Consider the following 70,676-nt stretch of genomic DNA (forward strand, 5'->3'; position numbering starts at 1 on the left):
GATAAGGGGCAAAGGATGAGAGGCGTTTGGAGAGTCTGGAAATGGATGTCAGAGAGGCAGTGAGTTAAATAAAATAGCTTCAGGAGTGAGAACGCTACAAGCAAGGTCAGAGGAAATTAAAAATAGGACAGGCGTACAGGCAAAGAACAGCCATATAAAGCTTTTCTGTTAGTCAGCCGCCCTAGAGATGAGATGAGACAGAGCTAAGAGTAAAAAAATGTCTTTGCATAACTCAATACGTCAAATGATTACGTCTCGGTCTAAAAAACATTCACCCTTGAAGCGCTCGGATTTCCAAACAGATAGAGATGCTTGTCACTGCTATTGGATACTGGTGTCATAACCTGAGATTACCTTGACAGTCTAAAAGGGTTTTCTCAACCGATGCTGCACCACACAGCCTCTGTTTCCATGGTTACAGCCCCAGAAAAAGTTTATAGATTATGACGGATGCTGTTGTCGGGTGTGTTATGAGTGTGCATCCATGTCGTGTGCGCGTATAGATACTAGTTACCAGACGTCCGTTGGTTATGTAACACAACACTGCGCCATGCATACAAAGGTTTTTCTCAATGACACAGCTTAAATATGGCAAAGATTTGAACTGGAATAACCCTGGCAAACGTCTGCACAATATGTTGAGATTTCTAATGTTGAGGATTTGGGCGGCCCAGAGGAGGAAAAAAAACTTGAAAAGCCAACGAAAAGAAATGCAATACGGTGCAACACCCTTCTCATACAGATATAATGTGAGTTTTTTCTGAAAAAAAAAGAAAAGGCTTAATACTCAGGGCAAATCAGCCAGACAGTATCTCATTTGTGGTGTTATAGTGTGTTTATATGTGTGTGGTTGCTGCCTGGCCTAAGATAATGCAGGAAAAAAACATAAGTAAGACATTGAATATCAAATAATTAGATTTTGAATGTGGAAGACTGTCATTCATCACTTCCTGTGTTCATTCACATTGAGCCAGTGCTGAGAAAAATAAGCAGGTCAAAAGGCAATGATGGTCCTGAAACCTCCTAAAATTAAACACACATCAGTTGAAACAATTGTACTGATCATATGTAGATTATATGCAAACTCAAAATAAACAACACAGTGAGAACATAAATTTGTTTTCTTTGTGGGCATCCACTGAAAATCTGAAGTTAGCAAAAATATGACATAGTATGCTGCTTCGCATCTCAGAAGCAACTGAAGGAAATCTGGATAATGACTGCCCCTGATCTGAGAGTCTGAGCCTTTGTAAGCAAAGAGTCATACACAGCAATAGTGAATATTGTACTTGTGACCTTTGATTGGTGTTTAATGCATGCTTGGGGTTATTAGATATACTTTCTTGCATTTTTTTCTCAAAATATGTGCACATATTTCAACATCTACACATTTATGAGCTTTATTTTGAAAAATCTGAAAAGCAATAGTTTGATTATTTGCATTGGCCTTTATCTTTGTACTCATTGTACCCCAGAGCAGCTTTATGATTGCATTGGCCTTTATCGTTGTACACACTGCACCCATGAAATTCCTCAAATTAAGAATAATAACAATAACTATGATGGGATGTTTGTGTGGGTGTACTTGTGTTCTTTATCTGTCTTTAGGAGCAAAGTTTTGGAGTGGAGAGTTTTTGGAAAAATAAACATCTTTTAGCTTCTTCCTTAGTTTTCACACTCCTTCAGTTGTTAGAATTAGCTTCTATCCATCCATGGATTGCACAAAAGATGGCATATACCCTGGAGAGGTTGCCAGTCTATCATAAGGCTAACAATAGCTTTATAAAGGCTGGTGTTTGTTTATCCTGATGCACACGAGTGTTCAAAGGTATTCTGTCTCATCTTTCCCAACCATACCTAATTTGTGTATTCATTCCTATCATAAAAAGTAATGTAAAAACAATCAGTGACAGGTCTATCAAAAACCATAAAGCCTGTGATGAAAACAGACATAATTCATTAAAAAAACAAATACGTGAATAAGCAAGACTGAAAAAACAGTGAGCTTGATTTAGAGAGAACAAGGTAGATGCAGTTATTTTGCCTGAAAGCAGTTAAGTGAAAGATTAAAGTCATGCGCCTTACCATCACCATTTTCATTTGGGTCAGCCTATAACTGATTTAGGTTATTTTTTAAATAAATACACAAAAGAAAAATGGTATTAAATTTATGTGTGGTTACATGAAAATGGAACTGATTTAAATTTGGAAGCCTAGAATGAAAAAATATATAAATGCATTAAAACATAGAGCGAATACGAGATATAAATGTAGCATGCTGTTGCACAGAATCTACAGAACGCTCTTTTTTTAGTCTGTTTGTTGAGTTTGGTGAGCCACATATGCAGAGCTTTCTTGCATTACCTGCTGGCCAGGGTTAGATTGTAGGCCTCTGATGATAAGAAGCTCCATAAAGTGCTGCAGTAATTCTGAAACAAAAGACACCCTTCCCAATGCATCCCAAGTGTTGTTAAGGTCTGAAAGAAAAACTGAGGCCTTTTGGGTTGGTTAAGGTTAGGGAATGTATTATGTCAGTGAATGAGCCACACAATCATGAGTGTGTGTATGTGTTTGTATGTGTGTGTCAAATAGCCCTGAGGGGAGGATCTTGCTACAGCTTTTATGGGCAAGATGTGGCGTTGCTATGGCAAACAGTGCATCCGTCAAATGAATAACCAGTTGGTCTGTTTGTGCGTGTGCTCTTGCGTCTATCTGTGCATTTGCAGACGCATCACTGCCCTATCTTAAAAGATGTAATAAAGGTTAAGCAGCCTTTCTTTTTGATTTATGCACTCACTCTCTAACTCTCACACACATGCAGTATGCACTGCTGGTGTTTGATATCCACTTAAAGACACTGATGTGGGAATAATATAATTAACTGAAGTAATTTCTTTTTCTGTCTGTGTGTCTCTATCACCCTCCCTTTCTGGCAATATCACGCCATGTTGAGCTGGAGTGAGTAATGTGAGTACATCCAGACTGTAATTGGGTTTATGCACATCCAATTTCAGCCCAAGGACCTGCTGTAGGAGTTCGGCCATGTGCACATGCACACTCTTATTTTTGTCACTCTCCATCTAGGATGTGAGTCTGAAAAGCATAAAAAAAATCTACAAGCCAAAGGTCATTAATGTAGAAGATTTATGCATGTGTGGCCTTGTCACACTTTGTCAACTTTAGAAACTAAGAAGTATCGTAGTCCCTTATCTATAGAGAATACACCCTAGAGTTTATCAGACTGCTTGTCAGCCACAAAAAAGGATATAAAAAAGGCTACTCTGGGCTCTGAAGAAAAAATGCCTGTCACTCACTTTTACTTAGGTGTACTGAATAACTCATATTTATTAAAAATAATTATAAGGAAGAAAGGAACTACATAAGGGTTTTGTGATGTAGCCTATTTGAACACAGAAAGGTGTAATGTATAGCTGTAATATTCCAGATGACAACCAGTAAGTGCTTGTAGTTTGTAGAATTTTAAATGGCTTCTTATATGCAATTCTCGCCAGACAAGCCCTTCAAAGTAGTAACTCAACTGGGAAAGAAGCGGGGAGTCTCGCTGCTCCTGTGCGCGTCCCCGTCAGCGATGTGTTGGCGGGGTCCCTCCCTTCTCCCCGCTCGCCCCCGGAGGCTCGTGTCCGCCGCAGCTCGGTGTGTCCGCCAGGGGGCAGCTGTGTCTCGGTCTGAGGCTGCGCCGCTCCCGCTGCATCACAGAGAGGAAAATACCACCAGATGGCGGTTTAGGATTGCTGCTCTTCTCTCAAGGCGCGGTTCCGCTCGCTCGGCCAACTTTCAATATTAAAATACGCACGATATTAAAACGAAAATCGATTTTTTAGTTCGGAAGGTGATAATCGATTTGGCGATGGTCGTTAAAGGTGAGTGTCTTGTGTTTTTGTCGTGTTTTGTGCGGTGGGAAGTGAGACGGAACACAGATTAAAGATGGTGGACACAGACAGGGAACACTGGTTGGTTGGGGGATGGGCGCTAGCGGCTAACGGAGGTGAATGTGCTTTCTCTCTCTTCCTCACTTACATTGTAGCCTAGCGGAGCCGTTAGCTTGCGAGCTAGCCCCAAAAATTTTCGGCAAGACAACTTGATGGAAGGGCAAGTGTGTGCCGCAGCACCGGCCTGTTTTGCCACCGATTTCCACCCGGCGGAGGAGTTTGGCTTGTCAACAAATAAAGAGCCATGCGGTGTGACGTGTTTTCATGGTCTTTGCAAGGCAGGATTCAGAGCATCACCTTCTCTCATTTGCAGAGCCGTATTATGATTGTACAGTATTGCCCTCCTGCCGTGCGCTGCTTTCTTTGCTTTGGTTTGTCACCAGCTCAAACGCTACTTGCCACGTTGTTGTTGACATTGTTGTTATCAACCAATTGGCAGTTTTTCCTTTTGCATACGCACAAGATACACAACGTGAGATATCCCAGTTTCTACTTTTTTCTTTTTCTTTCCCACCCCCTTGTGTCAACATCAGCATGCCTTCAAGTTCCTGGGAGTCGTGGTGACTTTCCAAGCAGCAAAATAAACATGTTGCTTTATTAGTCAGTGACAGCACATGCATGCTTTTCAGTGCAAACATGCAGGACGGACTCCTGCATGTTTTACATAATTATTATGGCGCTTCTTCCCCCCTTTCCTGCCCCCTTCTGTGCGGGAAGCAGGCAACATTGAGCGGGGAAACATGAGTCACATAAGGGGGGGGGGGATGGGCTCCACCAGCTACCCCTACAGGTTTAAACAGGCTTCGGTCCTAGCTTCCCTCCAACACTGACCCCTGTGCAGCTCACCCAGTGCAGTCTAGTTAGGCGATCGGTTATAGTGGGTCAGAGTGCCTGCTGGCAGTTTGCATGAATCTCAGATTGTTGCATAACTGTTTTGTTTACAGTCAACCATGTGATTTCTCATGCAGGCTGTGTTGGTTTGCTATCTGCAGCCTGCTTGCCTTCCATTATCACACTGCAGAAATATACACTACGAACAAATAAAACATGATGGGACCTGGAAAGGGTTTTAGCTGTTAGGCTCTTGACTCATTTTTCACAATAAACCAGTGTAACAAGTATATCATGGTCTGTTGTCATCTGCAGATGTTAGGCTAGTTTTATTTATTTGTCTAAAATCCAAGCACATTCTGGGTAGACATTTTAATAGCAAAACTCCATAATATTGTCTATATATGTGTATTTCATAAAATTGTCATGCATATCGTGCTGTATAGTTATAATAATCAGTCGCTAAAATATCTTATAAATCTTTTTTTTAGGACTAACCAACAAGTGAGTACCTGGGAGATTGTGTATATCATAGCATTAATGCAAAAATATTTCTGTAAGTGCTTCTTCCATTGATTTGAATCATTGTTAATCTACTATGTTTGGAGAGTTAGCCTTCAAGCAGTCTTACAAATATTATTAGATTGATATTAAACTAGATTTTTATTTGTGGCGGTGGGTGTTCTTTATCATTTTCATGCTGCCACCAGACAAGTGGAATAGGGAAACTACCACTTCTGTAAAAATGTATTTAGGCAATTTATACAAATGTACTACTTGAAATTTTGTGGGGAAATACAGCTGACGGCTGCATTTATTTGACTCTGTGCTATGACTATATCTGCCTGACTGAAAATCTGTCCCAGCTCTGTTTGTGAAATCCTGAGTACATTCCCAATGAATGTCCTCACAAATTACCTCTTGATTACATTATTAGGTTGCAGTTTTGTGGTAATGTACATTGGGAGCAATTTTCTTTTAGTGAAATGCACATACCAGGGTTTTTCCTGTTTAAGAAAGGTCCATTGGGGTGTGATTTTGTGTGTAAGGTGAATTGGTCAGGACAGTTTTGGGTTTCTTGTTGTTGTTTTTAATGAATGTGCGATACCTTACCTAACATAAGTTGAAGGATTTTCCTGTGATTTATGGCTATTTAATAAACAAAAATGTCTTTTATCATTAAAAAAATGAACTTAAAAATGGTTACACATATTTCTATTACAATCCTAGAGATTTTCCTTCAGAGTGAGGCCCAAACCTGTTTGCCAAAATTAAACACACATGCACATGCATAACCACACACAATCACACTTCCCTGTAAGGCCTCACAGACAAAACATGTTTCAGTGGTATTTGCACTACAGAGTTTGTTTACTTTTCCAGCAGAAGAACCCATATAGGCTGTTGCCTGTTCCTGTACTATCCTAACACACTAAAACACATTGTAGCTGTAGTAGTAGTACAAGAGTGTTCCTAGAACGTAAATAGGAAAAACTGTTCTTATTTGATCCCAAATTACTGGTTAACTTGTATCCACCTTAATGGAATGTGTTTAAATGGTGTAATACTAGACACAGAGGTGCTCTGTTTAATAAAAAGTAAAATTTTAATGTCCATAAAATTGTCATTTCTATTTGCGGAATTCAGTGAGTGCTAAAATATATATCCTTCCCTTTGGCTTCAGAATACAGCAATTCAAAGCTGACACTGGGTGACATTTCTTGAGCATGTCATTGTTTAAACCTTTAAATAACAGAAGATTAAGGGAAATGGTGAATAATCCTTCCTCTGTTCCTCGAAATCGCTTGGCTCTTTGCCCTAGCTAGAAAGCCAAAATAAAAAGGACTTGGATATTAGTTGTAATTAGTATTATGAACACATAATGCTGCTTGTTGTAATTTTTAAATTATGGCAAATGTGTTGCAGAACGATTTTACGTCTACACTGATCTTGACGATAAGATACTGTAATAATTCAAGCATATCAGAGTTTTGTTTTAGACCTTGAATCAAATTGTAAAGAGCAGACCTTGATTTATGTTATGAGCGCTTGATCATTTCTTAGCCAGAGGCTTTCACCACTCAAGTGCAGCGTGCTTTTTGTTAGAGCCATATTCCTATAATGTTACAGCTCAGGGGATTATTTAATGGCTTTGACATTTGTCAGAGCTTATTAAATGGTGACCTTGATTTAAGATGCTGGAAAAAAATGGCACTATCATTGAAAACCAGCTTTCAGTGGTTTGCAAGAGTCAAAAAAAAGAAGAAGAAAAACAAGTAGTATTGTCATATGTGCAAACTCTCAGCGATTAGCCATGTAACACCTGAGAAGTGAGAACAGCACTGATTTATCGTTTCACATTCACAACGATGTTTTACTGAAGATAATGGAAGATCTTTTATAGGTGTATTTGGTTCAAAGTTCTGAATGAATTCATCCTATCAGCAATCGCAGAAGTCTTTGTTTTATTACTTTTATTGCTATGGTGATAGTTGACATATTTACTGTAGTAGAATTCCACTGTGCACACGTTACACCTTATTTTTTGAAGCGTAAGTTGTGTCACTGTGGTTGTGCACTATAAGCCCTGCAGCTTGCTCCTGTCAATATGGAATAAACCTTTGGAAAGCTTTTGAAATAGTTTTGTCACTGCTGGTTCGTTGCAGGCGTTCCTTTTGCGGTTTGCTGGATTGTAATTAGCCTCATTGCTGTTGTCAGACCTGTTGACTGTCAAGTAGAATGATGTTCTTTCAAAGCCAAGCTGAATTTATAGCGTTATGGCACAAGGGTGCAGGCAATGTGGGCCTTTTGACTGGTTGGCAATAGACAATGCATATCTGTATTTTCTAAAAAGTAAGTAAGTAAAAAGATGATAAATGTTCAATTTCTAAGTAAAAGTAACAAAATGAGATGCAGACAGAGCAGAGTACACACATAGGATTACCTGTATTAAAAACACTTAGGCTTGCAGAGCAGCACAGGTGACTCCCTTTTAGCTTAGCATGCACCTAACAGTATACACTAGATATATTAGTTGGCCCTTTTTAACTCTATGACTAACTCTAAAAAATTGCAAAATTAACTAAAGTTAGTAAGTTAAAGGGTGGGGTCCATTTGGTTGGAAAAATGCATGCCTGTCAGTTTTCTGTCATGCCACATGGACTTGTCCATACAGACTTCAGTGCACCAACTCTGCTTGCACCCATCAGCCAGACTTTAAATGAGTATAACAGGAATGACTAGTTGGCTCTGAAGTTTCCAGCTGTTCATATCCACAACAGAATATAATTGCCACTGTCACAGGCGGCGAGAGTAGGCGGGGTCATGCAGAGTGCGAAAGGGGAGAAATTTAAAAACTGGCATGGCTTTATAGAGGAACTGCTGTGTGTTTGTGGACATTTGTAGAGGTGGGGGGTATATGCATTTATTCACAAACTTTGACACATCAATTTTCCTTCAAAGATTTATTATGTAATATAGTTTATAAAGTGCTCGTCTGGAAATACTTAACAACCAAGGTCTCTTAGGGAAGTTTCTAGTTTAACCTGATCCAACCCTACACTAGTGTCTTGGCTTAGCATCACTGAGTTCATGGTGGCAACACATGAACTGGCTCTCTGCCTGCTGAGCCCTTAACATTGAGAACAGGAAAAGGAGTGATGTCACGAGTTGCAGTTCAAGACTGTGGCAATTGAATCTGTCCAACCAAGGGATGAAAGAGTTTTCGGTAAGGCAGCGGAATGACCCTCAATGACGGCCACAACGCGACCTGCACACCCAGCCAGTGGGGAAGTTCAAGACTGCAACGACCGGGTTGGCTGGTTAGCAGCAACTGAACTTTGAGGGAAGAGATTATGATTAGAAAACAATCCAGAGGGGAATAAAATAATTGTATTTGATTGTCTGTTAATATACAAAGTCTCCCACCCTAGTAAAGTTTATGTGAGCAATAAAATGTCTGTAATGTCCAAGTCTAATTTCAGCGTGGCTCTGGACATAAGATAGATAAGTAAACAAAGTGAAATCATGTTAATATTTGAATATACCAACTGGACTTAATATGTCAAATGGCACAGTGGGTTTTGTTTTTTGTTATAAAATTACTTACTGGAGTCTGGAAGTAACAGTGAGGAGTCTAAATAGGCTAGAGCATGATCATAAAGAACAACTGTACATCTTTTGTTATGGGTTATGTAATGCAATATACATGGACATGGAATGGCACTGCATCGATTGCCGGTTTGATTACCCATTACACATGCACAAGGAAAAATGTTTTGAAAGGGTCTTGCATTGCATAGTGTTTTCTTCTTGAATGAAATAACAAAGAATTGAGCTGCTGGCTAGGAGTAAGCTTTATTAACATAGAAGTGTGTGCTTGGGCATGCTGATGGCATTTTAAATAAAGATATAGAAGGCCATTAGTCGTTTCAATATTCAGGGAGCTGTAGAGATATCAAAGCCCACACTACAAGTGAGGAAATCTGGAAAAAAAAATTACAAGTCAAAGCACAGAAATATGTAAAGTATGTGTTTGCACTATCAACAAGAAACAAGAGATTTTTTTTGAAGAACTGTTGCTTTTGTTTGTTTGATTTTTAACTATCCTAGCTCACATTAAACCAAGATGTTACAATACCAGTCGATGTATATGTATATTAACCCAGTATTTTTCAGTATTATCTATTCCCTGATATAGTGCGTACAAAGGAATACTAGGCTGAGTATCATTGCTAGACTGTTTGAAAAGGAAAATGGCATGTTTTATAAATAATATAGTAATGCAATCTTGACATAATGATGGGTTTAATGAGATGATGTCAACTCATGAGGTCTTTACCATAAGGCAGCAAAATCTGTATTCAGAATCTATCTGTTAAAAGCTCCTCAGTTGTCAGGGTGAGCACTAATGAGAGGAGATGTGCTTTGCTCTGTGTATGCGTGAGAGAGAGTGTTTGTGTGTGTTTTTGGAGGGTTGTGATCTCTCACTGGTATTACTATATAGTGGCTCAGTGCTTGCTAGCCCGAACAAGCTGATTTTACCTCCTGACATGCAAGCGTGTTTGCTGACACAGCTCAGCTGTTTGGCTGGCACTGGCTGTCAAGAGTCAAGAGCACAGAAAATAGTATAAACCATTTATTTCCAAGAGTCAAGATCTTAATTTTTCTTTTCAGGAAGAAAAATTGTATTCCATCCTGGATCTGAAAGGTTTTCTTTGCAGTGTTTCAACATATATAACATATATTTAGGCTATTTTGACTCCCTGATATGGGACTATTATAGTTACCCTGACAGTGTTTCTACATCAAAGGTTTTTCAGCTGTGTTTTACCGTCATCGATGTCACAGCTTAAGTGATGGAACGACAGGCTGAGTAATAGTTTCCATTTTACTGGCACTACCTGCCTGCGACTTGACGGCTGTTTTTTGAGCTTCAAGTCAGTTTTTCTGATTTTTTATTTTTTTAATTTTTTTATGTATAAGCTATTCAGCTGTTAGCAGCTGTGACTCTGCTAATGTTCTAACAGGGCTAAGGCTTCTGATAGACTCAATTTTCCACTCTTAGTGAATAGTGGAATGTATTATTTTCTCAAATAGGTCACATTTTAATACTCATCTGTATCTTTTGCAGGTGACTCAAATATATTTGTATTCTATGACACTTGGTCTATTGTCGATAAAGGTTTTACAGTGCCGGACGTTGGTTGTTCTTTGTATTTCCTGTTTTAATTTGACATTTTAAATCACCTCAGATTTTCCATTCTGTTTCCTTCCAGACTTTTGTGCTTGGTCTCCCCAACCTTATTCATTTAACCTGTGTTCACATAGCTTGTTACAGTTGTAGCCTTTTTGTTTTTCAGTTTCTGCCCTTCACTCTTAAGTGTATTTTTGCATTAAAGTGTAATTATGCTTGCTACTTCTACTTACCTAATGGATTTAATAAAATTTAAATTGGTAAATAAACTGTAAAATATGAATAACCTTTTACTTTTGATACATAGAAGATTGTAGTAGATCACAAATATCAACTGCATGATTGCTTGCTTCCTTATTTTTCAGTCAAGCTCTATCAGTGATGTGAAAATCCATAGAAACATGAGACAACAACAGCATAACAATGTGCCCCCGAAGTTTCCTCTTGCTGGAGGCATAACAGGTGAAACATTGTTTTATTTCCATCATTTAAAAAAAATATCCAGCAACAAAGTGGGGGTGTTTTTGTCACCTTTTGCACATCTGCAGTAATAGTTTGAGATTATTTCTGTGGGGGCTGTTAAATATTAAAAGTTCATAAACATTAAACAGCTAGATGACATTTTCAATACGGGCCATATTTTGCAGGAGGAGTAAAGAGGAAATCAGTTTAAAACATCATCTAATTTCCCACTCTATCACCTAGAATTACACATTGTTTAAGTAGATGTTTTGGCGTGCGTCATCTGTCTTCTGCTGTTAGGGCAGACGATTTTGTTCCTGTCTGATTGGATTTCTTGCTCTGCTGAAACTGACAGCAGTTCATTTTACATCAGCAATGTAAAGTCGAGCTTTGTGGACTGGAACACCTTATTAAAAACCAAGCCTCTGACAGCCAGCTTGAAGAAATGCCTGCCCACAGCACTTCTTCTCTCTCTGAATGCAGCAGAGAGTTCAAGGTGGCATTAAAAAGTAGTGCAAGCAGTGAATACTATATGGTGGCTATCTTATGAGTAAATTCCCCAAAATTATAATAAATAACTAATAATATGTAATAAAGAAAAGTTGTAAACATTTGCGTGACCTACCGATGCACAAACAAGCGTATGTTTGCTGGTCTACTAAAAAAGTAGGGCAACACTGTTATGTAATGGAGAAAAACGATATAGAAAACATCACAGTTCATAGTAAATTCTAGGTTAATATATTTGTAACAAGCTGCATATAATTGGAATATATTTTTTAAGAACATTTATTTTGTGCTTCTTTTTCTTCAAAAGAGGCATAGATTATTTTCACACAAGTTGCTGGTAATCAAATTGCTTTATAAGTGACTGGCTAGTGATAATTAGGCTGTAAAAATAAATGATGCATGTATGAATAATAAATAAATCAACTTTTTAAAAATTAGCTTCCAATTTTATCTTAAAAAACATCACCAGGTTAAGCTATGTTCGTATCCCCCAGGCAGCTGTTTCCACAGCTCAGGGCATAAAAAACAAAAATAAAAAAGAAGAAAAGCTTGCTGCACCGAATAGTCTGCGTTTCTCAGTTCCCTAATCCCTGTGTGAAAAATTTCTTTTAAAGCAATAGCCAGCAGTATAATAAAGAGAAAGTCCTGGATGTGCATAAACATTGATTGAGAGGTGTGAAATGTATCTGCGGCTCCTCCAGGACTGTAGTCCATAAAATGAAAAGAGAGATTATGATGCATTATTGACTCGTTTTGAGGCATTTAGTCTAACCTCTGTTTTGCTTCCTTGCTGTCCGGGACATGAGTAAATTCCCGCCTCGGCCCGGGGGGGGGTATTTGATTTGTTATTTACATTCAGAGCAGTCCGATCTAAATTTGACACCAGACCAGACCTGCAAATCCTTAAGGTGTCATTTATACGACCGAGGTTAACAACCAGCTTCAAGCGAGAGCAAACACCACCTCCTCAGTATCAGCTGCGGAAGTGTTTGTCTCAGCGGTCAGTGCTATTTGTACACAGTCTTACTTAATATTGATTCCCTGGCTTGTGCCAAGTCAATTCTCTGACTGTAGAGGGGGAAATTAAATGGTCACTACAATACAAGAATTGCAGCAACGTGAACTAATAGAGGGAGCTTTCCTGCAGGGTTGGAAGCTAAAACTAGTTTTAAAACCATGAAAAGTATTTTAGAACTTAAAAGTAAAAAAGTTATGGATTCATCCCTGCTTTAAACTCAACTGAGGCCTATAAAGAATCGAGATGTGACAGAAGATCTACTAATAGACGTTTGTTTGGTTTTGTTCTTAACTCTGCACTCATAATATTGGATTCCCATCTGCTCTGTGTGCTCTGGATTAGGAGCTGCCCTGCCCAATCTAGCTGATTATTTACAGATTATTTACCTGTAAACCTCTTTTTTTTTTTTTTTTTTTTTTTTTTTTTTTTTTTATAAATTTCCCTGCACATTGTCTTCCCAGTGCTGTCCACATACAAACCAAACCATCCAGTTCAGGCTCAGACAAACATTTCATGAACTGTTTCCTTAAACTTTTCAAATTTGTACTTGGACATGCTTGGATTACTTTGTATCAGCCAAAATGTCCAGGTATGGTCAGTGTTTAGCTCAAAACTCAATGTCAGTGAGCCCAAAAAAACAACAATAACAAAGATTTTTGAGTATAAAATCTAGTTTTTAATCTTTGCATGTAAATACAATGACAGTATATTTCTGAGTTATTCATTTCTTTGTTGGTAACTTGGTGGTGTTTGAATTCTTAATCTATCCTTATTTAAAAACCACAGATAAGAAAACGTGGCTGTTTTAAGTTCTGAACAGCAAATCTTCACATTTGAGGACAGTATTTGCCAGCTTTGCTTGTTTAAGCATGTAACCTTTCAAAAATATTGCAGAATGTGATTTATCCAGAGGTTCACAACCCTGAGCTCTAGTTCTGATTTACCAGCATGTGTTTTTCAGTACACTTTGATTTTCATCCTGGGCTTCTTGAACAGGATTTACTGGGCGGTCTCCCTTACTTGGCTTTGTGCTCAGAGCCCAATCAGAGCTGCCAACCACTACTAACAGCAATACGTTGTATGGGAAGAGCAGTGTCCTGAGAAGAAATGCAGCTTTTCCTGAAGCGAGAACACAACTAGCAAATGCTTTTAATAAATGTTCATACAGTTATTGACACAGTTATTTTATAAATTCATTCACAAATCACTATATCTACTATAATTGTGGTCATTAGATAAAGAACAGGAAAATATCATATATATATATATATATATATATATATATATATATATATATATATATATATATATATATATATGAATGAGAGAGAGAGAGACTTTAAAGCTTTTCAGCTCTAAATCCAAGGGCTCTCTGAATGCATTATTATCTACCTAATCGTTTTCAAAACCACTGAAAAAACATCAACTGAAAGCCTGCACACTGTTTCTTTAAATAGTTTGTCGATGATTGCCACAAATACCAATGGCACAAAATGAAAAATCATTAGTTCTGCTCTTAGCAGTCATATAAACGAGCTATTGTCCAAATGTTGTCAGTAACGCGTGTCTGCAGTTTGACTTGCTGCCTAATGGACTTGGTGGCAGCACAGATATAAAGTAATGATCTCTTTATTATGTGTTTTCTAAAACACTCCACCGCTAGTAGAGAGAAAGCTTCTGTTCTTTTCTCAGCTAGTCTAAAAACATTATTGAATATACCACTGAGTACGAATCCAGCTAGCTGCTCTTTTCTTTGTGTTTTTGTTTTAAATGTCTATGTCTTGACATTTGTGTCAGACACCTGGCTGAGATTTACATACTCTACCTCCTTGAAGCTCTCTTTTAAATCGGCCATCTGCTTCAGTCAAAGCTCGCTAGCCTCTTCTTCTGAATCACTTAGCTGCAGTCTGTATCTGGGCAGTCATTTTCTCCTCAGCTGCCTGCACGTTATTGCAACATTACAGCATTTTTTTTCTTCCTTTTTTTTTTTTCTTTTTCTTCTTCTTATTTTTTTATTTGCTTTGACACACCTGCCTGCTTAGATTAGCAAGCTTCTCACTCCTGTGAAGTGTTCAACATGCCACTAGGATGATTAGGAAGTAATAATAGTTATCAGAACTAATAGCTTCCATAGGTTGTGTGTGTGTGCATGTGTGTGCATGTGTGTGTGTCCTGCGCCTGTCCTGCTTTTCTTTCCCACTCCATCAGAATATGAAGTATAGACTGTAAATCTGGGCCAAGGTGAGAGAGGGTGCCCAGACAGATGAGAGAAGAACAAATTAGACACTGTGCTCCCCTCCCTCTCCCCCCTCAGCACTGCTGTCACACTGTCTCCTTTTTTTCCCACCTTACCCCCTCCTCCTGTTTGCCCCCTGATCTCCCCCACCCTCTGTCCTCAGTTTCGTGGCTCCATTTTGCGTCCGCTACAACCGAGCAGGCAGCCATTGCACGCACAGAGGGAGAAACATTTATTGCCTCTTCTCTGCTTCATCTGTCTCTCTTAAGCTGTTCCACTGCCATGCACCCTCCCCCCTCTTTTTTTTTCTTTTCTTATGATCTGTTTATCCTTTATTCACAGAGGTAGTTCTCAGGAGATTGGGAAAGAAAATCTATTTTTCAGCAGAGATCTTATCAGCGAGTGCTGTTCACACAGCATCCTTCCCCTCCCCTCCTCTTTGCTAGGTTTAATCTTTGTGTGCTGCAGAAAACCAGCATACAGTAGTTTGTGGCAATAACAGATGGCTGTGCATGTGTGTGCTTGGTGACTGTGTCTCTGTGTGTGTGCAGGAACATGACCATGACTTTCTATGTTGGATAATGTCTGGTAATCTCCCGTGTGACATAATCATAATCTGGTTAAACCAGACAGCCACAGTTGGCCTCAAGGCTGTTCCGCATTATAAGGCCATGGCTCCTTGCTCTCAGTATGTATGGAGCCTGGCAGCATGATAAAGTGCAGTTATTGTCCTGGCGTTTCAGCTTGTAGACGTGGCCCACGGGGACCAATTTTGGTTTAAGCTTAAAAGTCCGGGGCTGTTTGGCCATCACTGGAGAAGTTTTAAAGGCTTGGGAGCTGCTGCTTTTGTCTTTATTGCAGCTGAGAGCAATAAAAAAAAATCACTTTTTGTTTACTTCTTTGACACTGTGATTATATGCTGGGCCTTATTCCCACAATCCTTGAGAGAACAAAAGCAGAGAAAAATCAGTAGGTGAGAAACACACTTCTATTCATCACTGTAAATCAAAAGAATCTCAAGGTAGCTGTATTTGTTTAAAAAAAAAAAAAAGAAGAAGATAGTTTTCTAAATCCAATGTACACTACCTGTCCTACAGTATAACAGATATGATTACCAATCCTCTGGTGACACTGTGGAACAGTATAGTCATATGGGACAAAACAAAAATGCTACAAAATTGGTTAAAATTTCATTAAATTTGATTAATCTACTAGTTTTACCTCAAGCACACCCACCTCTGTTAACAATTGTTTGATAATAGTAATGGCTCAAACATCAGCCTAATGTTTTTAAAATTAGGATGTGCTGTGCTTGTCAAATTTATTTGACCATCTGTCATGAAAATAAGAAAACACATGTTGTCAGAAATATGACAAAAATGTGTTTTTAACTGTTTGTACCTAAACTCAGAGAAGTCATAAATTGGTGTCATTTATTGATTTCAAAATGCAAACTCATAGCATACTGTTGAGTGTTAGTGAGGACACACTGTTTAGGTGCCAGCTCACATGAATTAAAAGTGTTGCTTGTACGCGTTGTACTTTTGCTTTGCTGAAACTACACATTTGTTGTTGGTTATTGGGTACGGCACGTACGGATCATGCAGGTTACTGCCTGCTGTTGTCATCCTTTGTTTATCTTCCTTGTTTTTCTTTTACAAGCATAGTTGTGTCTGGTCTGCCAGCGTACTTCCAGAAGAGTGGCTCTCTGTTTTATTTTCCATCTATCATAATTGTTTCTCGACTTTCGCTCTGGTGTTGTCTTGAATGCCGTGCAAGGTAGTAATTTAAATTGTAGAAAGCCAGCAAATTGGCATATTAAATCAAGGCGCAGCATTACTTTTTAAAAGATGAACCAGTGTGTGAATGTGTGTGTGAATGGGTGGATGACTGGATATGTAAAGCGCTTTGGGGTCCTTAGGGACTAGTAAAGCGCTATATAAATACAGGCCATTTACCATTTGTTTCTCTTTGCACCTCATACAGATAGATGTTTTCTGCTTTTGGTTCCTGTTTGAGGCCAGATTAATTTAGAAAATACCAAGGGAAATAAACGAAAAGTAATAGCTGTTGTAAAGTAGCCACAGTTACTTCAGTGCTTCCACAGTTCTATTTTTAGTGGTGGTAACTGCTACTTTTAATCACAATAAAAATACATAAACCTGGCTCTCTTTATATTTTTCATCTCATGTTTTATTATTAACATAACAGTTGCTGCAGAGTAGCACGTCTTTCTGTTGCTAATAAAGTATTAATCTGCTTTCTCCTTCTTCTGTCATAATTGTTTCTTGACTTTCATCTTGTATTTCACACCTTAAGTGTGAGAAGCTGGCAGACTGGATTAAATTAAGACTTAGCTTTACTTATTACAAGGCGATGATGGCTTTAAGGTCTGTATTTATCACAGAAACTTGCACCTCACACAAAAAAGATCTCATTTGAAATCTGATAATATCATAAATTTAGAAAATACCAAGAGAAATAAAAGATGTTTATAATTTCCCAAAAGTATTTGAGCAAACCCAAACCCCAACTTTGTAACGGATGTTTGCAGAAATGAACAGTGAGCTGCTCTATTGCGATGAGGTACCAGGGTATAGAAGGACTCCTCTATCTGATGCTCACTGAAGCATTTTCAGTAACAAAAAATAACTATTGCTGGGTCTGACAAGTAGAAGAGGTCTGGGCTAACTAAAATATTTAAAGCTGACATGTTTTCCTAATCATAATGTTGCATGGGCTCACTGGCCCTGCAGCTGCAAAGTCTTAAAACTGAGGAGCTTATTCAGAGTTGAACTGTTGACTGGGTGTTGGCCACTCGCCAAAATGTTTTGTACAACAGAAAACACCTCGTATTTACCAGATTTCCTCCAGTGGTTTGTAATTGCAGGCAATATGACGTTCTGTTTAATTATCCATCATACAGTACGTCAGTTACAACCGCTTGTTGCCATTCACAGATGACGCAAGTCGTTCCTGTAAGTGCTTCTCTCTTAATTACATTTGGGCTGTGTCTCAAAGCTTCTCACTGATCGTTGCATGCATTAGTCTTATGACCTTAGCCAATTAATGATTTTCGTCACTGCAGCTACTTGTACAGTGAATCTGCACTTCAAAAAATGCTTGTTTTTGGAATGATTATATACGTATCCTCAGCGAAGTCCAGTGGACTTTGAAGCAAAGTGAGCTAGATCTGCGCTAATGTTATTTTAATGGGTTTTTCATTTACCCACATGTCATCTCTCCTCTAGGATTTATGAAATTTTCCATTATGGTTTTTGCTTAGTGTTTCTGATTAAAAATAAAGACTTCAGCTCCATGATAATGTCTTACTTGATGCAGAAGAATGAAAGATCAGAAAGAGCAAAAAATAAGAAGATAATAACAAGATTAAGCAACTGACAGCTGTGAGAAAACGGGCACTTCCTCATTCTCTTCTCCAACTTAGAATGAAGCTGTCTGACTTGATGCAGGCTATTTGTCTTACATTCACCTGCTGCAGTATACTTGACACGTGCATACTGTAGATGTTTGCAGTGCTTTATGACACCGTCCCAGATCATCTAGGCAATTTGTCTACCTTGTATATTTTCAGGTGCTTGTAGGCAACAGCTTAATCAGCTCAACAGACATCAGGAATTTGTTATAGCCCTTTGGTAAAATCAGCATTTCATCAGTTCGTAGTGCTGTATGCACATTTTGCTTAATTTAGCAAAAGTGTACACACATACAGCCAAGCTTGTGAATCACATTTCCTTAGCTCTCAGTATGTTAGGACGCTTGTGTTACTTTGGTGTGCCGTCTGGGGGATTGATCCCTCTCATTTTCCCATCATTGGATGATCCCTCAGGCCACTAGGTCCACCAAGATTGAAGTTAATTGAATCCATTTAAACCCTGCCTGACTAAAGTAGACCAATATCCTTGAGCAGCCAGCATTCACCCTTGACACTGCTGTAGGACTCTTCAGGGATAAATCACGTATGACTAAAGAGCAGAGATACCTCACTGTGCCACTTTCTCTTTATAGCGTCTGCTGTCATAAAAAGTGGTGTCAAATGTATATTGTAGAGACCACATTCACGCAGAGAGGAGACACTGATGATGGTTTACAGTTAGAGATCACCGCTGAGGTGAATTTATAGGCCACATTCTTGCCCAAATTGAATCCTTTTTTCTTTTTTTTTTTACAAAATAATTAAACTGCTAAACGGTCGTTGAGCAGAAAATTACTCTATTCCGAAAGCCATGTAGAGATCAGTGCTTTGCAGTCGTTGACAATTTGCATATACATAACAGTCCATTCAGTTTTAATAAGGCAGCATGCCCCACATTATTGTACAGACCAGTTTTGAACATAGTAACAGAAAGAAGTGTAAAAGCAAATCCATTTCAATCCGAGCTCTGTGTAACGGTTGCTCAGAAGATCAGTTGCTATAGTATACTGAAGAAACCAAGTTAAGCTGTTTGTCAGCCTGTTGCATAGTGGTGTGTTCGCTGAGCATTTGGCTGTAATATAAACAGAGAAAAACTCCTCTCCTGCTTCCTTCAGCTGGATTTTCTACTGTAAGGCTTAAACAAGATAGTTGACAGTCTTGTCTTGGCTTTGTCTTGTATACAGCATTTATTGATTCAAGAAGAGCAGTTTCTATTTTAATAGAAATTATGGCTTAAAATACGCCTAAATTGTTTATTAAAGTGATGTTAAATGCACCTTTTTACTTTTGTTTGTTTAGAAGTAGATGTGAGTTTGATTCGTTGAAGGCCACGGTCAAAAACGGAGGTAATAAAAGAGTCTTTTTAATTGGCTTGGTCCACTCTTGTCATCATAAGAGAGTCTAAAAATTGATCTAGAAGTGTCTGTGGTCATCATTTGTCCGGCTTTTTTATTTCATGGAGCTGGAATTATATATATATATATATATATATATATATATATATCATTGTTTCTAATATTAGTGGATGAAATTGCTTAATGACACAAAGATTCTGTTTTAATGCTCTTGCCTTTGCTGCTCTCTTACAGCCATAGCAGAGGCATTTTACTCAGGTTCTGGTGCCCTGATAATAGTTCATATTAACTGTTTTACATTTAACTCATAAATAGTATAGCAGTTGAAATGTTAAAAGATGACTGAAAAGTACATGAAAGTACATTTTTGAAAGTACAAGTATGAATGGATTTTTTTAATCAGTAAGGACAAACAGGTTATAAGAAATGTCTAAGCTTTTGCAGAGCTTTCTACTTGTTGGTCAGCCAGGTGTAGTTTTGGAAGCACGAGGAATACCGATTATGTCAGGAGAAATTAAGCCATTATGAACTGATTCAAATGGCATGAGCTGGGAAGTAACCAGAGAGGAACTCTTAATTTCATACTCTGTACCTTTCAAATTGTTGTTTGACATCATTTAATGGCCCGGGCTTAATCTGTGAACACATGTCAACATAAAACGTAAACATTGTGATTGCAATCAGTCAGCTCAACAACCATTTTAAAATGCATTTTGTTGAGCTCCAGTGCCTTAAAGTAATTTCAGCCTAATCTTCATTCAAACATTCACCTCATCTCCAAAATATAAACTGTAACAGTACTTTTTCCATTGCTGCAATCCTGTGGATGTCTTCGTACTTTGACAAGCCACTTACTTTGTTTTGTTTCTTCCAGCTGTATATTTAAAGTGACAGAACCAAGATTTAAAAAAAAAAAAAAAGGGGGGGGGGGTATTATAGGTTTTATCTTAATTAAGGTAAGATTTAAACCCCATTGACTTGCAAAATGCCTTGAATCGCTTTCTGTTCTAATCACTGAATTAACTTAAATTCTGTTCTATTCTACAAATTACCTGTTCTTTCTTTGTTTGCTAGTGATGCTAATCCTATTTGTGAAATTGACATATTTCTCTCATCAGTGGGCCCAGCGAGATGCGAGATGTGTTAATAACCTGCACCTCAATCCCTGAAATATCTCAGAAATTGTAATATTGACCTCGGCCGCTCACTCAACAAGTTGTTCTCCATGCCACATTAAAGCAGTATGTGAATCCTCCAGGACATTCATTTGTGGACTAGTCTCATGAACATATATATATATTTATTTATTTATTTTTGAGCATAGAGACAGAAATAGCATGCAAGGCTGGATTGGTTATATTGGCTATATTATATTGGTTATATTATATATTCAGGCACTGCTCACAGCTCACGAGCAGTGAGCAGTGCCTGACAAGCCAGCCTTTATTTCTTTCATCCTGATGTTAGTAGTAGGAATCCAGTCTTGCTTTTTAAGTCTCATTGTAGCCTAGAGTGTTGGAAACTTGTCACATTATGTCTCTGGAGATAATGGCCAATTATAGCAGACACAGTGCAGGTTTTAGCTGCCAGAAGAATCTCCCAGCAGGGACCACCGTGGCAGTAAGGTGTATGTAACGCTTCTTTAAGTTTTTGGAGAAATATTTAGACTCTCTCAGTTGAGGTAAAAGCAATGATGAACCCAACTGTTAAAAACGGTTTTAAAGGCCCATAAACAATTAAAAGTGTAAAGAAAAACTTTTTTTTTTTTTGGTTCTATGAAAATACTTTAAAGGAGCAACGGAGAAAATCATTATCATAGAACAGTTGGTGCATAACAGAAAAGAACCTTTGTATTTAGAGAAGTGTGAGTGCTTCTCAAATTAATATATGGAGCAAAATAGTGCCATATTTCTGTTGTAACATCTGGGTTGACTCGCATTGAAGCCTCAAGTGGCCTTTTGAGGAACTGCATTTTCTGACACATCATTGGCTTCCTTTACTTTTAAGCCCTGGAGGATTCCTACCAGATGTTTATCTGTGTGATAAGTGGAAGCACTTTTTCTTTTAGCTATTTTATGTGAACTTATTTAACATTTACATTTCATTTGTGTGGAAATTTTATACGCAGGTGGTAAAAGTGCTGACATCCACACTGCTGAGTGATCATTGTAACAAGTTATTACAAATCATTACCAGCTACACAGAGACTGGCCTTGCACTCTTTTATGTTGCTGTGGAGAAAACAGTTAAATGGAAGGACAAGTTTTCTCTCTCTCTCAACCCTTACATGCTGTTCATATGTCATGCTTTCACGGTATGGCCTTTACCAGTTTGGGCATGGGCCAACTGTTCCCTCATAACTGTCTATACCAAATTTTAAACTACAGATGTATTTAGAATATATAAATAGCACATCTAACATTAATACATGGATGATTAACCCTTAAAAACACTTCAGAGAGCAGGTAGAGTGCTTTGTTTGGCTTTGGCTTTGGATTTTAGAGAAAATCTTCTACTGATGTGTAATAATATGACCCAAGACATGAAAACATAACCGCCATAATGATTCACATATTGTAAGTGAAAATGGCAAGCTGCCTGGGTTTATTATGTAATGATTACAACTGTTAAACACTACTCTCACTTCTGCCTCATATAAAAATCCTCATTTTGATTATCTGTAATGAGCAATACTAGCATTAGCTAACATTAATTGACACTGAAAACACAAAACACACTTAAAAACAATTCATTAAAAAGTGATCTATGCAATCATAGCAGTGGTTGGAAAATTTCTGTGCGTGTATGTCCTGGACACGTGTTTCTCGCACTCAGTGTAATGGCAGCTGTAGTGCCTTTATTATATTATGACACCCACCCAAAAACCTCTTTATAAATCCTGTTTTAATGTCAGTGATCTCAGAATAAATAGATTCTTATTTGCTTATTTGGTTATCCACTGCAGGCGCTAACAGTTCTTGCATTTGTTTAGCACTTTTCTGGTCTTTCTAAGCTCTCAAAGTGTTAACAATGGATTCATAAACCCTCGCGGGCATCGAGAGAACATGCAGAGTTTACCTAAAAACAGCCAGTCAGGATTTAAACCAGGAAACTTCTTACAGTGAGTTAACGCTGCCAACCCCTGCACCACTGTGCCACCCTAATACAGAGAGTATGTGTGAGAACACCATCTGTTCCTTGTGTGCATCATGTATGATCACTCCTATGTTGTTTTACCATTTTATTGTTTAAAGATTCCCAAAGACCAATTGGTCCCTGTCCCCGTAGAAACCTGGCCAGATGTGGAGACACAGTCAGTTGAACTCTAGCAACACGGTCCCATTAAAAAAGACACACAGGCATGACCTGTACAGTTTCAGGATTGTTCTTGATTTGACCCAAACTAGTAACTTTAAAGTCCGTCTGAGTAGATACAAATTTAGCCTGGAACAGGCTGACTGTACAAAAATTTGTAGCACCTTTTACGACAGTATAAAATGTTTTAATCTTTTCCGTTTTTGTGTATTTGGGGGAAAGGTAATCGAATTTCATTCTAAAAGAATGACATTTATGATATTTTTACTGCTGTCAGATGTCGAACTGAACCACATTTCACCTGAAAAATATGTAAAGGTTAATTCTTCAAAGAACATAATAAGTTTTCTGTTGTCATGGTATTTCATAAGACACTCTTCTGATGTTATGTAACATTGGTCATAGTAAAAGTGTTAATTAAAAATAAAAATCTTTCCCAACAGGCAGGTAAAAAGTGACCTCGAAAAACATTAGTTTGGAGAAAACTGCTTTGTGAAGCTTTATTGATGCTTCTCTGTCAAGGTTTTCCTCGCTGTAGTAGTCTCTGGCACTGGAATTGATTTATTACTCTATAAATTATACTAATATGATTTCAGCCCATCACTCGCTAGATGGGCTGTACGTTTTCTGGTTAAATTGTGCATCTGTTATACTTGGTGTAGTTGTGTTTTATGTTCTTTTTTTTGTGCAAATCGTCTGTTTTTGTAAGTTACAGAAACAGTGGGACACAGATCCTGCTAATCTCATATTGGTAAGGTGGAAGGGACATCCTTACAAGCAGTTTGGACAGAGTAGAAAGCCAGTTTATCTGCGCCTTATCAGAGAAAACGGCTCAACTTGAGCCGTTTACATGCATGAGTGCTTCGGAGAGGGTGTATGGCTTCAGGCACCGAGATCATACAAAAAACCCAGTTAGATGTCAGAAATATGCTGTATTGTTTTTTTTCACATGCATTTTTTCCAATCATTTAAATTGCAGTCTCACCAAATCAACCTAAAAGTTTTATTAATAAGGAATTGTAAGGCCATGCTGTGGTTTCCACATCCACATATTTACAGCGTGGTCTGCTCTGTGCAAAAATAAACTTTTAATCGTTTGCCCAAGTCTTTGCTGCATTATGAATGAGACTGAAAGCTGCCCATGAGGAAGGAGACGTCAAGCTTATTTTATGTGTGCGAGGGTACTTCAAAGTAGATGTCCCAGGGAGGGAGAGGCTAATATCAGAACAACTTTAACCAACACTGGAAGAGTGCTGAAATAGTCTTTAAATCAGATTTCATGGAGCACTCACTGGATATGTAACTGGTCCCGTTCTATTCTGCTCTCCCCTCTTAACTATGGTCCCTCCTGTCTCCACGCAGCCAATCAAATATGCCATCACCGCCGGGCTTATGACCCACACTAGTTGCTATAGCAACGCCGGCCTGCCTCCTAGAGAACATGTCATGCATGTTAAGTGGTTCTCAGATGCTCGCTCGTTGTCTTTCTGTCTCACACTCACTCATAAGTTCACACACACACACACACACACACACAGTGTTACACACACACACACACACACAGTGTTGCACACACACACACACAGTGTTGCACACACACACACACAGTGTTGCGCACACACTGAGGATAAAGTCACTTAACAGACCATAATTGTCTCTGGAGTAGAAGTCTTTACTTTATGGTTTTAGCGGCTTTACTTACATCCTGAATATGTTACATGTGTGTAGTTTTGTTTTGTTTGTTTTTGTTATTATTTTCCTTCTACGATAATTATACGTGATGTTCATGTTTGCCATGACGTCAATTTTTATTGTTTTTAAACTAGCATATTCTTATAGGGTGACCACCACCTTGTCCAGGAGCTCTGTAAGGGTTGTTCGGTACTTCTAAGCAGCAACTTTGAAAACCTCAATAAAAGTATTGTCAGACATTGTAATATTTAAGTTATTGTGTGGAAATACTTACAAAAGTTCATTACAAGAACTATGTTTAATGCAAAAAAAGAACAGTAAAAAATTGGCAACAATTTGTTCCCAGTTGTTGGGGGGTTACAATTTAAGGTTTTCATTGTCATGTGTACTGTCCAGTCCTGTAGACCTTGCACCACCTCTCACCTGTCCTGATGTCCTGCAATGGAAATCTGGCCACTTTTCCATTCCATGATCTTCCAGTTTACCACTAATACTTAAGGTCTCCTAGAAAATTTGTAAATGTCTAGTTTCCCCATTTTTGGAAGCTGTTTAATATATGCTCAACAGATCAAAACAAAGCTGTTCATACGTAATGCATTTTGAAAGGAGACGTCACTGTTATCTTGCATGGCTGTTATGGCTGGGTCAGAATTGCAGGTCGATTTGAAGTGGCTAGTAACTACCAAGTCTATTCCAAGCAAGGACAATCATTTAATGAGTAAATGACTTAAATCCGTTTAAGCTTCACCTCAAAAAAAAAAAAAAATCCCCTTGGCAACATCTTCATATGGTTTGCAACACCCCCACAGAGGACCTTATCAGGCAGCTGGTTATAATGTGGTGGCTAAGTGGTGTTTGCAGAACACCAAGCGTCATGGGACTAATCAGTGCCACTATCTCCCTGTAGTTAGCCTGCAATGGAAAAAATACTCATAACAGTTCATGCTGCGTACATTTATACATTTATTGTCTAAGTGGATTTCAGGAGAGAGAGAGAGGGCGGGATGCTGTTGGCAGCTTCTTTCGCGTCCTCCAAAACAGAGTAGTTGAGGAGACTCGCTGCAAATTATTCATAGTCTACTGTTGAAGTGTCTGCACTCTTGGGTGCATCTGTGTTTGTGCGGGTGTGAGAGACAGAGTGCAGAGAAATTGAGGAGCAAATGTGCATTGAGGATTATTTAGTTGTTGGTCGATAGTGGGTCAGGCAGGCTCCCAGCTCTCAGTAACACACACACACACACACACACACACACACACACACACACACACACACCCTTTTCCTCTTCCTGACTGTATAGCTCACTGAGAAAAAACATGACAAGAGGATTGATTCAAATGAAGTTGGCTTCTGTCCCTTCGGAGGAAGATAATCTGATGATGAAAGGGAAGGAAAAGCATGTTGGGGTTTGGAAAAAAAAAAGAAGAAGAAGAACTAACAGCTGAGACATAACAGTCTGTGAAATTCAGAGGGACTGAGGTGGAGGTGGGGTTGGCGTCTCCGACTCTAGAGGGGAGAGTTGTTGGGTGGGGCAGCGGTGAAGTTACATAAGAGCAGTCCTGCCTTCTTTCTTCTATGCTCTGTCAGTCTGGATGTGGCTGCAGAGCTGTTACCTCGCTACATTTTGTGATCCCTTAGTAATAATAAGCTATATTTAGTTCCACTGATTACAAGTCTCAAGTGAAAAATAGCCTTTGCGGTGCACATCAGCGTTTTGATTATTTTCAGCTTCAGCTGGCACTCTGAATGATGTGAAGTGTTGTATTGAGATTAATCTGCAAATTAAAGTCACTCAAGATGATTGCGCTAAATTAAATAACAACTCATTAACGCCGCCGTCTTTGGTCAGTGCCCTGTCAATTACCGTCAGATTTACTGTCATACACCTCACACATGCCCATAAATGGTGGGGTTCCGTTTTTATTTTGCTCACAGCTTATTTTTTGCATTATTCCACTTGAAACCTTCAAGCACTTCATACCTAATGCTAAAGATTATAGGTGGAGATCGCCAGACAGCCCATGACATGAGGTTATCACAATACTTACAATACTCACAATATAATGTGATTTTTAACATTTAGTGATATGCTGAGTATTCATATAACATGTATTTATTTTCACCTGCAAAGTATATAACAAGATAAAGTCGTACTCTTAAGTTCTTTTTTGATGTTGAGTTGTCGTACATACCAACACTGTCATAAATGTTGCCATAAGATGGAGTTAGTATGACATCAGCAATTGAATAGGGTCAAGTTGGCAATTACGTGCAATCTGTTTCTGAAAATTCAGCAATTAACTGTTAAAACATTGAAAATCACATATCTGTTGCTGTCCGCATAGACAGAAATTCACATGGTAAGTGTATTGATCCTTATGTAGTGCTTTTCTACTCTCCCAGAGCACTTAAAGTACTTTACACAACATACCTCATTCACACACATTCATTGGCTGCATGGGAGAACAACTGGGTTTAGTATCTAGTCCAAGGATATTTGCAGACTGGACAGGGATTGAACCACTGACCTTCCGTTCAGTAGATGACCTGCGCTACCTTCTGAGGTACAGCTGCCCCATTACAGCGCGTACACATGAATACAGATCATTTTATACTATTCCATTCTATCAGTTGAAAGCTTATGTGCATGCAAGTATATCGAATACATATTAATTTAAATCATTTTATGCTATTTAAATCTATGGAGAGGAAACATTTACTATTTTGTAAGTTTATAAGTACTCCTTTTTTGTATTTGCATGCAGCATCTGACTTTTGCACATTAATTATAAATTTACTTTTACAGGATTTGCTTATCTAGATTTTTTTCAGCGTTTGCGTGCAAAAAAACGTTCAGGTAATTTATATGCACAATGATATGAACAGAATTAGGCTTCTTTTGTTTTGCTGTTCTGCGCCTGTGCAGCAGGAACGCAGAAGGCCAGAATCAATTAAAAGCTTATGTGCATGCAAATGTGCATGTAAATTCCCAGCTGTTAAAAGGCTTTGCTCACTGCTGTCTTTTGAAGTGTTACTATGTGTATTATATTTTGCAGCTAATTAAGCTACTTGGAGGGTTACACATTATCCTTATTTAGTTATTAAAATCCTTATTTGGCTGATCTAAATCAGCTGGTCTGTTTCTTGCAATTGTACAGTTTGTTCAGATCAGTGTGTGTGTGTATGCGTGTGTAGTTCATCATGGGGAAAAAGGGGGCTCTCCTGCCCATGCTATTCCACAGTACAAACACTGTGTGGAAGACAGTATTTAAATACACACTCTCTTAGCCTGCCCCCTACTGTTGCCCAGACCTACTTTCAAACACACATGTATGCGTTCACACACACTCTAAGGAAAATAGATCACTAAAACACTCTGTAGATTAACTGAACTAGATTGGAACTGAGCTGTGACTTAAATGAGTGTCAGTTGATTTTTCTCAACCCACTTTTCCCAGTTTAAACACAGTCAGGCAGTCTGGAGATAGATGCTGGGCAGAGGACTTTGTGGATCATACTGCCTCTTCAGGTTGACAGTGGTATTGCTCACCCTCTGCTCTTTGCTCTCATTAGCATATGAACAGGTCAACAAATAATGTTATAATTCACTTAGCTGCCTTTCTTCTGAATGAGGATCTAGCTTAGCTGTCAGCTCATGAAAATGAAATGAAAAGCATTTTTGGATTATTTGTTTATCTCCATCATTCACTGAATCCCAGAGGTTTTTTTTTTCCAATTTCTGCCATATTTTATTTGACATCATACTTTCCCCAGCTTTTGTCAAAAGACCATTTTTCTTTAACTAGAGGGTAATACATCATGTTTCTGCAGTGTTTTTAACACAACTCACAGAATTTAGGAGTTTATAAAGTTTTGAGCTGAGCTTTTCTTAAGTCAGTAGAAGATGTCCACTAAATTAATGAAATGCTCATTCTTTAAGTGTCAGTGGGTTGTGGTTAAATTGTTTGACAACAGCACTGTGTACAAATCTTTTCCACCCAACTTGAGATTTTGCTGTTGTTGTTCTCAAGTTGACCAGTTGGTGTCTTCCTCTCCCCGTTTCCACACTGACAGCTCATTTTCCACAGCAAGTGATTGAACAGCCTCTCTCAGGATTCAGTGACATTTTATAGTTGACTCTCTTTGGACAATGAACACTTAGACATCGTATAAAAGTATTCAGTGATTTAATATTCAAACCATTTAGATCCCGGTTCTATTTAATGAATCATAACTGAATGAAGCAATCACTTTAGGACCTCATCAGTATTGTGAGAGCTACCCTTGAATAATGCCTGAATGTTGCATATATGTATTTCTATATCTACACCAGAATGTCTGTCATTAATAGCGGTTACTGGTTAACAGGTTATCAAATCTGTATTATAACTATAACCATAATAAATCTCTCTTTCTTTTCAGGAGCTGAAGAAAGTTAACTTCAGTCCGTCCTGGAGCCTCTCCTCTCTGACCTTCCAGATCACCCCCCTTCCCTCCAACCAGTTTTGTCATATTGTACCACCTCCGTCACACCTGAAGAGACCCATAAGAAGAATTGCACGGGTCATCAGTCCCCCTACTGACCAGGATGATCACCTCAGAGCTCCCTGTCCTGCAGTGAGTTTTTATAAAGGGCAACTGTCAGTTTGGCAACAATCCAGCATTAAATTTGTTTTTTTAATTGGTTATTTTATCCATTCATCATCCACTCATCCAGAATCAGGCTAATTTAAAAGAATACAAGAGTAATTGTTTTAGATTTTTTTTAGGCTACCTGGCCTGGAAGTGAATAATGATTTCTTTTAGATTCCATGTTTTATCACATTTGGCCTTAAAGGTTTGTTTCCTGTAGCTGATGAAAGATATTTGTAGGACTGGATGCTACTTTAAAACGATCTTTGGGAAGACATGTTTTTGATTGACCTTTATAGTGTTCTAAACTCAAAGTGACATATGCATTAGTGGGTTTTTTTTGTTTGTTTTTAACTCACCCAATTCATTTGTTTGCCTGTCAGTGGAATTGAATATTTAATTTGACTAATGAATACAATCATTAAACGCTAATGAATGAAATGCATTTGTGATTTGCTCTTTCAGGGACTCATCCAATGAGTCTGGGGCAACAGACACTGTGGGAATAAGTATGAGCATAAGTGAGATGGAAGATCCAGAGATGAAAGGAAAAAAGAAGAGAGGGAGACCTGGCAAACAAGCACCGGTACAAGAGTTTGTTAAGAAAGGGGAAACTTGTGGAAAAAAATCTGGTTAACAGACAATGCATGTCTCTGATTTTGTCTGGTGGTTTTGAAGTGTGTGATGGGTGGTGTAGGAAGAAGCTGTTATATTTCCCATTGTGTGCAAGTCTGTGTTTGGGGATGGGTGTACATACAACGGTTTCTTTAACTGACATTTCCCTGATTTCAGACATCCAATAAGAAGCCACGGAAGTCGCCAACAGACAAGACTATGAGTGTGGCCAGAGGGCGAGGGAAAGCCAACGGTGTGGCTCAACATAACGGAGATGGGGGAGACCCAGTCACTCTATTTGAAGTGGTCAAATTGGGAAAGAGTGCCATGCAGGTCAGTGAACACAGGTTTGATTTCATAAGCACCAGTTTAAATAAAATATTTAAGTATGTAATCAGATATTATAATGTATTATATCTGTTTGAAGCTTTGTAAATTTATGTTTCTCACTGTCTTTGTCATTTGATTATTATTTTCTGTATACAGTCAGTAGTGGATGAGTGGATTGAGTCATATAAACAGGACAGAGACTTGGCGCTGCTAGACCTGATCAATTTTTTCATCCAGTGCTCAGGTTGCAAAGGTAGGCGTGTTTTACTTAAATCTGTCATCCTGTGTGCATGCATTATAGACAAGACTACCAAATCTGCTGTTTTTTGTTGTAACCAGGCACCGTGAGGATTGAGATGTTCAGGAACATGCAGAATGCAGAGATCATCCGTAAGATGACCGAGGAGTTTGATGAGGTAATTGTCTGCTAAAATAAGCAGAAATTAACATGATTTAAATAGTTGTGAGCGTGCTATTATTTAGTTATGCACATATATTACACTCTGTTGAAGACGTGTGGACAAATTTGATGATATCGAACTGACAGCTCAAATCAGTTTATTGTTGTATCGTGTTTCAGTTGAGCAAAAAAAATAAAGAACAAGAAGTTAAAATAACTGTAATCTGTCTGTTATTTGTTTTTGTCTTTTTTCAACAGGATAGTGGGGATTATCCTCTCACCATGCCAGGACCTATGTGGAAAAAGTTCCGTTACAACTTCTGCGAATTTATCAGCGTTTTGATCCGCCAGTGTCAGTATAGCATCATCTATGACGAGTACATGATGGACACTGTGATCTCCCTCCTCACTGGACTGTCTGACTCTCAAGTGCGAGCCTTCAGGCACACCTCCACGTTGGCGGGTACCAACAACATGATATTTGTTTGAACTGCAAGCAGTAATTGTTCCAAAAATACCTCCACATGGGCTGATAACACAAGTAATATTACAGTGGGAGATAATAATTACGTTTGCTTAACACCGATCAAAATAAGCTCGTTGTGGTGATAAAGACAGAAAAACAACTAATAATTTGCTGCGTCGAGGTCTGTTTTGTGTCTTGTACTAACAGTTATTTATTAACTTTCTGCTGCTTGACATTGCACAGCTTAATCTGGACTTGTGCACACTTTTGTTAGGTAGATTGAAAGTGTATTTCCTAGGACGAAATGTCTAAAGGTTTTGAATGCTGTTATCTCTCCATAGCAATGAAGCTGATGACAGCACTGGTAAATGTAGCGCTGAACCTGAGCATTCACCAGGACAACACCCAGAGACAGTACGAGGCTGAGAGGAACAAGATAGCTGGCAAACGTGCCAACGAGAAGCTGGAACTGCTGCTACAGAAGAGGAAGGAGGTGCGTTTGGGTTCGATATCACAGGATTTACTTTTTAAGTGTCTCAGATTATCATAGGTGGTTGTGTGGTACTACTTAGCTGTAAATCCGAGTGTTTAACTTAGAGTCTTTCTTGTACAGCTCCAGGAAAACCAAGATGAAATAGAGAACATGATGAACTCCATCTTCAAGGGCATCTTTGTGCATCGTTACAGGTACACACTCTAAATGTTCCCTTCCTTAGTGATGAGGATTTAAGAGCAATATTGAAAGTATTTTGGTGATTCTGTTTTTCTTACTTTGTAGGGATGCGATCGCTGAAATTCGGGCCATCTGTATTGAGGAAATCGGCGTGTGGATGAAGATGTACAGCGACGCATTTCTTAATGATAGTTACCTAAAATATGTTGGTTGGACTCTACATGATAGAGTAAGCAAATTTAGGAGTTTTTGTACAACCCTTGGCTGATATTTACCACTGGATTTAATGTAAGGGGATGAATGATATTTTCACAGATACAGAATGGTAGATGTGTAGTCCACCACAGCAGGATTTTATTTAAGATGTTTGGCCTGCTTGAACCAATTTATTTGTTTTTTTTCTAGCAAGGAGAAGTGCGTCTGAAGTGCCTGAAGGCTCTGCAGAACCTGTACACAAACCGAGAACTGTTCCCCAAACTAGAGCTTTTCACTAACCGCTTCAAGGTAACGCTAGCAGCGAGAACTGAGGCTGCTTTCTTATAGCTCCACAGTAGACATGGGCAGTGTTTAGATTTTTTTTTTAGTTTTCTGAATTCTCTTTTGTTTCTCCTTATTTATTCTAGTTCTCTGCAGTTGTTTCTCTGCTCAACTTTATCTGTTTTGGCAGGACCGAATAGTATCAATGACACTGGATAAGGAGTATGACGTGGCTGTAGAGGCCATTAGATTGGTCACACTCATTCTGCAGTGAGTAGCTTTGATCTTTCTCTGTATTTTTGCATGCCTACATATGAAACTCTTTTTTTCTTTTTAGATTCTGGTCAGCATTTTAGCATAAGATTATATTTTGGCTATCATCACATGCTTAAGACGAGGATTATCATGTACTGAACACTCAGTTCCTGGGTTACTTTAGCTGAGGAGAGGATCTCAGTCACACTCACAAATAGATTTGGTAGTTTACTGTGAACTAGTTTAATAGTTTTTGATTGCTATTTCCTTTGACTTCTTTTTATATGCAATATTTTGTTAATTTTTAATTATTGCTTTCATCCTCTGGGCGTTTTCAGTTATTTCCCGTGTTTAATATTGTTCTCACAACCAGCTCTGATTGATTTAAACTTGATTAACCTGTGTGCAAATTGTCTGCTGCAGGGGCAGTGAAGATGCTTTGTCCAACGAGGACTGTGAGAATGTGTACCACCTGGTGTACTCTGCTCACCGGCCGGTCGCTGTTGCTGCTGGAGAGTTTCTTCACAGAAAGTGAGTCTAATTAGGGCATTTATGGTGTAATAACATTGTTAGTCTTCAATTTGTAAAACTCTTATTCTGTCTGTTTCTCACTCGCTGACAGATTATTCAGTCGCCATGACCCGCAAGCAGAAGAAGCGCTGGCTAAACGCAGAGGGAGGAGCAGTCCCAATGGGAATCTCATCCGTATGCTAGTGCTGTTCTTTTTGGAGAGTGAGGTAACGCTCATGAAAACACACATCTTATCAGCATACTGTGTGTTTTAGATGTTGGGCACTCACAAACACAAAGTAGTTCCAGAATGATGCCTGCAGATTGAAGTCTCTTTCAATGTGATTTTGTGTGTAGCTCCACGAGCATGCAGCTTACCTTGTCGACTCTCTGTGGGAAAGCTCTCAAGAGTTGCTGAAAGACTGGGAGTGTATGACTGAACTGCTGCTGGAGGAGCCCGTGCAGGGAGAAGAGAGTAAGGCACACAGTATTTCACACTGATCTTATTTCCTTTGGGAGAAGCTGAATCAAATAAAATACAACTGCTGAGAACCAGAGAGACGAGATGATGTAATAAAATCTTGTTCCCTGAAACTCTTCGCTCCCTTAATCCTTTTCTCTGTTTCCGACCTTTGCTGTCATTCGGTTTCTCTTTTGTTTCCTGTGTCTTTGTCTCTCCTCTGCTCAAACGTCTTCTGTTTTTCCCTGTAGTGTTGTCTGACAGGCAGGAGAGTGCGCTGATCGAGCTGATGGTGTGCACCATCCGACAGGCAGCAGAGGCACACCCACCTGTTGGCAGAGGCACTGGCAAACGGGTGTGTAAAGTATACACATATCATACTCCAGAAACACTCAGAGTATTCACTTTGAATGTTGCAGATGAAACCTTATACAGTCATGTGATAACCTTTACTGCTTCCATATGAGTTAACGGGGAGAGTACGAGCCAGGTGCTATTAATCAGATCCACTTGATTAATGGGTCATCAGCAAGTTTGAGCACATCTATAAAAGCTGAACATCTGGTAGTTTGCGGGTCTGGAGAATATGAGGTGTGTGTTAACGCTGCTGCAGTCCTCCCAGGATTGGGCATTCCAGAAAATTCATCCCAAGGTCACAGCATTCAAATCTCAGAGAGATTTCAAAAATTGCAACTCTAGAAGTACATCACAGGCAAAAATCGACAACACAATATGTAAAGACGTCTACACCTCAACTTGAATGAAATCCTGTGGCAGGATCTCAAGAAAGCTGTGCATAAAGAAATACCCGCAAACGTTAATGAACTGAATAAAGCTCGTAAAGACACGTGGGGCAAAATTCCCCCACAGAAAATGATTGCTTCAAATTACAGCTGCTAAAAGTGTTTCTACAAGCTTTTGTATCACAAAGTGAACTTAGGGTTTCACAGGACTGTATGGAGTCCAGTAAAAACCTGCTTTTTCACATGACTGTACCTGCCAAGTGGGCATGTTGAAGAGGAATTCACTGTGATCTGAAATGTGATGATGTATTATACTTAAGTGTAAAAGCAGCCACCTTATTTACCAGAGTCTGTGTTAATGTGCTCATCTGTACTTTTGATTCTGTTGTATTGAACTTTTGTTGTTCTCCACTTTTTCAGATTTTTTTTAAAATATGTAATTATGTGCATAAAACTACAGCAAATAATTTTAGCAAGACGTTATGTGAATATGTTATGTTGTTAAACACAGAAATAGTAAGAATTTTCCTACTCATTAGTACCTTTTTTGGTCATATGAAGAGGGGAAAATAATTCAGCTTTTGGTCCCAACAAAAGAATCATTGATGTGTGTGGGTGTGTTTGTGTGTGTGTATGTATGTGTGTGTATATATATATATATATATATATATATATATATATATATATATATATATATATATATATATATATATATATATATATATATATATATATATATATATATATATATAAATAATATTTATTTTTTTGTCCAGGTGCTGACAGCAAAGGAGAGGAAGACCCAGATAGATGATAAGAACAAACTGACAGAGCACTTCATCATGGCTTTACCCATGCTGTTGTCCAAGGTAAGGCTTTTCTTAGCTTGCCCATGGCCATCAAGGGAGAGACCAGTGATAAATGACCTGGCTAGAAGACCGATCACTTTGTCAAAATAAATGATCTGCTTGTGAGAATTGCTGCTGAATACTTTGCGCCCTCAATCTCTTAAGTCTGCTGGCTATATGTGTAAAATGTCACTCACTATTTCACTGAGAAACAGAAGCCAAGCGTTGCATGCTGATTGATGGGTCTTTCTTTCCCGTTTTAATCCTTCTGTGCTAGTTTTGTAACTTTTTTTTCCCTCATACACTATTTTTTTTTTTTTTTTGTCATCTTTATTTAATTCTCATCTCTCCGTTACTTTGCCCAAAGTACCAGGCAGACTCAGAGAAGGTAGCCAACCTGCTGCAAATCCCCCAGTACTTTGACCTGGACGTGTACAGCGCTGGGCGTATGGAGAAGCACTTGGACGCCTTATTAAAGCAGATCCGTCTGGTTGTGGAGAAGCACATAGAGGCCGATGTGCTTGAGGCCTGCAGCAAGACATATAGCATCCTCTGCTCTGAAGAGTACACCATCATGAACCGTGTGGACATTGCCCGATCACAGCTTATTGACGAGATGACCGATCGTTTTGCACACTCGGTCGAAGAGCTGCTGCAAGAGGTATCGGGCAAAGTAGCTGGCTGGGTAGACTATTAGAAACCGGGCACTATTTGTGCCCATTTGAGTCTTGTATACTAACAGATGTTGGTTATTGCAGGCTGAGGAGGCAGACGATGACGATATCTACAATGTGTTATCTACACTCAAGCGACTCACAGCCTTCCACAAGTATGATCTGCAGCTGTTTCAAGATAAAAATATGGATTATTATCATTGGTTACTTTGGCTGACAATCATTACAGAATCTGAGATTATTAGCTTAGCATACCAGATAAGGTTTGTGTAAATCTGTAGGGAGACATTTAGTTCGCATTTTTGTATTGTAAGAATTATTATTCATTCATTCATTCATTCATTCAGTGTTTTGGAAGAAATTTTCCACCAAATAAATGTGATCATTTCAGTGTGTGCTCTTCTCGTTTTCTCCTTCAGTGCCCATGATTTGACACGATGGGATTTGTTTGGGAATTGCTACCGGCTGCTGAAAGCGGGCATCGAGCAGGGCTCCATGCCAGAGCAGATAGCTGTCCAAGCCCTGCAGTGCTCCCACTACTCCATCCTGTGGCAGCTGGTCAAGATCACAGAGGGGGTTCCCAGCAAGGTGCTCAACCGGCCTCACTAACAGACCGCACTCAGAGTTTAGCTTTATCATTGGTCAGTGGCTCAGAGTGAATGCTGCCATGTCTAAGCATCAGTGGCCCAGAGGGACAAGAGCTTATCTGTATTTCTGCAGAGCGGGGTGGCTTAGTGTAGAAATCCATCTCACTGTCAGACAGCCCCAGTCCTCAGTCTGGGACTCACCCCAAATCTGTCTCATTTAACACTTAAACACCTTACCAAGACTTCAGCTCCCATTATAGGATATAACTTATCTGGAACATTGTTGAAAACATCAAAAGTGTTGCTGAATTATTATTCATAATATTCCTTCATTCATACTGATAGGATGACAAAGACAGCTAGCCTGACTGTCACAGCTGTTCATTAGCGACTCTTGCTAAAGTACTCATTATTTTGGCTGATTATCAATGTCTGTGTGATGTTCCCTGTGTGCAGGATGACCTGGTGGCTCTCAGGAGAGTGGTCAAGTCTTTCCTGGCAGTGTGTCAGCAGTGCCTGTCCAATGTCAACACACCGGTTAAAGAGCAGGTAACAGATGCTATTGTGTCACGAGTAACAGAAGAGCTTTGAAATCAACGTTGTCTCTCGATTTATGTAAAGGATGCATGTTTTCTGTTATCTCTACATATCATTATTTTGTTTTTTGAAATATTGACTCTTTGGTCAAGCTGTGACAATATTGCTGTTTCTTGTTTAGGCATTCATGCTTCTCTGTGACCTGTTGATGATCTTCAGTCACCAGCTGATTTCTGGTGGCAGAGAAGGCCTCCAGCCACTGGTGTTTAACCCAGACAGCACTCTGCAAAACGAGCTGCTAAACTTCGTCCTAGACCACGTCTTCATCGACCAGGATGATGAGAGTCAGAGCATGGGTGAGAGAGAAGTTAGATCGGATCATGTTGTGGTTTCTGTTTCAGATCCAAGAAGATTTTAACTGTTAAGGTTGAGAGAAGGTAGGGAGCTTTGTCATTGTTGTCCACTACTGTCTTTGTGCCTGCAGAGGGAGATGAGGAGGATGAAGCCAACAAGATCGAGGCTCTCCATAAGAGGAGAAACCTGCTTGCAGCTTTCTGTAAACTCATCATCTACGACATTGTAGACATGCCTGCTGCTGCTGACATCTTCAAACACTATATGAAGGTTTGTGTGTAGCATGCATGCTGAAAAATAATAACCAGCTGATAGTTTAAAAGAGAGAAAACTTTGGAAAAAAACAAATATGGTGAGATAAAAAGCCATCACAACAATTTCAGTACTAGTAACAATATCTTTGTTTCGCTCTGATACTTATGTTAATGTTAGCATTATGATATAAATGTGGCTACTTCTGAGACAACAATGGAGCTGATTTACTGTGGAATTGAAAAAAAAATGGTTTTAATTCACCTAAATTTACCTTTGATGCAAATCTGAGTGTGATATGAGATTCAGTGCATTAATTCAGACAACTTGGGCGAATTAACAGTTTCGTTTCTCTGCCTCAGTATTATAATGACTATGGCGACATCATCAAGGAGACTCTCAGTAAAACCAGACAGACGGACAAAATCCTCTGTGCCAAGACACTCATCCTCAGTCTGCAGCAGGTGAGACAGTGATGGTGCTTTTTACACAGCTTCCTTCTGTGTACTCTTAAAGTTACAAGTGCTCTCCTGTGCATACCCACTAACTCCTATGCACTCATATGTGTGTTGCAGCTGTTCAATGAGCTGCTGCAGGATCAGGGTCCCAACCTGGACCGAACGTCTTCTCACGTGAGCGGCATCAAGGAGCTCGCCCGGCGCTTTGCCCTCACCTTTGGCCTGGATCAGATCAAGACCAGAGAGGCTGTCGCCACGCTACACAAGTGAGATCACGAGCGCTGTGGTGTCTCTGTAAACGGAAGCTGTAGATTGATACTTGTAGCATAAATTAAAAGAGTATGAGTGATTCCAATTTGTCTTTACATTGAAATACCAATAATTGATGCAGGATTTTGGTTAATTCTTGCATGTTCGGGATGTGAAATTAAATAATTTTAACAACTTATTCAAGCCTGCGAGCAAAACGTTAAGTAAACTTTTACCGACCAGTTTTAGAATCACATAGGAAGCATAAAGCAGACACAAGTTTTTATTTGCTTTTAAAGTTACATGAATTAAGTACAAAAAATACACCGTTAATAATTAATCAGGGTAGATTGAGGTTAAAAGAGTCTTTGTTATATACACCAACTGTTTGTAAAGTTGTAGTACTCGTGTAACTTTGTGTTACTTTCTTTATTGTCATCTCTCATTGTTTCTCCTCTCTGTTGTCTTTCCATTGTGTCAGGGATGGAATAGAGTTTGCATTTAAGTACCAGAATCCTCGAGGACCAGAGTTTCCTCCTATAAACTTGGCCTTCCTGGAAGTCCTGAGTGAATTCTCCTCGAAATTAATCCGCCAGGACAAAAAGACAGTGTAAGTACTTCAATCCAATTTATCATCAGCTAATACTCCAGCTTTTATATACCTATGTTCCCCTGCTCCACCACAGCTGGTAGCTCCACATGTTTGATTCGGCACAGTTTTTATGTTGGATGGCCTTCCTGACAAAACCCCAACGGGATTTGTGTCAAAGAAAAAGGATAATGCTATAAAATGCTGCTGCCTCCACAGCCACTCGTACCTGGAGAAGTTCATGTCAGAGTCGATGTCAGAGCGTCGGGAGGACGTGTGGCTGCCGCTGATTTCCTACAGAAACAGCCTGCTGACAGGAGGAGACGAGGACCACATGTCTGTTACGTCAGGCTCAAGCAGCAAGACCGGCTCAGTCCGCAGCAAGAAGGGTCGACCGCCACTCCACAAGAAACGTATTGAGGGTGAGCAGAGATGAAGGATTGCCCATTTTATTGGGGTGGCCTAACTGAACTTGATCTCTTAAAGGAGATGAGACACTTACTCCTGCTGCTGAAACTGAAATTACTCTGTTTGCTTCATATTCAGAGGAGAGTAGCGTAGAGGGCTCGTGGATGATGCGCAATGACACCCTGCAGACACCCGGGGCACTTCAGACTCCTCAGCTCACCTCAACAGTCCTCAGAGAGAACAGACCAGCAGAGCACATGCCTGACCCAGACTCAGAGCCAGGATCAGAGAACGATTACGTACACAAGTGGGTTCATGCACATGTTGTCCGTAGGTGCACATGCACATAAAAACGTTAGCCCAGTTTTTAAAGTTACAAGACAGCAGCAGAACTAATGGACATGTGTCTTCGTTTGTCCTCAGTCCTCAGATGCAGATGTCATGGCTCGGCCAGCAGAAGATAGAAGAGGTGAATAGGAAGGACCGAACAGGCATGAACTACATCAAGTCTCGCAGCAATCAGGGTGTCCGGCAGACTGTGTAAGTGTGTATTTTGCTCATAAACCGTAAGCGTACTGTGAAGATGTTGGGTAAAAGTGGAAACACAAATTCTGTCCAAACCTTTATCCACCCTAAAAGTCACAGTAACCAAAATATCGTAACCTGGCATTCCCTTTCAGGCGTGGGCTGATGGAGGATGACGCGGAGCCAATCTTTGAAGATGTGATGATGTCATCGCGGGGCCAGCTGGAGGACATGAACGAGGAGTTTGAAGACACCATGGTGATCGACCTGGTCAGTTATAAACTATTCATTTAGTTGATACGAGGTTTCAGGGGTTTTTTCTCGTTCTGGTTGTGACATGGCTTCTTACAAAATATTTGACCTTTTACAGCCACCTTCAAGGAACAGACGTGAAAGAGCGGAATTAAGACCGGACTTCTTTGACTCTGCAGCGATGATTGAAGACGAGTCGGTAAGTTATGATTTGCCAACTAAATATCAAAAAGAAAACTGAACAAAATAAAAATAAAATAGTAATAAGTTAGCCTATAGGTAATGAAGGATAAGAGGAGAAATTAAGCATTCAAAAGCACAGAAAAACTGATTTAAAGAAGTCCTTTCTCTAACAAATTTCAGCTTCTGTTTAAAATATATCTGATTGGCTAACATTTCCAAGATATATAATTTTTTCATACGTTACACTTATGTGCATTAATCACAGATTATAAGCTTATGTCTTCTATGTCATCTGTTTATGGTTACTTGTTTTTTGTTTTTTTTTACTTCAGCTGAGCACTTAAAGTTTTTTATGTAGTTTTATTAATTCAAACAAGGGCTTTCAATCTAACAATGCACACACAATATTATGACATATAGACATGCAAGTTTCACTTATAGATGTTCCACAAACAGACTATTTAATGATGAAAAGTATTATATTAGTATTTTTAAAAAATAAGTACTGTAAATTTGCACCAGCGGATTTCAGTTCCTGCTTCTAAGAAGGTCAAATCCAAAGCCAGAGTAGAGGTCAAATAGATGCATTTCATCAATCAGCACAATTGTTGGATGGATAGTTTCTGAAAAGTTGCCATTGGAACAATAACACCTGTTAACATTTGGAATATTTTTACCAAAATTCTGGCATCAAAGTGTATTTTAGTTAATTCTCGTGGTAATTAAGAACTTTTGATCTTAGAAATGGCTAAGCAAACCAACAATTTTAAGCATCAAAATCAGTTTCACTGATTAAAAATTAATTAAGTTATTCTGAAAGCATTTTGGCTTTTTCACAGTACAGCCAGACATAAAGGTGAGATTTTAAAGTCCCTGCATATAAAGTGAACTTCAGTAGCAAAAGAGCAAACACTGCCGCACTTTTTATATAGAGCATGTACTTTTTCTTCTTCTTCTTCTTTTTTTGGGGGGGAAGGTTTTCTGACTTTCTCCTCTTCATTGTTCCAGGGATTCAGCATGCCCATGTTCTGATCTGGAAACTGGAAAAGATCCTAAGATCAGGATGCTAATCAGGAGTAAACGGAAGAGGAAGGTTTAGCCCAGATCACCTGCCAATCAAGACTCGTAAGATGAAGAAAAAAATCATTTTTGAAGTACTTTTCTTTCTCTGTAAGACATGATGGAAGGATGCTTTTCAAGAGGATCTTCTGAAACTGCAGGATCTCACCTGGAGGCAAGGATCCGCCCTCTTCAGTCAGGCGGATCGGAGGATCCACAGTGTAGTCTGAACTATTCAAGAGCCTTGTCCTGCTTGTATTCTTCCTCCTCTTCCTCTTCAGCCTGTTGGTTTAGCATTTGTTAGCAGTACCTCTGATGGCGCTCTGGCTGCATAATCCTGCAGCCGGCCGACAAGTACTCGCAGTTTTTACAGCCCTCCCCCCTCGCCTCCCCCCGTTACACACATGTACAGTTGTTTGCTTCGGCTCCCAGTCTGCAGCGTAACACTCTGTACAGCCCCCACCCCCCTCTTTTGGTGTTGCACTTCACCCCATCTTAAATCCAACTAAATGTTCTATATCTTTGCTCTTAATACCACCCACTGCCCCGTCTCCTCTCTCTGCCATCTCTGAGTCGTCGTATGTGTTGGTGCTGGTGCGTGATATGCGTGTGAAGTGTTGGTGGTGACCTCGGTTAGGCAGTGGGATGTGCACACAGAGGTCGACAGCTGTACACCGACCTGGAGGACGTGATGCAGCTGCCGTGTGTGCATGTGGTGTCAAAGCAAAGAGAGAGTTGTGTTATTTAACAGTGAAGATGCACATCTGACCGACCACGGAGAGAATCCACACCTTAAATCTTCTGCACACACAACCCTCCAACCCCTAAATAGCGGCTTTTTGAACTAATTTTAAAAAAGTTAAAAAAAAAAAAAAGACATATTTTCAATTCTGTAGCTTTAGTACTAAAGTTTTAAATCAAGTGTGTTTTTGTTTTTGTCTGATGTTTGTACAGCTCTTTCTTGAATATGTACCTTGTTTGTTGCCAAATTGTGGCCTACATACTAAAAAGTATATTCTAGCCCCTCCCCTCCACACCTGTAAGTCATATCCAACGGATACCGATGATACCAGCTTCCAAGCGCTGTAGGTCTGATTGCAATCGTTTCGCAGTTCACTCTTCAGTTTGTTCATTTTACAGGTGAAAACATTTTGCTACCTGCAATCAGTGTTAACAGACTCAGAAGATGGAAAACTTGTTGTTCATATCCAGTGCAGTGATGGATCTTTATGTATGACAGATTTGTTTGAATGTGTTTTGAATGTGTTCAGCCATGCCGCCACCACCCCAGTTCAATATTTACAACCTTTATTCACTGGCTGGTTTGCAGTCCTGTAAAAATCAAAGACAATTGGATCTTTTCTGCAGTGCAGTTGACATCATTTGCCCCAAAATACTGTAAAAGCCTGTTTGTTTGTTTTTTTTCTGTGAACCTAAATTCTTTTTAATAAAATAAAATCTGTAATCAATTCATGGGCTGGTGTCTGTTGTTGTCAGATACAGCTTTCCACTTGTGTGTTTAATGTGAAGAATGAACAGTTAACCTTCCTTAAAACCACAATATGGATTTCTTTTTTTTAGATTATTGAATATATTAGGCCTTTGTCAGAGTCCTAGTTTTATATCTTATAGGTCTTCTGAATAGGCACACATTAACCGAAGGTACAATATATAGACAAGTCTTAAGCCACCTGAGCATGACTTTTTTGCCCATTCATCTAGAAGAGCATTTCTGAGGTCGGACCTGGATGTTAGACGAGACGTCCTGGCTGACGGTATCCATTCTAGTTCAAGCTGAAGGTGTTTGATGGGGGTTGAGGTCAGAGCTCTGCATGGGTCAGTCCGGTTCCTTCACATCAGACTCATCCAACTATGCCTTTATGGACCCTGCTTTGTTTAGTAGGTTACAGTCATGCTACAATAGAAAATGTGTCTCCTCAAACTGTCTACACAAAGTTGGAAGGATACAATTGTCCATAATGCCTTGGCAAGCTGAAACGCTAAGATTCACTGGAACATAGAGGCCAAAGCCAAAACGGTGACCAAGAGCAAGGTTGTTATAGTTAACTAAAATTAGATTTAAAATATTTTAGCTAACCCATATCCTTAATTTTAGTATTTGATAGTTTAGTAAAAATGTTATAGTTTGCCTGATGAGGTATTGATGGACACAAAGTTGACTATGGAAACTGAAACTAAATTAAATAAAAAACAGAGTCAAAATGTATCGATTAAGTGTAGTTCATCAATTTTGTACACAGGCTGGCCCTCAGACTTTATGCCCTTTAAGTCGTTGAAAACTGTGACCGGTTCAGCTATGACCATTTACCCTTAAACTCTGAGACTACACCAGCTCCATCCCATTGTGTGTCTGTTGTGGGAGCTGGATCTGATCATGCACACTTAAAAGAATGGCTGAGATTCCACTAGATATGATCCAGCGTCTCTGGCAATAATGACTTTTAAAACAAAGAAAATGAATAAACACGCAGAATATTGAGGCCATGATTTATTTTACAGATGACAGTACAGAGCCTGCCACAGAGAAAAGGCACAGTTCCTGTTGGTAAGGACGTCTCCTTGACCTAAATGGAGGACATCAAATGCTTTAGGTGCCTTTTGAAAGCACCAACTGTAAAAAAACTGATATATAGTATATGAACAACTCTGAAAACATTGCACATGATAACAAACTTTAGTTTGTTTGCATTTGCTGCTAACACTAAATCTCTGGCCTCTTAGATAGCCATATCAACAGTAGTTGCCAATATGACCACTGTGTGTGACTACGGGGTCATTTATTTCAGATGTTTTTAGGGATTTAATATAAACTATAAAGTAGTAAAGATACACATTCTGATTTTGTTGCAAGTGCTCCAAATACAAAATCAATTATACTTAACAGAAATCAGGAGTGATCTTCACTTGCTGCTTTCAGTGGAGTGGTAAACTAAATCTAATAGACAGGCTCCCAATATCACGGGGTACCGTTAAAGGTGGGTGAGAGAAAACAGTGAAAACTGAGTTTGCTGATCTGCTGTCTGCAAAAACCCCCAATTTCATTTGAAATGTAAAAGTCAATACAAATGCCTTTCCATAGCGTTAGTGTGGAGAACATTTTCACAGAGGAATGTTGGCATGCTTCTTCCAGGGGTTGACCTGCTTCTTGCTGGCTAGCACCTCTAGATCTTGGCAGATCTTTTTGCGAGTTGTCGCTGGCTCGATGATGTCATCCACAAAACCTAAAACAAGCACAGTCGGATAAAGATGTACTCGGTTTGTTGCCGCATACACTGTCAGCAGATAAAGAGCAGGAACAGTCAAAAAAAAAAAAAAAAGCAGATTTACCTCTGACAGCAGCTGGGAAAGGGTTAGCAAACTTCTCCACGTATTCAGCCTCTGCTTCTGCCTGGTTCTCCTTTCCTCTGAAGATAATCTGAACGGCACCCTGAGGAAAAAAAAGAAATTAAAACTGTAAAAATAAAGGAAGCAGAGAGAAAGGGACAAACAAAAAACCTAGAGGTAATGTGTACCTTGGCACCCATGACGGCGACCTCAGCTGTAGGCCAGGCGTAGTTCACGTCTCCTCTCAAGTGTTTTGAGCTCATCACATCATAGGCTCCTCCGTACGCCTGGGATGCAAAGACCAAAATAAAAGGATTAATTCAGCAACAAGCAGCATTTCAGACAGTAAATGAATGCAGATGTAAAATAATCAAAACTGATAAAATGCTAAGTTAGCTGTTTGTTTTTTTGTAGCCGATTCAGACAAAAGATTCCAGTGAAATTATTACAGAGGCTTTTATTCTGAAAAAAAAAAACACTGGGGTGTTGAGTTATCATCACTGCTCGCAGTTCAACGTGGCAGTGAACTTGGAGGTGCTTTTTGTAGGCAGGGCATTATACAACAAACAGCTGAGCCAGATGTGCAATAGAAACCTCACACACCTTTCTGGTAATGATGGTTATTTTTGGGACTGTGGCCTCTGCAAAAGCAAAAAGCAGTTTGGCTCCGTGTCGGATGATGCCTCCGTACTCCTGAGCTGTGCCTGTTGAGAGAAAACACAGCAGTTCTATTGGATAGGGGTTCAGACTATCAGATTTTCTACAGGTGGTCTGTTCAGTCTCATCCAACTCACCGGAGAATCACTGGTCGTTAAACTAAACCGATTAAATCATGAACTTCAGCATGGCAAACATGCCCTGCACATAACTGCAGCCTGTGTGTACATGCATGAGGATATTATCCAAGAATACCTGGCAGGAAGCCTGGCACATCCACAAACGTGATGATGGGAATGTTGAAAGCATCACAGAAGCGAACAAATCGGGCTCCCTTCACTGAGGAGTTGATGTCCAAACAGCCTGACAAACAAGACAAGTACAAAATGGATTGAATGGATTGAGGGTTTTTTTTTTTTAACTGTTAGTTATTCACATATTTTTCTTACCTGAAGCTACTTTGGGCTGATTACCCACAATGCCCACAGTGCGTCCATTCATACGGGCAAATCCCACCACAATGTTTTTGGCGTAGTTGGGCATGATCTCAAAGAATTCCCTCTCATCTACTATCTGATTAAGAAAAAGAACTTTTTTTTTTTTTAAACACACACAAAAAGGAAATGAGATGTTGTGGTACATATTAGAAGGTGTATGTTTGTGCGCATACTGCATGAATTATGTCCAACATGTCGTAGGCTTTAGTTGACTCTAAAGGGACGATGTTGTCCAATGATGGTACCAGACGGTCGCTGAAAAACAAATGAGACATCAGACAAAAAAGGATGGGATTTGTGATTAGTTCAATGAGGGCAAAGGTTACTGCCTACCTAGAGTCATGGGACTCCCTGATAGGTGCGGGATCCTGATTGCTAAGTGGCAGGAAGTTGAAAAACTCTCGCAGGTTGAGCAAAGCCTCAATATCATTCTCAAAAGCACGGTGAGCCACACCTACGAAAAAGCAATAAGACATTTTAACGAGAGTTTCTCTCAGACGAGTTAAACACCCTGACTTGAGCAGTAATGCTTGATTAGATTTCATTTGCTAAACAGATTTAAAAAGATGCTGTGAAAAAGTCTTAAACCACCCCTCAGTTCTGTATATTGTGCTGGGAAAATAGGCAAAAGAAACATGCAAACAAGAATGAAAACTGCATAAAGCAAAAGCAGGTTTGCACAATTCTAACAAGCCTGAGAGTCAATATTTGGTATGACTACCTTTATTTTTCCAACACAGCATGAACTTAAGTAAGGTTTCTTTAAGTAGTCTTCAGAATTCCTGAAGGACATTCAAAGCTCTTCTTTGGATGTTGGCAGCTTTTTGTTCAATTCTCTGTCAACATTCTCCCATACTCCTTCAATAAGGTTGAGGTCCAGCTTCCATTGTGTGTTGGCAGGGATCACTGTTGTACTAAAAAATGAAGTTCATGCCAATCAGATGCTTTCCAGATGGTCATGTACGATGGATCATGAACTACATTCTTTTTCTGTGTTCATAATTCCATCAATCCAGACAAAATCTCCAAAACCACTGGCTGAAATTCATCCCCAAACCACGAAAGATCCTCCACTGTGTTTTACAGATGGCTGTAAACTGTGTCAGGTCTCTTTTTTCCAATTTCTTAATGACTTTCACATACAGTTTATTTGCAGCAAATAGTTTTTAGGCCTGTTATTTCTTGTTTTGTTCTACACTTATTCAGTTTTTGGAAATCACTTCTTAGTGCAAAACATAGAATTTTATGCATGCCAAAGTGTTTAAAAGTGTTAAAAAAATTCACACACACATTCACACACTGGTGATGGCAAGTTACATTGTAGCCACAGCCACCCTGGGGCGCACTGACAGAGGCGAGGCTGCCGGACACTGGCGCCACCGGGCCCTCTGACCACCGCCAGTAGGCAACGGGTGAAGTGTCTTGCCCAAGGACACAACGACCGAGACTGTCCAAGCCGGGGCTCGAACTGGCAACCTTCCGATTACAAGGCGAACTCCCAACTCTTGAGCCACGATCGCCCCAAAGGTGGAAATGAAGGGTGGCTCAAGACAGGCTCACACTGGTAAATATGACAAACCTAAAGCCAGTGCTGGTAAAGCACCAGTGATTGCTACAGCTTAGTTTACAAAACTCTTCAACATCCACACATCTAAAAAGAGTCTGACCGGACACGGTGGTATGAGTTTTGGCTCCACCAAGCTCCTCCTGAGTCACATCTTCATTGGTGACAGACTTGACAACATCAGGCCCTGTGATGAACAGGTATGACGTGTCCTAAACACACAAACACAAATGTTTCTGTGCTTATTGGAATTGAATGCATCTCTTCTCTAAACACAAAATAGCATTTGCGTGCCAGTTTGGAAATATTTCAGGACTTTTTCATATTTCTTGCAGCTTAAATAGCATAAAACTAATATTTTACCTACAGTGGATTTTACTGTGTCAGCTACATACCTTAACCATGAAGGTGAAATCTGTGAGAGCAGGAGAGTACACGGCTCCTCCTGCACACGGACCCATGATGAGGGAGATCTGAGGGATGACTCCTGAAGCCATCACGTTCCTCTGGAAACAAGAACACGTACAGTGTCAGAAATACGACACCAGCTGTTGATGATGAGTTTACGGACATGACTCCCGCCATTTATGTGGAATGTTAAACCGAAAAGAATTTAGGGCTTCAAGCTTCTGAGCTCAAAAAATCGTCAGGTGCAAAACTTGACATTTTAAAATTGATTTACATGAAAAGGTCTGCACAAAAATATATAAATGAAATACCAGGAATATATCTGCATATCCAGCTAGAGATTCCACTCCTTCCTGGATCCGAGCTCCTCCAGAGTCGTTCAGCCCGATTACCGGAGCCCCGACCGTCATGGCCTGGTCCATGATCTGACCACAGATTTAAAAGTGGCACATCAAATGAGGAAATGACCAAAGACAAACACACCTATACAGATGCTAACTTGCTCACAGCTGACAAACACGATGTTTAATGTTACTGTGAAACATCTGTATACCTTACATATCTTCTGTGCGTGAGCTCCAGACAGACTTCCGCCAAAAACTGTGAAGTCCTGCAAAAAACACAGAGTGCAAGACAAAGAGATTGTCACATAAAATCGAGTTGCCACATATAGTTTTTCTGTACAATGAATGAACACTGTACCTGACTGAAAACATAAACGAGCCTGCCATTGATTCTACCTCGGCCTGTCACAACGCTGTCACCGGGGAACTATGAGAGAAAAAAAATGATCAAAATTCACTGAAAATGTCGCAAAATAAGAAACACGCTGCTGCAAGAGGTATTTGTGCACGACCTGATACCTTGTTTCTGTCCTGCTCCATGCCGAAGTCGGCGCAACGGTGTTCCACAAACATGTCCGTCTCTACAAAGGATTCAGGGTCAAGCAGTAGTTGCACTCGCTCCCTGGCTGTCAGCTTACCCTGGACCGCATCACAATGGTAAATTTATTACAGTCATGCATCAGATATGTCACCGATCAGAAAGTTTGCCTGCCACACTGCAAAAGCTATGGTTTTGAAATGTCTGGTTGCTTTAGATCAATGTTTCAAGTGTTGCATACCATAAGCAAAGCTGCCTCTTTATAGGAGTTTACTTCCCTAATTTGTCAGGTCTTATTATTTAATCCCTTACCAGTTTGTGAGCTGTTTAATTGTCAGAGGTTTATCCCAATCTCATAAAATAAATCATTACATATACCTTAAAAACATTTGTTATTGTGAAGTTTGTTGTTTAAATAAAATTAACCCTTTCAGGGCTAAAACAAATAATAACAATGATAATAATAAACTTTTGTTTAAGAGGTGTGAGAGAGACCAGCAAAACAAACAAGCCCCTGCGCCTGACATTTAAAGCACCAACCTCCTGGCTGCCAATGCATTTGAAGCATATGATATTATACAATTAAAAGAAATATGTGTTAATATATAAAAAATAACAGCCTCGGTCTGCGATAGCTGATTTTACCCTTTTATGTTGTGCCTCTATCCTTTGCTGACCTCCCCCCTGCAGTGCCGCCTCTCGCTTCTGGTCAATCCTCTCTTTAACGGACAGGTGGCTGACGGAGTACCAGCGGCACGACCGATGCAAACTCGTCTGCGGTACTGTTACCGATACTGCGCCATATTTTACTCGCGCCACGCTCCTTAAGGACACCTTAAAACCATTTATCAGTCCGCAACTGCTTCGAGCAACACTGATGGCCGCCATCATTGCTGTTCGTGTAAGCTCTTCTTCTTTAGTGTTTAATGTCTGTTGACAAGCCAGCGTTGGGGCGCCACCAAGTGGAATGGAGTGTGGCTCGGGAGACGATCAATAGAGGGAGGAAAAAGCCTTTCTGAGCTTAATTTTAAGTTAAACATGTTTTTTTTCACATCTTACTTGCTGTTTGTTATATCCGTTTACTTCAATAGAACTGTCAGGGGATATAGTGCATACTAACAAACGATCTGCTACACTGTTCTTATGTATTTCACTAAATTCATAGGAGCCATCTGTCAGTATCAAAACACTAGGCCTGCAGAATCTATATAGTTCTGAACTATGCACTAGAATCAGGAAAGACTGAAACCATTGAGCTATACTTGTAAATAGCACAGTTTTTGCTCTTTGCCTTTATATCACCCCAAACAAATGAGGTTTTATCTTAAGATGTGCCGAAGCCTTCAAATACTCCTGAGATGTGTCACAATAACATCTGGAATATAACTCAGTAATTCCATCATTTAATTTAAAGGATTCTTAAAGGGGCCTTTGTGTTTAGTTTGCATGTCTGAGTGACTCTGCAAGCCTCCAACTCCAGTTCAAAAATAGGCATGCTAGCTCAGCTGGTGTAGTTGTGGATGTGAAGGTGAATGGTTTCCTGTCTCTAAGCATCAGCCCTGCAATAGACTTACAAATGTCCTCTTGCTATAGATGTGTGGGAGAGAGTGTCCTGCTTTTCTGCATTATTGTGTGGCATGGGAGCTTCTCTGTGGTAGAGAGGAAGGCTCTGCAGAGGGTGGTGAAAGCTGCATAGACTATTGTTTGTAGCAGCTGCCCCCACCACCACCACCACAGACGTCACCAGCAGATGCAGGGAAATTGCCTCCTCTTTCTTGAAAGACTCCCCTTCAGGCAGGAAGCTGTGATCTAGAACAGAACCACCAGACTAAGGAAGGATCTTTTCCCCAGAGGCTGTAAGACTTTTAAACTCTGCTGGTGCTCTGTAATCTCTGCTACAGCCAGAGGTAACAGATGTGATAAATCACTTGTGTCTTTGCACTACCCTCTTCACATGTTTGTTTTATGTCTTATTTGTACTTAATATTTCCTATTTAAAATAATAAAAAGAAAAACCTGACATGATTGCAAATTTTAATTTCAGCTCATGAGAATACATGTGCTGGAAATACAATGAAAACCCTATAAATCCTTAAATCCTTTGCCCGATAACAGCTGGGATAGACTCCAGCCCAGCTGCAATCCTGACCTGGATGAGCAGTAGAGAATGGCTTCTTAAAAGCTCCCCCCCCCCCCCCCCCCCCCCATTTCCAGGTGTATCCCTGAAACCCCAGAATAAAGTATATATTTTATATTTTGACATTTGTTCTCAGATTATTTATATAGTCCACTATATTAAATCATATGACACATAGATGTCTATACTTGCTCAAATGCTGTCCATGCCCCAAATAGGGAAATTTTTGTGATCTTCTGCTGCCTTGAAAAACAGATGACTTGAGGATTTTTGGTTTAGTTATTTCAGTTTAAATCCCCATTTGTGTGCATATTTTTTACTTCATCTACTGCAGCTGTGAGCTGATTTTTCTTTGTCGTGTTTTATACACTTTGCTCAACCTGGGAAAATAATGTAGTTGGTCATTATTTTCTGCAAGTTCTAGCACAACAGCGGGCGGGGAGTCAAATGATGAAATTTTGACCAATAGCGAAAGGGGGGCGAGCTCGTGCAGCCAATCAGAAAACAGAAAGTCCTCGCAACAGCTGGTGGGCAGGAGCTCTGCCCATCTTGGATGTCATGTTACAGGGAGTTTATATTGTAAAGCAGACCTTCCTGCCAGCTTTAGCGCTGTCACTCTACAATTGCAGGGTTATTTATGTCTCAACCACGAATTTGAAAATAATGAATTCACAAAATACATAAAAATTATACCTGCCCTAAACGTAGTTTTTAAGCGATTCCAAAATACGATTTAAATACAAAGTGGCATTTTTCTCTTACCCCCAACTTCATGATCACCAAATTGCATGTCAAGTATAACAGTTAAAATAAGTTGTAAATCCACCTTTTCTGTTTTTGTTTTGTTAATACATGTCTCTTCGAACAGTTACATACGTTTTTTTTAACATCTTCATATGCTCTGCACCTTGTGTATATGCGCATTCCCGTAAAACGAGGAGACAAAACAGTGAGATGGCACGACAAAGAAGAAGTAATTTGACATGAGTCTTGTGCTAACACCACGGGTGTACCAAAGGTCAGTCATCTTTGACATATTTTGTATTTTTAGCTATATCTTTTCTGACTCGACTGAGTGTGACACTCTAACCAATGCAACCCTGTTACCCGTATTACCAAAAGAAGATATATATTTTTTAGTTTCCTTCTTTTATTTATATAATTATATTTCTCCAGTGTCCAAAGATACAGTCCAGTAACTGTATCAGTAATGACAAACATAATATATCCTTTCAGTCATGTTAACTTGAGAACCCGGTTACTCCAATTTTAACCCTCTTACATGTAATTTGTAATAAAATAATAATGCCTATGAATCAGCGTTTATTTGCGAATTAAAAATGTATTCTATACATATATGAAAAAACTGGTAAAATTCCCAAAAATGTAAATTGTTATGCATAAAGTAGCCCCGTGCTTAAGGAAGTTTTTCCACCCTCTTATTAAAATAAAAATACATTTTAAGTAGCGTGTTGCTACGTAGTTTATGACCAATTATAATCGTTACAGTGAGGAAATAAAGCGATGGAGGACACGGGAAAGGCGCTGCGGTAACCACGGTAACTAGTGGAAATCTCGCGTGATGATCATGCCTGTCGATAGGGGTTTATGCGAGGAAAAGTGGAAAATCGAATGATTGATGCATTTGCAAAACGGCAAGTTAGCTATGTTTCGGTCACCTCTCTCCGAGCATTACAGCAAAACGTACCAAAATTGCAGAATTTTTCTTAGCCGGTCGCATTTTGCTCCTACGTGCGACGTATAAAGCCACCCAGGGGGGTTAGTGATACGGTTGACTCTTCGCTAGCTAAATCGACTAGCCATGCTAACGCTAGCTGGTTAGCTTTGTTTACATCAAGTGCGCGCCTGGAATCTGTTAACGGATTTCTGACCCGGCGAATTCATGATCTCGCCAGTCCGTTGTTCAGTTAAACATCGACGAGGATACTGGGTTGTAGAGTAGATTGGCTCTATGGCTATCATCGATGATCTCTTGTGCAAAACGTCCGGCTGATGCAGTAAGCTAATGTTAGCTACGTAATGCTAACCTTTTAATTATGGGTGATTTGCTCATTCGAGTCAGCGTTTGCCCTTAGACATTGTTGGAGATGAGTATAATTATAACTCTAATAGGTCCGAATTAACAGGAACTGTAACTGCGATATGAAAGAGTTCGCTGGTTAAATGTAATGACTGCGAACCGGTGATGCTAACCTTAGGTAGCCACCTGCCAAGCTAGCTAACGTGCTCGTTTAGCGATAACCGCCTCACCATGGTCGTTGTTTCATATTGTATATATTACTGATTCATGATTAACATCTCTTTTGACACACTGGAGTGACTGATTGTTGCGTCGCTAGAACAATTTGCATCCCCTCCATCACCCTGAGGCTGGGCTCTCTTTACGTTGCGACGAGCCGCTGGATTTTTTTCCTTCCTCGGACCGTGTTTCCCTGAGGCTGCGGAGCACATCGCCATGAACCCGGTTAATGCAACCGCTCTCTACGTGTCTGCCAGCCGGGCCGTGCTGCAGTGCGACCCGCGGCAGCCTCATTCCTTCGCAGAGATGTACAAACTACTGCCCTTCTTCCGAAAGTCCCTCGCATGTCTTGTCTGTGGTAAGTGATTTGAGAATATTATAGCAACACAACACACTTTCAGTCCAGCTTTAATGTTATTTGCGACACTGTATTCAGTTTTGAGCCATACATTGGCTGAATTGTATTAAAAATAATTACCATTAATATTGACTGAAGTGTCCGTGGGTGTGCGTGTGATCGCAGCAGTTGTGACACGATTTGTCGCTCTTGTCTCCGTGGTCTCCTTGGCAACCGAGGCTGGAGCACCAGTCATCCGTCCTCTTGACAAGACAGATGACTGCTCCGTTGTTGTGCCTGCTGCAGAGCCATGTGTTTCTTATTCATGCTTTATTTACCAGCCCGCTTAGCTAGTGGAATATATGAGCTGACACAGCTTGCACTGAGGAGACGGGCAATATTGACAGCTATGCGCGACAACATTTTTGACCTTTCCCTATTATTTGACAGTGGTTTTGCTATGCTTAATTCTCCTGTGAAATATTCAGTCAGAATTACATGTTTGGTTATGTAAGCAGTAAATATCAATAATATTTCTGTTAAGCTCATTTGGTTCTTATTTGCTTGGTGCAGATATGGTTCTGGCTAGTTCAGTTGATATCTAGATTCCGAACAAGTCGTTGATAAATTGGTAAAAGTTCATTAACTGAACTTTTTATCAAATATTTTGATACCAACTTAATCAATTAAGCACTTGTTCCAGGTTTTTCACCTTTATGAATTGCAGCTTTCTCTGATTCATTTCACTTTGACTGGATCATTTTTTTGGGTCCTTGACTGTTGATCAGACAGAGCAGGATATTTTCCATCTCTGTGATGTTGTGGTAGTGATATATCATTATAGGATATAATATATGCTTATGCTGCTCCCTTGTCACATTTTTAATTTGGCAAAGCCGGTGCCTTTCCTGACCCAACCCCAAAGGGATTTGACTTTCCAGCTGGAATTGAACTGGGGACCTTTTGCTTGCCAAGTGAAAATCCACTATGCTATAGTTGTTAGTTTATAGCTGTTGTTGCTTTAAAAAATCACAAATGTATCTGTAAGAATTATAATTAAGAAATGGTTATTGTAGCTAATTGAGAATACAGCTGTTTCTATAAAGCTATGATTACGTGAGGTGGAGCTGAGTATAAATGTCTCATGGCCAGCTATATACTGTGCCATAGTAACTGTGCCTTTGTTCAAAGGTACTAAACAGGTGGATTTTTTTTCTCATTTTTTTCTCAGGTAAACTGCTTCAGGATCCGATTTCTCAGACACATCCAGAGTGTCAGCATTATGTCTGCTTGGGCTGTAAAGGCCAGAAAATGCAGATAAGGCCATCATGCAGCCGTTGTAAGGACCACTCCTCCTTCCAGGAGAACAAACAGCTCTCTTTACTGGTGCAATGTTACAGGAAGCTCTGCTTCTATGTAATTCATTCACCGTTGCTGTTGTGTGTCAGCAACCATGTAGGAGGGTCTCCAGAGGTAATGGCTTTGCTAGAAGAGGTGCTATTGTCGCACAAAGACGAGATGGAAGACCCAAGTCTAGTGCACGAAGATGTGAATCCCTCAGCTCCTGAGTCCCTTACGCCCACAGAGGCACCACCTGCTCCTGCAGAGCTCTCAGCTGTACCTCAGAGCTCTTCCTCTGATCCTCCCTGTTTCAACGGACCACAGGAATGCAATGGAGACGTGCTGGAGGATGTAGATCCCTCTTCTCCTGAGCTGGAGGTATGCGAGCTGGTAGAGGAGCAGGCACAGGCAGGCCTGTCTGTATCCAATACCGGTTGTGGAGGACTGGAACTGAGTCTGACCACTGGACGTTTAGCCCCAACACCAGGCACTGTGTGCTCACTCAGGGATGGGGATTCAAGTAGCAGGGAAGTGGAGGAGGGGGAGGTGTTGCTCCTCAGTGTGGAAGAGGTGTTACAGACATTGGATCCCCTTCAACCTGGTCGAGACTCTCTTCATACACAGCCGGTTAGGACACATACTCACACACACACAGCTATGGACAGAGCACACACTCAGATGTACATACAGCTGGATGCAGCTCACAACTACACACAGATTCAAACAGGCAGGACTAATACAGTGGCAGGCCATGGTGCTCACACACATACATCTTCCTTTGACCCTCCTTCAGCCTCCAAGCCCCCACCAGTCCGCCTTAACCGCAAACGATCTCATTCAGAGAGTGACAGGGAAAAAGTGAAACCTCTCCCGATTGCTTCTATCCTGCAGGGCTCTTCCTCAAACTCACACACTCCTAATCCCTCTCACACATTGCACACACATCCACCCACGCCTTCCCTAACAGTACCAGCACACACATACTCATCGCTTCCCAACGGAGCACCTCCTAAGCCCAGTCGACCTGCGCCGAACCACAATAAAGGTGCCAGGAAACATCCGGAGCCAAGCCCTAAGAAGCCACATGTCAAGGCTCGCACTGGTGGCGCTTCCAAGACAAAGGAAAGAAGCAAAGACCAGCGGTTGATGGCAGGCTGCCTGGTACCTCCAGCACCTGCGAGGCCTCCATATAAGAAGCCAGTGGAGAAGAAGGGCTGTAAATGTGGAAGAGCCACTCAGAATCCGTCTGTGTTGACCTGCAGGGGACAGCGTTGTCCCTGTTATTCAAACCGCAAGGTAAAACCATTAATCTATTAAATGAGCACATTATACGCTTAAAGATTAATGCTGTCATTATGTGAGTTTGTGTAGATTGTTCATGCTGCTATTTTATGTGTTAGTGTAAACATATGACAACGATGTTTTAGTACTTTTGTTTCTAACCCAAAGAAAACAAGTAATGGAAAAAATAGATGATGTATTAGTCTGCTGTTAGATGATATATTCATGATATATGATATATATAAATATTCAAACTTAGTAAAGGCAGGTTTTTGTATTCTTTTGTGACAGTATCAGAAACTGAGAGCTTTGCATCGTTTGTGCCACACTGGCCCTGTGTAGCTAGAGTAACGCTGTTGTCTGTTTTCTCTGATCTTTCGCAGGCATGCTTGGACTGCATCTGTCGAGGTTGCCAGAACTCCTACATGGCCAATGGTGAGAAAAAGCTCGAGGCCTTTGCAGTGCCAGAGAAGGCCTTAGAACAGACGCGGCTTACGCTTGGTATCAACCTCACCAGCATCACAGCAGCCGCCGCCCTCCGCAACCCGGCAACCACCAGCATCCGCGCAAACACCCTCCTCAATGTTGCCACCGCAACAGGGACCCCCGTTTCGACAGCTTTCCTGTCCCCCAGCCCCCCACAAGAGCCCAACTATGAGGAGAGCCTCGAGTTGCTGATCGGCTGAGAGGCTGGGACTCCAAAAATAGACAGCATGGTGCTGATAGAATGTGACAACTCATCATTGTCTGTCAGAAAACGTGTACCTACCCCATTGAGGGGAAGGAAATCTAAGGCAGCTATGGGTCTGTCCTGTCCTGTAATCTGCTTTCCTTCTGTGTCAGAAAATGCTGAGTAGTACGACTAGCATGGGTGTGCCAAAGCCTCCTGTATTGTGCCTGTGTGCCAGTGTTTATTGTTGCCTGTCTCTAGTTAACACTTAAACTCGGTTCTTAGGCTGTTCTGTACATCACAGGTGCTTTTTTTTTTTTCCATTCATAGACCAGACATACTCTAAGAGGCAATAGAAACTTATCACAGGTTTTGTTTGTGTGTACACTCACAAGTATTCGAGTATCTGTGAATCCCCCCTACCCCCCACATTTGGTGCAACAACAACTACATCATCATCATATCAAGGTTACAGCATTTTTCATGTTTGAGTATTAGTCCTTAAGCTTTAGAAATACATAATTTGTGTCAGGACAGCCCTTACTAATCTTTAACCCTCTGTGTGTTCACACCATAATTGTGAAGGACTCTTGTGACTTATATATGTAGATCGTATGTCTCACACAAGACTGTATGCCTTTTCTAGCTCATTAATTCACTCAATCCAAGTACTGTCGGATGTTAACGAATTTGTCTTAATGAACTTGACTGATGCAGGCATTGTACAGGCAGCAAGATAATGTCAAAGCACTTGGCTGGTTCCACAGTTTGTGAGTGTAAGTGTGTGTGTGAGTGAGTGTGTGTAAGTGTTTGTGTGTATGTGCCTGGTGAGATTTACTGTAATGTCAGTGGGGAGGCGGTTGTTGGGTTGTGAGGACTTAGTCTGATTGATTGGCCAAATTACAACTAAAACCGTTCTTAGCATAGCAATAGGAGCACCAACACGGAGGCTCCCAGCTCCAGTGCACGCACACACAGTTGTTTACAGTATTGCCGTTTTAGACTTCAGCTGACTGTCTTCAAAAACAGTTACTGTTATGCTTTGGTTATGGGATTGTACATGACTCTGTGTGTATAGATAAACCGAAGCCATAGGTCGTCATTTACAAGATAAAATATGCTCTGTCCATGGATTTTTTCCCCCACACACTTGTAGTGTTCAGACTGATCGGAGACCAACTCAGAGACTATTTTTGATACCAAGCGTTTAAGATTTGGTACCACTGTCTTTCCTTTTGGTTAAATCACAATGAAGCCCTCCCATAACTCAACATGCTGTGTTGTCCGCGTTTGTGTTTACTGTCTCGGCTGTAACTACAATATGTTTGTTAGTCCAGTCCAGTGACCAAAAAGAGACTGCAGGCCACCCACACACCTTGGTGGTTCTTTATTGGCAAGAAATTAGAAGGCGGATTATAATATGACCTATCTTCCTGTGTGTGTGTGTGTGTGTGTGTGTGTGTGTGTGTGTGTGTGTGTGTGTGTGTGTGTGTCAAAATGTATTTCTTTTGGGCATTACTTGAACCCTGATTAAGTTTTTGGTATTGATTTTTTTTTTTTAACTGTAAAAACTCTTGTTTGGGGAGTGACTATTATTGCTGAAACATTCACTGCCATATTATGGAAACATGTACTACAACATGAATTAAACGATAGTTTTTTACTTTTTCAGTATTGTCTTAAAATTTAATTAACCATGAACGTCTTCACTAACATTTATTGGCAATCCATCCAGTAGTTTTCAGGATACATGTAGTGATATAGTATGTGGGGATCACGATTTGTGTTTTACACTTTAGTGTAAAAATGTGTTGGAAAACACTTAAAATACAGTATAATCTGACACATCTCACATATTAGAATATCATGAAAATTCTTTTTAATGGTAATTTATTTTAATAGTGCGGGTTGCTACTAAAACTTGCTGCATCAGTGAATGAAGGGATTCATTTTTGTCACTGCTGAGGTGTTCCTGAAGATCAGGTTACTTTCATAGGAGCCTTCAGCTCATCTCTTGGGTATGCTATCTCCTACCGTTCTCTTCTTCCTTCTGACAATACCCCTGCGGGGTTTGGGTGAGGCAAGTTGGCTGACGAATAAGTCACAGCACTGACATGGTCAGCAAACTATTTTATAGTTATTTTGGAACTCTGGGAAGATAAGCCCTGCTGGAAATGAAAATCTGAAGCTCCATAAAGCTTGATTGACGCATGAAGAGCTTTAAAATCTCCTGGTAGATCACCACCAGATCACTTTACACCCCAAATCGTCACAGACCACATAAAGTTTTGAGTGGACTTAGAGCACCTTGGATTTTTAGTTTTTCCAGACTTTAGGATCTTAATTTTCAAATAAAATGCAAATTTTACTTTTAGCTGAAAACTTTGGACCACTGAGCAACTTTTTAGCTCAGGTAAGTTCCTTTGATTCCGATGTGATTTGATATTAGGATTGAGAAAGCTGTAGTATCTTTCCAGAAGACACCTGCATGTAGTGGCTCTTGATGCGATTCCAGCCTCAGTCCAACACTTGAAGTTTTTTCACCGTTTTCCCTACTTTTTCCCTTACAATACACTTTCTATCAATAGGCTTTACTACAAAACTCTGTGAACCTCCAGTTTTTACAGGAATGACATCCTGGCTTATCCCTTTTGTAGAGAGTATCAATGATTATCAGATCATGACTGTCAAGTCAGCAGTTTTTCCCATGATTATTGTTGGGTGTACTAATTCTAAAGGGTGTTCTCATTTTCTGAGATACATCTGTGTTTTTGTTAAGGCATTGAGAACTTCAGAATCCCTTCATCTCTTTAATACCACATTGATTCGCTAGATTGCACAGCGATGACATAAACGAGTAGGAAGTTTCATTCATAATATTCAACATGTAAAATCTTGTCAGAATTTTTGATGTAAGACCTCTCATGTGCCCAACATCACTGCCCTTTCCAGTGACTGATAACTCAGCTGGGAACTGTTTCACCTGCAGGCAAAACGGATTGGTTCAATAGAGGGCATTCACGCGTGACATTTAAATCTCTACCTATTGAATGGTTCCAAGTGCACCTCTATCTATCCGAATGCAAAACATAATCCATGTTTGCTGCTGTACATCAAGCTTCCATGAAGTTTCTCAGGCTTGAAAACGGAATTCATATCCTGCGTTAGGTCGACCAATTAAAAGGCCACTGATGGATTTATTTCGATGACATTATTTCCGGAATGTCATACATGACCCGCGGTCCCGAAGAAGTCCTTTTGCTATCCTTACAGTCTTTTCTTCTCTTCCAGTCCTGTTCCATCCGACTGCCACTTATGTTATCAAGCAACATTCTGCTTCACCTCTGCTCATGCCTTTTTAAAATTTCAGTCCTGGATGCTTATTTTTAGCTCACGAGGAAGGCCCCAAAGTAGTTTGCCCGACCGTCCATCTCTATGACACTAGCATTGCTAACAGTAATGAAGAGGCGATCTGCAGGCTGTAGAAAGGCAGTGCCAGCCTGATGCAGAGAGAAGAGGCCAGGCTCCTGACCCCGGGGCCAGCAGACACTCCTAATCGATTTCATCAGTAAGATAGGTGCCGTGTAGGAACTCATCTGTGGGCAACACCAAAAAGAAAGAAAACATGAATAAAGCATGGCATTATATATCAGCACATATCACTGATTTGTAAGCGTTCTACCTTTCGGTTTAAATTTACAGGCTATACTGACTTAGTTTCATTTTATCCTGATTGACACTGAGGTTATTTAAACCAACTCAAACTCAAAGGAAATCCTGTAAGGATATATGCATCTCAAACAAGAGCAAATAAAGTAACTTAACACTTGAAGGCTGTGAGCTTTAAATGTTCTTTAATGTATTTGAAAGAAAAAGGAAGTGTGTACTTTTAAGAAGCCTTAAAGGACACAACACTACTTAAACGGAGGGACAGAGATATAGATATTGGAAGAAAACTAAGTAATATGGTTAATGATTTCTTGGATTAAAAGGTTTAGCTGCCTTTTTAATTCCATCTCTCACTTGAACATCATGAAACCATATTTATTCGCTAAAACACTAATAGTATAATTTCTAATTATAGCTATAGCTAACCATCACCAGTTATCCTTTAATAAGTAAAAAAGCTTTGACCTTCTTGTAGATATACTGGACAAGCTGAGCTCCTTGCTCCTCTCTTGTTTCCCCGTCCATCTCCCCCATGGACGGGAGTTTGAAGTAGGTCTGGGCGTAGATGTAATAGAGGCCTGCTCTGGGTACCAGCAGCTCTCCTCCTCTCAGCTCTATGTTCTGCAAGAAGGACAGGCCTCTCTGGCCTTCCCACACTCTGATGCGCTCTCCCAGGTACCCCTTGCTGCTCTGTAAACCTGGAACAGCTACACGCGCATACAGAAAGTAAGACATAGTATATATGCATAGAAAAAGCACTGAAATACAAAAACACTTAAAGCTTCAAGACTGAGTTTTATTAAACACTGTTAAAACAGTAACTGCTAACCAAATTATAAACAAATGTTCATGACATGTACAGTGGGTAAGTAATGTTCACAGATGTGCCCACAGACCAGCAGCTATCCACAACTGCTTCTCTAATAGATTAAAATAATGTTCAGCCATGTATTGGTGCTGCATACTGTGGAACAATTATTTTTCCTCTAACATGGTGCCTAATCTAGAACTACTAAACCACTATTCAATAAATTAGACTGTCAAATAAGTCGTGCATCAGTCAGACACCTGCACCACATTTGAGTGGCTCCCTCTAGTGGTAGCATGGAAAAAAATAAGACAAAGTAATGCATGCTCCTAGCCTGTTTCCCCGTCCTCCCCACTTATTTACTGCGGAGATGTTGTTCAGCACAGTTATTAACATAAAGACCGCACCGGTTTTAATGCACCTTGCTGACCTAACATGCAAAAGTCCCTGGGTGGGCTGCATCCGGCGTAAAAGTCCACGCCAAATCAAAAACATGCAGATCCCTCCACTGTGGTTGAAAAAAGAAGATGAGCTCGCCATTTTTAAAGTTGCTTTTTTGAAGAGTCACAATGAAGGTACAAATGTGATTCTACACATAGTACCTTTAAAGTGAATTCCTTTCGCATGCTTCAAAGCTTTCCTTTTACATGCTATTCCTCTCAGCGGGTCTGTGTACACTGGATCTATAGTCCATTGCATACAATGCTTGGAAAGTATCTACGTGGGCAATATATGAGCTTTTTTTCTTTTTCATTTCTCAGACAAAGACTAATGACTCATCTCAAAAACACCATAGGAAACTCCAGGGTATGAGAGAGCGGTTGTACAAGCCCTGACAGACATGTAGGTGTGAGGAGGTAACAAAATCTGAAAGGAGCCTCGGAAGCCTGGAAGCAAAATTCTTAACCTATGGCCTTGAAAAGGTAAAGCAGTGTGCACACGTGTTATGTGTTTCAGGTGTTTGTTATGCATTTCAGAATCAAATGTAACTGATAAAATGATCCTCACTCTCTGAATTTGGAGGCTCTGCTGATGAGACAACACCAGTCACATGTGCACCAACTTTGGGAAGAGAGACCCCTGTGAAAAATGAAACAGAATACACACACATACACACGGGACATTTTCAGTGTAAGAAGCCATGCGTGACAGTGTGATTGACATTGAATGGTATGGTTCTTACTTCTCTCTGGAGTAGGTATCTGGAATCTTTCAGCAATCTTCTGACAAAAACAAAACAAAACAGAGGAATAATAAGAGAGGAGGAAGTGAAAGAGATTACCAGTTATGTAAAATACAAACATACAGAATCACTAAACTAACGCAATCAGAATCAGCAAGGAAGTCACCACCGTGAACCCCTCAGTACACAGTCTGCTTTAACCCAGCTGCGATGGCAGATGTCCTTTTTAAGGACTTCCAAAAGTGAACAATCAAAACAGTCAAATTAGAAGTAACCAACTCTATCAAATTTCAGCTGAACAAAGATCAATAAAAACCTTCTTTAAGTAGTAGTGGACCTGTTGCGTGACCTGCCAGCAGGGGTCGCTCTTCTTTTCTGCCGCGTCCAGGAAGTTCAGATTCGGGTTTACAAGACAGGACATGCTGCTCCTGGAAAAACTCTCCTGCATCTATGAGAGTAAAACAACAAGTAGAACAGGGTGAAACTAATCAGACACATGTGAAAATTCTTCTTACCTACCAACTGATCTGTAAATATAAAAGTTGAGGCACTGGGTATTAGGTTACATGTTCTCCCGGTGTAAGTGTCTGTGGCATAACCATCATTGATATACATGGACTGCGCACATTGGCTTCAAAATACCTGTTTTGGACGCAGCTCCATGAGGTGAACAACAGTGCTTAGAAGGCTTTTTAAAAAATTAACAGCTTTAAGTCTGCTGTAATCACCATAAGACATACTGCGTGTGTATGTGCGTGCTTGACAATTTGCTGGAAACATCATTACAACTAAAAACATAATGTCAGCAGGCTGCCCTTGCGCCACAGGTGTGTCTGAGCGGAGACGTGTGTGTGATTCCCGTGATTATGATATTTTAGAGGCGTTTTCAGCTCGTCACAATGTCTACCCGTCTCTGAAATGCGTTGCTTTAGGGTGTCACAACCCATTTCCTCCAATTGTTTAATGTTATCTCGCCCCAACTTTCTTCGCTCTCATTGTCCGGCGCTGGGTGCAGAAATTCCCGCAGGGATTATTACGGGACTTTTAGGAGTAACCTAAATAACCTTTCTAAATTTCTCTTTAAAAATAGATATTCCCAGCGCATTTATTTCTATTGCTTGTTTATTTATGAGGCAATTAAATCAAAGTGGTAAAGCAATTTTAATGTTTTTCTGACTATATCTGCGGTCCACAGGTCATTTGGAGTTCATGTTTTAATATGCAGTTCCTCTGTCCTCGATCATACTTATCTTGTTCCACAGGTATGAGCCGCATGCCTCAATGAAGATCTGTGTTCTTAGTAAGCTTAGCTTGTTCCCATGAAGCATGTCAGGACACCATGTTTGACGCCTCTCACTCACTCTCATGCGTTCCACGCAAACCAAACGCATTTCTTACCGTGTTCAGGACTTTGTTGAAGTACATAAAACTGACGGCGACCGCGATGGTCTGGAGGAGGACTGCTGCGAGTAAGATGAGCCCCAGACTCTGGACAGAAATGGACATGGCCATATCACACAACGACTGAATTCACCAAGAAAAAAAGTTAAGGATCAAGAAAGCGCTTGAGTGAGGCAGATCAAGCTCTGTTGCATTTCTTCTGTGTAGGACAGAAAGAGAGAGGGAGGGAGGAAAAGTGTGCAGGCGTCTGTAGGTGGAGCAGAAGGGAGGTATGGAGCATTACAACAGCCTCAAGATGTCACTGTTATTAGATAGAAAGGGGCAGGGAGCTGCTGCACATGCAACTTTAGGATGCCTTCAGTCAGTGTCGGAAATGTCAAAACTTGCTTCCTTTTTTCAATAAAATCTCCTTTTTGTCCCACTTCAAACATTTTTTTTTTGCTACTAATAAAGTCACGTACTGTTATATTATGATATAATAAAGAAGGTCACAATCACAGACAGAAAAGTATGTATATGCTTAAACCATATAAAACTATATGCAATCTTGAATTAGTTCAAAATAGAGCCTAAAAATTCTTTCTTTGCATGACTCAGAATAGCTTTACGACATTTAATCCCAGTGTCCTCAACTTCACCCATATTTCACAACTCAATAAATCTGTCACTGTGTCCAAGAAGCAACTAATCAGTGCATTTTTACAACTTAATTCCCCAAATGTGGGGATAATCGAGGACAACATGAAGGCCCTGGAAACAGTCAGCCGTAACATGTATTGTGGTTTATGTAGCCATGAAGCAATTTTGTTTTGTCTCTCTTTTATGATAGAAATAAGTTATCTTGGTGTCTAACTGTTAAACAGCTGCAGGTGAAGTCAGTTAAGGAACCTTGGTTTGCAGTTATCCTCTTGGCCTTGCTTGCGTGTTGCTTGATGAAGGAAATAAAGCGGTTATTGTTAAAACATGTGCTGTATGTCACATGTGTCGCAAGTAAGAGACTGTGCAAAGCAAATCAAAGCAGCAATAGGCTAACACTGTGAGATAGTTTTGGATAGAAGTACTGCGCAGGTAGCAGATCATCAGCATCTGAAAGTAATCTCCTTCCTGCTATTGTGTGGTGATCTGAGAGACTTCTATTTGATTAGTGCTGAATGACCTGCCATTTTTAGGGCTTCTGCGTACCCACATAGTATTTGTCACAGGGGAGTGATTTAATCGGGAGAATTTAACCTTGAGTAGTTCCCGTGATTTCATTCCATCACCTCTAACCCTTGCTCTATTGTCAGTGTCAGGAAGTGAAAGTGGGGCTGAAGGAGTTCACAGCTCCAGGATGTGAGTGACCCTCCCAACAATCAAACGCTGAGGGAAAGCATGCAAAGCCCATTCAAAGCCGCACGCATGTAACTTTAATCTTCACACGTTTGCACATCACTGAATATTTCCCAGCAGGTTCACTAAAGCAGGCAGCACCAAAGTACATTCAAATATACTCAGAAGTTTAAATGAGGATCGCAGCAGAGATTAAAATATCAAAAATGCGGAAGGCAGAGTAAAGACTAATGTGATTCCCAGGCTTGTCAGAGAGAATGAATGGAAACGGTGAGTGATACCTGAAGACTATTTGGCCTCAGGCAAGCCAGACGACACCCTGAGAGACATACCTGTCAAAACTTCAACAGCAAACATGCATTTAAACATGCATTTTTATCAGCCTTTTTCCATTTGTCTTATTGTTATTTCTTCTCCTTACCTTGAGACATTTGGTGACCTTTGACCTGTGTCAGCTATTTTCTCATGCAGGTCTTGGCTAGCTTTAATCCTCTAGCAATTCGATGCCTAAAGGAATAGTCAGACATTGTGGGAAATATACCCGTTTTCTTCAATGAGTGTAATCAGTAGTTTCACCTTCTTGTGATCTCTTTGTATTTCTATTCATGAAGGTAACTCTTGAGTGTAGACTTGGACAATGATACATCTACTTGCTCCAGCGTGATCCTGACTTGGTTAGACTGTGGTAAGGAGTTTTTCTTAACCAACGAAAGAATTCAGCAATAATCCACTTAAGCTGTCTTCCTGGTCTTTTAGTGTTGTTGGTGGGGACAACTAAGCAGTAGAGTTTGCACAAACCAAACAGTAATAACAACTAATCACTGTGCAATCGACTGACAATAGCTGAAATACTGTGACATTTGGCTGCTATATCTCATTAATGAGTATATTTAATTGCTTATTTGGTGTATTTATATATGTATTATATGCTATATTTATGCTTATATTAATATTCAAGGCATATGAACAAGGAACTTGCTTTATCTGATCATGTAAATGTTTGTCAGTCAATTTTCTACTTCGGAAAAGCTCAACAATTAATGATCATGTGGAAGATGTATATTTATATATACTTGTACTTACTAACCTAATTTATATAAGTTACACTTCAACTATTGTATTTTTAGTCAGTTCTTTATATGACATTTGTTGCTGTATAATTAATTAATTTGCTCATTTGGATGTAATTAATTACTGGTATATTTTATTATATACTACCCAACGGTAAAGGTTAAATCAGGGACTTTACTTGTATTTACTGTTTTGCTAATTTAAGAGATTTACTATAATGGAAAAGCATATAGCATTTATCATATATCCTTTCTTAGTAACCAAATTTAAAAGATATTTGATCGTAACCCTTACACTCATTTATAGTCATAGTGATAGTGAATTGCATGTTAATCTGTGTATCAGCTCTGTGTCTTTGTTCTTATATTTAGATGCAGTAGGTTCTTGTGAGGGGAAACACCTTTCTACGGAAGCCAGCTAAATCACTGGTGTCTCGATGCATTGTTCGACACTTTGTTTTCTGAGCAGCTGTAGTCCTCAGATGGGAATTTAGGGAGATTCCATGACTTCACTGAGAGGAACGCAGGGAGGAGAAGCCTCAGGGGAGGGACAAGACAAGTAGAGTGCAGAAGGGAGTAGATGGAGTGTCCTTTAAATCTATAAGTCTAAGCTTTGCTTCAGAGCTTTGCCCCATTTTTCTCATAACTGTCACAGTTTTATAACACCATGTATTCTTCACAGAGAGACAGATGTTTTTTCCCTCAGTATTAACTAGTAGGTTCCATTTGAGGTATTTGAAGTTCAAATCCAGATGATTTTATTCAATTAATGTTTTTGCAGTTTATGGTCAAAATTTATTCAGCAATGCCATTTTCCTTTTAAAAAAAATTGTCATCAGACAAAACAAATGAGTAACATCATGTTAAATGGGTGCTACTACAGAAGAGAAAGATAGTCTTGTAGTCCAGCAGGGGGCAGGATCACACTGATTATTAGGGCTGTAACAAATTATTTGTGTGGCCACCCAAAATATTCACTCAGTTCTCTTGAAACTAATTAAGATGCATGCATAGGCCATCTTACTCCTTGTATTAATCGCACGTCTGGATAAATGAAGAGGCTATGTCACGAGCGGCGTCTAGTATAAAATCTTTCCCAAATCAGACACGTGGATCCAGACAAGAGATGGAGCAAGAGGCAGAGAGATTTTAAGATTTCGCTGGAGGGACAGGATTAGAGGTTAGTATGTCAGAGGAACATCTGAGGTTCAGTCTGGAGACAAAGTAAGAGAGGCAAGGCTGAGATGGTCTGGAGATATGTAGAGGAGGGATAGTGGATAAATGGGGCAAAGAATGCTGAAGATGCAGCTGCCAGGCAGGGGGGAAAAGGACATCCACGAACCTTAGTCTATCCCAGAAGCAGGGTACACCCTGGACAGATCGCCAGTCTGTGGCAGGGCGAGGCTATCTCTTAAAGTACAGAATATTATATGAGTATGTAGACTGGTTGACCATTCACATAATATTTGTGATTTCCAGCTTATAGTTTTGGCAAAAGGAAACACAATGAGTACATTTAGTCAACCTGATAATGCCCCATGTTCAACAGAGAAGTTTTTTTTAATTATATATATATATTTGTTTTGGTTTTCTGCAATAATCAGTGCAGTTCAGTCCAATGATCAGAACTTATGTAACTCAAGCTGAACATTAAGTCATCCAGAAAAACAACAAATGTGAATAATGAGACACACGGAAGGAAAATGCACCAAAATCATACTGTATTTATTGCACATCACAGGCTGATGATGTATGCTGTAGCTGTGAGCTTTAATTTAAAAAAGAAAAAAGGTTTAAAAGAAGGAGAAAATTGGAACTCGAAGCCTGCAAATGCATTTTATATACAACAATCTGGTCAGGATCGTGATGCTATCCCTGCACCTGGCATACATGCAGCTGCTTTCGGTTAACTGCTTCTGACAGGCAAACAAAATACCTTTCAGTCATTTATATAAAACCAATGAATTACTGTAAAAATACAGGAAGATGAGTGTAAAAATAAACAGTCATCAGACTAAAAGGAAATGTGCATTTTGTTAGCGATTGTCAAGAGCCAGAACATGTTAGACATTGTGTTCTTATGGTGCAAGCTGAACTCAAGAAAGGCAGTGAATACCTACTGAATACCTTGCTACTTAGATACAGCTTTGCTTTGAACTTAATACTATGCAAGCAGGCTAATATGCACGATCAGATCAGATTCATTCTTCAGATGAACACAGTGAAATGCTCAGATTTCAAATTTGGTATAAAATACAACTGAGGCTAGAATTTTGTTAGCTTTGCAGGTATCTGACCCCAAACATGTAGGATTCTACAAATTTATTTGGTTATGGTGATGATACAAAATCTAAATATAGCATTGTTATTATAAAGTATTGTGAGGGAACATGACCGTCTATACAAAATACCTTAAATATTAATATTTAAGGAGACAGTTCATTCAAAACCCAAAAAGTAAACCCCATAAAATTGCCAGACTAATTTTTATCCTTTGGGGTGCATGACAGTTTAAAAAATTCATGGCAGTCACTTTGATAGTCATTGAGCAACTGCAATATGAATAAAAGCGGCAGATCTACTGTATACCAGCCAACAGGGTAAAATACTGAGCACTGCTGAAACTGCTGACCTGACCTCAGCTGTTTTTAGTGAGAGGGGAAAAAAACACCACAATTCAAATGATTGTTTTCGACTTTGGGGCCTAACTTGTGATGCTTTTGTTTTAATAGTGGAGTATAAATTAAAAAGATCTTGTGACATTTATTACTCATGTGTTTTTTGTGTCGCTACAAAACAGCACATGCACGATCCTTCGTATTGGAAACAGGCGATGAATGAATCCATTTAAGCAAAGCTATTGGCTGTCAAAGCACTTTAATGACTTTATAAAGTATCTTTATTAGTTGGTCACAGTGTTAGCTATGCTGATGTTGCCTGCAGATTAGACTGGTTCTAAGTATCACAAAACCTTCACATGTATTGAGCGTGTGCAGGTACACAAGGGCCCTGAGCTTAGATGTCAGATTTTTAAACAAAGAGTACATTTACTAGGCCTTCAGCCAAGCCTGTGATTCACAAAGACAAGGGCTTCCAACCATTACTCACTTGCAAAAACACACATACACACTTCTACAGGTTGTTCTGCAGCCAGCTGAGGTAACCCCTGAGTGCCTTCTTCCCAACGTCAAATTCAAGTGGCCAGGATGTTAAACTGAAACATCCATGGAAGCCATCCTCATAGTGGTCGCTGGTAACAGCGACCCCTGCATCCTGTAAGCGGCGAACATACATCAGCCCATCATCCCTCAACACGTCATGCTCACATGTTAGAATATATGCACGAGGGCATTTTGCCAACACTTCTGGCCCAGCCAGCAGTGGTACCGCTCGCACATCAAGCAGGCCTGGCACCCTCTTCAGAAACCCCTCAGATCCCTTTTCCACAATAACAGGCTTGTAGTTCTTCTTGTACTTCTGAGTAAGTAGCACATTCCAGTCAAGTCTTGACCTCAGCTCTGGGGTGAGTGAAGAGTGTTGCAAAGCGCTGTGGTTGTTCACTAAAAACTCGGGCATAAGAGAGAGGTCAATGTTCAGATACTGCAGCCAGAACTGGATCATGCTGGTCCGGTAAAGGACGGGGATATATTGGTTCTGCAAATAGGAGGGTGTATTGAAATCCAAAGCCTGGAGCACTGGATAGATCAAAGCCTGGACACTGAATTTCACACTCATGCTGTCATCTACAGAAATCTGAAAAAACAAACACACAATATGAGTAATGGCTGTGTACATTGCAATGCAGACTGTGTGGTGATGTCAAATGGTTGGTTCTCTCCTTTTCCTTACAGCAAGATGAACGTGTGTTTTTCTTCTTTCTTTCAACTCTAAATTACAACCAACAACAATGTGGTGTTGGACTTTTTTTTGTCATGTTGCATATTAGAGCCAGGTAGTTCAATTCAATTCATTTTGTTTATTTATTCGCCTCAAGGCACTTTATATTGTAAGGTAGACCCTACAATAATACATACAGGAAAAAAAACAACAATCATATGAGCCCCTATGACCAAGCACTTTGGCGACAGTGGGAAGGAAAAACTCCCTTTTAACAGAAAGGAATCTCCAGCTGAACCAGACTCAGAGAGGGGCGGCCATCTGCTGCGACCGGTTGCAGTGAGGGGAGAAAGACAAGACATGGTGTGGAAATAACAGCTTTGTAAAGATAGCTTTGCAATGCAACTAATTTACAGTGCTGTGAAATAGCATGTGCACACATCCTGTTTTCAACTAGTTCTGTGTGAAAAACCAATGCTCCTCCCTTGTTAAATAATTAATTAAATATCATGGATAACTTTTTATAGAAAGCTGAGTTCAATTTCACCAGCCACACTCGGCTGCCAGACCTGTTGAATCAGACGAAATTACTTTAACAGAACCTGTCTGAGGTGAAGGGTTTTGAAGCCATTTCTAATTCTTTGGTGTTCCAGCAAACCATCGTGAGATCCATTATTATATTAATGGTGAGCCTTAAAAGGAGTGGACAGCTTACCAAAATTACTCGAATAGTGTATCGACAACTCATTCAGGAGGTCACAAAATAACCAGAACAACATCCAATGCCCTGCGAGCCTCACTTGTCTCAGTTAAGGTCAGAGTTCATGATTCAACAATAACACTGAGCAAAAGGGCTGCTTTGCTGCTTCAGGACCTGGATGATTGCCATAACTGATGGAACCATGAATTCTGTTCTCTGCCAGGATCAGTTTGTGTACTGAAGCTCAAGTTCACTTAGATTTACAG

At 40.0% G+C, this 70,676-nt stretch overlaps 5 protein-coding genes across 7 annotated transcripts in view; 2 read left to right on the forward strand and 3 right to left on the reverse strand.

The window, feature by feature from the left end:
• The first annotated feature begins 3,643 nt into the window (after nt 1-3,643).
• On the forward strand, nt 3,644-42,486 carry stag1a (STAG1 cohesin complex component a). Its single transcript, XM_026151215.1, has 32 exons — nt 3,644-3,881; nt 28,921-29,115; nt 29,596-29,716; nt 29,923-30,078; nt 30,232-30,328; nt 30,415-30,491; nt 30,734-30,938; nt 31,283-31,434; nt 31,555-31,628; nt 31,720-31,843; nt 32,020-32,118; nt 32,282-32,361; nt 32,770-32,877; nt 32,969-33,083; nt 33,214-33,331; nt 33,568-33,671; nt 34,836-34,928; nt 35,275-35,568; nt 35,666-35,736; nt 36,001-36,169; nt 36,625-36,717; nt 36,887-37,061; nt 37,190-37,329; nt 37,674-37,775; nt 37,887-38,035; nt 38,500-38,628; nt 38,827-39,029; nt 39,154-39,322; nt 39,439-39,555; nt 39,696-39,810; nt 39,911-39,991; nt 40,984-42,486. The coding sequence occupies exons 2-32, from the start codon at nt 29,087-29,089 to the stop codon at nt 41,005-41,007; spliced, it is 3,783 nt and encodes a 1,260-aa protein (XP_026007000.1). The 5' UTR covers nt 3,644-3,881; nt 28,921-29,086; the 3' UTR covers nt 41,008-42,486.
• A 1,042-nt stretch (nt 42,487-43,528) lies between these two features.
• pccb (propionyl-CoA carboxylase subunit beta) lies at nt 43,529-49,321 on the reverse strand. Its single transcript, XM_026151216.1, has 15 exons — nt 49,033-49,321; nt 48,369-48,488; nt 48,208-48,276; nt 48,059-48,115; nt 47,817-47,930; nt 47,493-47,603; nt 47,201-47,309; nt 45,867-45,987; nt 45,707-45,788; nt 45,486-45,609; nt 45,292-45,399; nt 44,983-45,083; nt 44,568-44,666; nt 44,383-44,482; nt 43,529-44,276 (listed from the first exon to the last, which is right to left on the reverse strand). Exons 1-15 carry the CDS (start codon nt 49,276-49,278, stop codon nt 44,155-44,157), a joined length of 1,683 nt encoding a protein of 560 aa, XP_026007001.1. The 5' UTR covers nt 49,279-49,321; the 3' UTR covers nt 43,529-44,154.
• A 2,733-nt stretch (nt 49,322-52,054) lies between these two features.
• msl2a (MSL complex subunit 2a) lies at nt 52,055-58,084 on the forward strand. The gene is made up of 3 exons (XM_026152277.1): nt 52,055-53,142; nt 54,353-55,758; nt 56,127-58,084. The coding sequence occupies exons 1-3, from the start codon at nt 53,001-53,003 to the stop codon at nt 56,427-56,429; spliced, it is 1,851 nt and encodes a 616-aa protein (XP_026008062.1). The 5' UTR covers nt 52,055-53,000; the 3' UTR covers nt 56,430-58,084.
• Nucleotides 58,085-59,210: 1,126 nt separating this feature from the next.
• On the reverse strand, nt 59,211-63,803 carry LOC113012218 (tumor necrosis factor ligand superfamily member 10-like). Of its 3 annotated transcripts, none has more exons than XM_026152280.1 (6): nt 63,472-63,803; nt 62,411-62,521; nt 62,074-62,110; nt 61,899-61,970; nt 60,548-60,789; nt 59,211-60,009 (listed from the first exon to the last, which is right to left on the reverse strand). In XM_026152280.1, the coding sequence occupies exons 1-6, from the start codon at nt 63,583-63,585 to the stop codon at nt 59,800-59,802; spliced, it is 786 nt and encodes a 261-aa protein (XP_026008065.1). In that variant the 5' UTR covers nt 63,586-63,803; the 3' UTR covers nt 59,211-59,799. The 3 variants fall into 3 exon arrangements, with proteins under 3 accessions (XP_026008065.1, XP_026008064.1, XP_026008063.1); XM_026152279.1 differs by having other exon boundaries at nt 62,390-62,521; XM_026152278.1 differs by having other exon boundaries at nt 62,074-62,113; nt 62,390-62,521; nt 63,472-63,802.
• Nucleotides 63,804-67,572: 3,769 nt separating this feature from the next.
• Nucleotides 67,573-70,676, reverse strand: part of nceh1a (neutral cholesterol ester hydrolase 1a) — a 5,858-nt gene continuing 2,754 nt past the window's right edge. The window contains exon 5 of the mRNA XM_026152720.1: nt 67,573-69,626. Coding sequence (XP_026008505.1) covers nt 69,006-69,626 — 621 coding nt within the window. The 3' untranslated portion in view covers nt 67,573-69,005. The remainder of the gene's footprint in view (nt 69,627-70,676) is intronic.

The sequence above is a fragment of the Astatotilapia calliptera genome, chromosome 19 (assembly GCF_900246225.1).
Source record: "Astatotilapia calliptera chromosome 19, fAstCal1.2, whole genome shotgun sequence".
NCBI classification, from domain to species: domain Eukaryota; kingdom Metazoa; phylum Chordata; class Actinopteri; order Cichliformes; family Cichlidae; genus Astatotilapia; species Astatotilapia calliptera.

Bases quoted from the DNA above. Each gene is read 5' to 3' on its own strand.
- stag1a (XM_026151215.1), top strand. From the start codon at position 29,087: ATGATCACCTCAGAGCTCCCTGTCCTGCA. The intron at 33,332-33,567 runs GTAAGGCACACA...TTTTCCCTGTAG, and splicing joins GCCCGTGCAGGGAGAAGAGA to TGTTGTCTGACAGGCAGGAG. The intron at 34,929-35,274 runs GTAAGGCTTTTC...CTTTGCCCAAAG, and splicing joins TACCCATGCTGTTGTCCAAG to TACCAGGCAGACTCAGAGAA.
- pccb (XM_026151216.1), bottom strand. From the start codon at position 49,278: ATGATGGCGGCCATCAGTGTTGCTCGAAGCAGTTGCGGACTGATAAAT. The intron at 45,988-47,200 runs GTCAGACTCTTT...GCTTTTTCGTAG, and splicing joins AACTCATACCACCGTGTCCG to GTGTGGCTCACCGTGCTTTT. The intron at 44,667-44,982 runs GTGTGTGAGGTT...TTTGCATCCCAG, and splicing joins TAACCATCATTACCAGAAAG to GCGTACGGAGGAGCCTATGA.
- msl2a (XM_026152277.1), top strand. From the start codon at position 53,001: ATGAACCCGGTTAATGCAACCGCTCTCTACGTGTCTGCCAGCCGGGCC. The intron at 53,143-54,352 runs GTAAGTGATTTG...TTTTTTTCTCAG, and splicing joins CCTCGCATGTCTTGTCTGTG to GTAAACTGCTTCAGGATCCG. The intron at 55,759-56,126 runs GTAAAACCATTA...GATCTTTCGCAG, and splicing joins CCTGTTATTCAAACCGCAAG to GCATGCTTGGACTGCATCTG.
- LOC113012218 (XM_026152278.1), bottom strand. From the start codon at position 63,585: ATGGCCATGTCCATTTCTGTCCAGAGTCTGGGGCTCATCTTACTCGCA. The intron at 62,522-63,471 runs GTAAGAAATGCG...TTACTCTCATAG, and splicing joins TCAACAAAGTCCTGAACACG to ATGCAGGAGAGTTTTTCCAG. The intron at 61,971-62,073 runs GTAAGAACCATA...CATTTTTCACAG, and splicing joins GATACCTACTCCAGAGAGAA to GGGTCTCTCTTCCCAAAGTT.